At 32.2% G+C, this 72,089-nt stretch overlaps 2 protein-coding genes, 1 long non-coding RNA gene and 1 pseudogene across 4 annotated transcripts; 1 reads left to right on the top strand and 3 right to left on the bottom strand.

Moving 5' to 3' along the window:
- Positions 1 to 304: 304 nt before the first annotated feature.
- On the bottom strand, positions 305 to 4,415 carry LOC107934633 (dihydroceramide fatty acyl 2-hydroxylase FAH1). 2 transcript variants are annotated; one of them, XM_016867108.2, is made up of 7 exons: positions 4,183 to 4,415; positions 4,019 to 4,079; positions 3,801 to 3,893; positions 3,238 to 3,434; positions 3,027 to 3,132; positions 1,389 to 1,535; positions 305 to 686 (listed from the first exon to the last, which is right to left on the bottom strand). In XM_016867108.2, exons 2-7 carry the CDS (start codon positions 4,067 to 4,069, stop codon positions 567 to 569), a joined length of 714 nt encoding a protein of 237 aa, XP_016722597.1. In that variant the 5' UTR covers positions 4,070 to 4,079; positions 4,183 to 4,415; the 3' UTR covers positions 305 to 566. The 2 variants fall into 2 exon arrangements, with proteins under 2 accessions (XP_016722597.1, XP_016722598.1); XM_016867109.2 differs by having other exon boundaries at positions 4,179 to 4,354.
- Positions 4,416 to 21,051: 16,636 nt separating this feature from the next.
- On the bottom strand, positions 21,052 to 22,661 carry LOC107934636 (berberine bridge enzyme-like 7; annotated as a pseudogene).
- Positions 22,662 to 26,430: 3,769 nt separating this feature from the next.
- Positions 26,431 to 28,197, bottom strand: LOC107934635 (berberine bridge enzyme-like 8). The gene has a single exon (XM_016867111.2). The coding sequence runs from the start codon at positions 28,189 to 28,191 to the stop codon at positions 26,596 to 26,598; it is 1,596 nt and encodes a 531-aa protein (XP_016722600.1). The 5' UTR covers positions 28,192 to 28,197; the 3' UTR covers positions 26,431 to 26,595.
- A 7,864-nt stretch (positions 28,198 to 36,061) lies between these two features.
- LOC107934629 (uncharacterized) lies at positions 36,062 to 37,222 on the top strand. Its single transcript, XR_001693968.2, has 2 exons — positions 36,062 to 36,482; positions 36,936 to 37,222. It is a non-coding gene; the product is annotated as an uncharacterized lncRNA (long non-coding RNA).
- Positions 37,223 to 72,089: the final 34,867 nt, after the last annotated feature.

Raw genomic sequence — 72,089 nt, 5'->3', positions numbered from 1 at the left:
ATTATTATTATTATTTCTTTTCAAGAAATATCTAATTTAATTTTTATGTGTTTTGTACTAACATATCAATATTCACTTGATTTTTTATTATAAATTAGACTGAAATGCATGAAAAATCTATTATTTGAACTGAAAATTTTTCATGTTTTCTTGAATATCATGAAATTAATTGTATTTAAAATTAATTATGATATATAAGGTGAAAAACTCATTCGATAAATTCAATATTGTTTGATAAATTAAAAAATTAATTAATATAATTCTTAAAATTAAATAAAAATATGATTAAATTATTTAAAAAATATTTTTTAAAAGTTTATAAAATTTATTACCTTCGTAAAGTTTTATAAACCATTACAACTACGCTGTTCATTTCATCTATTTATAGGGAAAACCCAGTACAACAGGAGACATGAAGTGAGATGCTAAGCTAAGCTCATCCCTCACAATCCCAACCACCATTATTGAGCAACATAAAAGTAAAGGGGACAAAATCATTATTTAAACATTGACAAGGCCATCACAGGGTGCAATCATGTAATGCTTGTGAGCTTTATCATCATCATCTATCCACTTTTCTTGTCTGCTTTGGTCTTTGGAAGGGTTCCAAAAACTCTGTCCCACAATGTTGTAGTTATGCCAAAGCCCTTGTTTTGAATCCTAAAGTGATGGTTCAAGTGATATTTCTGCAATCAAACCAAGCATCTATTTGTTTAGCCTCTTATAAAATCTGTTTCTGGGTATCTGATTTTAATTTCTATGTGAAAATAAAACATCAACTAATGAATATTTGACGCATGCGCTTTAGTGAAAAAATATTTAGGTACGTACTTGAGATCAAAAGAAAATTTTGCGTATCAAATTAAACATTTAAATTAAACTTAAATGTTTAATTGGGATAAAGAAAAAAATTAAGTATCAATTTAAATATTAAAGTCAAACTCAAATACCAAAATTGAATATTAAAACTAAATTTGAGTACCAAATAATATATTAATACATTTTTGATCCTTTCACTATACTCAAATTTGGGATTTAATCCCTATTCCCTTTACTTTTATTTAGTTAGTTCAAATGGTTAAAATTATTATATATTCTAACTACAATGCTAATGTAGATTTCTTAAAAACGCGTTTTCCAGCACAAAAAATAATTTGAAAGGAGAATTTTTAAGAAAAAAAAATACATTAACATTTTAGTCAAAATAATCAACAATACTAACTATTTGAATTAAATAATATCATTATAAACATAGAAAACTAAATTATGTCAAATAAAAAATTAAACCTCAAATTTAAGTGAAAAAAAAACATAACAAAAATTTAATTGAATTTTTATAGATAATGATTGAGGAAGGATAAATTAGCAATTCAAAAGGAGTCTCATACCTTAAGTTTTTTGATAGATTGTTTGGTAGGCTGGCCATGGTGCACATAGTAATGTATCATATCATATATCACATATCCAATCAGTCCACCTCCAAATAATGCAGGTCTTGTGGAGACAGTGAATAAAATCCCATACAAGTTCCAAAACTGGGACAAACATATTAAGTCTCATCAAAATTTGAAATTTCATCCATATATTTTAAAGTTTTGAAAATGAAGTATTCTTACTTTTATGATTTAATAATCACAATCCTACAATTAGCATTATTTGTATTTACTATCAATTTACCAATTTGACACATTAATTAAGTTGTCTTAATAGAACATGACAAGAGCATAGCTAGGGGAGCTGGCAAACTCCCGGCCCCCTAAAATGAAAAATTTTCTATTTAATCTTTTAAAAATTCTAAAATTATATATTATTAAAATGATAAAATTATAATTTAATTTCAATTTTCTAGAAAAACTTTCTAACTTCACCCTTGAAACGTAAAAAATAAATATAGTGGCAAATTTTAACGAAAACTGTCAGTGATGATAATTCAACTAATATTTAAACCTAAAAGTCTCAATCATTACAACTTAAATTATCTTTTGAAACTTTAAATTTCTTTTTTCTCTTGGACCCTTAAAAAGTTGGCCACTATTTTGGGCCACGGATTCCCTTTTATTAGCTGGAAATATAAATTTCACCGTCAAATTTTTTACTATATAATTTTTATAACTACTTGACACGTGAAGAAATAACTAATATTTTATCAAACTTTACTTATCCCGATGTTTTCAACGTCAAAATTAACATGGGACCAACTTGTTTTTGAATTTCATTATTTTTAAATTATATTTGTTGGTAAAATATATTTATAAAAAAAATTTAATTTTTAGTTGAAATTATTAAGTTAAAAGTTTGAATTTCATCGCAATTTTATTTTATTGAAAAATATAAAAAGATAAAAATATATTCATATTAATATTTATTATTTTACATATATAAAAAGAAATATTTTGTAATGTTTTTGAAACTATACCGTGATCGAATTGGTTAGACAATTGATTTTTAATCCAATCAGTTCAAAAGATTTTAGATAAATAAATTATTAAAAAATTAAATAAAAGTAAAAAAATATACTAAAAACTAGTTCAACTGATTTTTTTAACTCGACTCAACCAATTCAAGAATCAACCGAATTTATACCTCTTATTAAATCGGTACCCCCACTTGTCCAATTTAGTGTAGACAATATTAACATTTTAATAAATTATCAACAGAGATAGTGTCTAGTTGACTCGTGACACCAACTCAATTAAAAGTTTTTTTTAAAATTTTAAATTACTAATTATAGAGGTGAGAGCCCTAAACACCATGCAATGTATGTAGGGATGATTCGGTTGGATTTTTAGAATTTCTGAATTCACTCGGTTCCATTTTCGATTTTTTTATATTAATTTTTGGTTTTAAATTTTGAGACTTATTTTGACAAAATTAACTTTATATTATTGCTTTTAAATATTATTAGACAAAATTTCAAAGATTTTTTCATAAATATTTCTAAAAATTAATAATTTTTCTTAATCAACCCATATATGAAAAGGAAACAAAAATTAAAGTAATGCATATATATATATATATATACATACCATTATAGCTAGTATAGCAGCTTCTGCAGGTGGAATCACAAGCCTTAGCCCATCCATAGGGTGCTTATGGTGGCAGCCATGGATTAGATAGTGAAAAGTGTTTGCCCTTCACCAATGTTGTCAATGAATTACTACACCCTCTCATAAAATATGTATGCATGTGTATGTGCTTTATAAGTCCGTCCAAGAGGAAAAAAAAAAAGACACTAACCAGTAACTCTTTGTTTCAATGTGGAAAAGGAATCGGTGGAAACAGTATTCCAAGAATGTCCAAATGAAACTTCCAACAACAGACATTAAAACAACTAGGGGAAGTGTATGACCCATTGTGTAAGAGATTGAGATGAACCACATTGCAACCGGCACCCATATCAATGGTACTACCCACCACACTGTCCGAGTCAGGATCTGTTTCAACCACAATTCACAAACTATGACTAAACTCGGAAATAACCAAAATAAACCCAGCTAAATTTGGGTAATGCAATCATCAAGTATTTTAAGAGTGAAAGTATTATGGAGGCTCTTGTCAAATTACATTTTGCATTTTTTATTGAAAAATATAAAATAAATTAATTTTTATACATTAAATTAAAGAATGAATTAATTTTTTTTAAACTGGTGTATCTGAAAAAATAATCAAATGGCTTGCATGTCTAAAAAAGAACTAGTTTACTCTTAACTTGCTTAGAGAGAGGAAAAAAGAAGAAGCAACTTTACTCCTATTACAAGATAATCTACTGTATTTCAAAGGGGAAAGATTGGTAAAAACACCTCCATCAAATCACTCTTGAAAAAGCGAGGACTTTCATCTGTCACAATAGGTGTATGAACCCATTCCTGGTAAGCTTCTCCAAGGTGACCAACCTGCCATTACCAGTTTATAATCAACATGTGAAGATGCTATTAGCTTATGTTTCCTTTGTCATCATGTTTGTACCAAAATATGAGAAAAGCAAAACCGAAAGTTGTAAAAAGAAAAAAAAAAAAACCTGGAAGATAAGGGGTTTGTTCAGATCAACAGTGAACTCCTTTCCAGCCATATCTTTGAAACTGTCAACAAACACATTAAATCCCATGATTCAGTAAAAAAAGAAAAAAGAAAGTTACCCAGAACTTGAAATAGATGAAAGAGACATGAAAAAGCAGTACCAACCCTAGAGACTTATGGGTTGGATCAAGAGCCAAACCCAGGAAACTTTTTCTGGGAAAACAGGGTACTGAAAGGAACTGTTAACTGAAGTGAAGAGAAAGGAGGGAGAGATGAAAGGGCAATATTTATAAGAGGGAATCTCTGCCATACTGATAACTCTTATGTAAGGTATTGTTAAGTAGTAGGTAAGTAAAGTTCCAATGAGCTTCTAATGCTCCTGCAATTAAAATTTCTTTCTTATGGAAATAAGGGTTCTTTTTTTCTCTGATATTTCTATCGGAAGCTGTAATTTTTTCAATAAAACACATGGAAAATTAAAATTTATCTACTCATAATATATTTTAGCACACTTAAATTCACGTTATCTTGTGTTGACAATAATATCTATACAGATTGAGTCTTAACAATAAAAAAATTCAAACCATAGTTAAAGTTTGAGTTAGGCTGATAAACTAAAAAATTATGTGATGAAAGAAATAAGTACAGAAAAATACAATTTTAAATTTAAGTTATAAAATTTATTTGGTATATTATTGATTATATTATTTGATAAAACATAATATAATCTTTAATGAAATAAAGTAAAATTGAATTTATTCTTTATTAAGTGATAAATAAATCCTCTCTACTTATCATTTTCTACACTATTTAACAGAGGTGAAGGCAAAAACTTTTGTTAGGGGCTAAAATTAAATTGTAATTTTTACAATAGTAAAAATGTAATTTCATCATTTGAATATCTTATATATTTATAATTTTTAAACGATTAAATTAAAATTTTATCATTTTTAAGGGGTCAAAGTACAATTTTATTTTTACTAATTTAAATTTTTAAAAATTTTAGAGGGTTTAAATAGAAAATTTTCTATTTTAGGGGGTCCGGGCCCTGCCACCCCATATTCGCCCCTGCTATTTAAAGAAAAATTCTATCTAGTAGTTTCCAATTGTGAGTTTTCAGTTGATTGAATTTTTTCAACATTTTTTTTTACATAATAACCAATATGATATAAATTAGTGATGAACAACAAATACAAGAATATATGAAGATCAACTTGAAAAACTCATGGCTCCTTCTTCAAATCCTCATCTTGAACTTCTCCATTTCTCTTGGATACCTTTCATGCAGAAAACAAGCACATAACCACCGGCAAGTGAATATAGAAATCAATAAATTGAAAAGCATTATAGAGACTAACCAAAACCCACCCCATCCTCGAGCCATAAAACACAACCCCAAACATGAGTTAGCCCTAATCGAGACTAACCAAAGATTTTGCAAAAGAAGAAAAGGAGAGAACACAACCGTTTTGGATTGGTTTGAGATGACCAATTGACGATCCCATTGAGGAAAATCTTCCTTGGATGGTGAAGAGCATCATACTAGAAAATGAGACCGATCTGACGACGGATCAAGTTTCTTTTTATTCGATTTTTTTGAAGATTTTGGTTTGGGTTTGAGGAAATCTAAACCGGAAAACATGAGTGGAGGACAAGGAGCATCACTTTAGAGGCTTATGATCAGTGGAGGCCGAATGGCTAAAGAAAGAAGAGAGAAAGATGGAAAGAAGAGAAAGTAAAAAGAAAAAAAAAATAAAGAATGTAGGAAAGAAAGGAAACGAGAAAAAAAAAAGAACAAAAATGTATTTTTTATATTTTTAAAATTTTAAAAAAATTATAATATTTGTTTTTTTACAAAAATTTTAAAATGATTTTAATTATTTTTTTATTTTTTAGAAATTTTTACCATTTTTTTGAATTTTTAAAAAATTAATTAATTGTTAACATCACATGCATTTGAATTGACATGTAGATACCATGTCAGCAAAGTTAACTGCTATTTAACTTTTTTATCATTCGTTTTGGGCTAATTTAACAAAAGCACAAGTTTAAAGGTTAAAAAAGACGAAAAATTAAATAGAGGACTAAAATGATTTTTTCTGTAAAGTTAAAGATCTAAATAAGTTATAATGCCAAAGAAAAATACTTAACCTACAAATTGATACCTAAACTATTATGTTTTTATCATTTTGGTATGTAAACATTTTTGTGGTCACAATTGGTACCTAAACTATTTGTTTTCCTAAGTTGGCACGTTGCTAGTTCAATTGTTTGACAAACCATTAAATCTATTAAAAAATTTGACATGCGACAAAAAAAGACAAAATATATCATTTTTTGCATTACTTATATATATATATATATTTTTCTTTCTTCTTCCTCTCATCGGGCTTTTTCTACAAGTGTGATCATTTTGGCTTTGTGATTTTGATCAAAGTTTTCAGAACCACACCGATAGTCGAACCAATTGGGTGTCGAGCTCATAGTTTGATCGATTTTTTCGTTTCAATTAAATAAATTATTAAAATTTTATCAAATGAAATAAAAATATTTTAAATATAGAGAAAACTGGTTCAAATAATTGTATTCATGTAGTATTTTTAATTTGATGTATTTTTATTTTTAAATTTCATTTTAGTCACAATTTAATCTTTTTTTATTGTAATATCGTACATATCTCATGTGATATTATTAATTAGTTTCAAATCATACGTTTCATTTTTTATTGTAGGTTATTTTTTAACACATTTATTTGTTCTAAATATGTGATTTTCACATGTATACGTGTATGATAAAATTTCTCATAATCTCTCTTTTAATCTTTAAATTAAAGAAAAAAATGCTCAAATCCATGTCCTCTAGTACCAACCGAACTAAGACATTTTCAACCCTTGAATCGAAGAAAAACATGCCTCCTTGTTTCTATAATAACAACAGTACTAATTGAACTAAAACTTTTTCGACCCTTAAATAAAAGAAGAAAAACATACTGAAACCCTCATTCTCCTTCTTAATGTAATAACAATTATATCATTTGAACTAAAACTTAATCCGAATTTACTTTCAAAAGAGACTCCCCTCTTTTTACTTACTTACTTTTTTTCCTTGAAACCATACCCCTAATTTAATTTTCTTTTTCTATCTTATCAAACTCCCCCCTCCACTTAACAATGAAAGCCTCCCCATTATTTTTTGTCCTTTTCTGAATAAAATAATCAAAATATTAAAAGCTAAAAAAATCAAAACTTCAATTATAATGGGTAAACTGTGTAAATAATCACCAATTTTTATTTTGGTCATACAAGTTCAAAAATTCCTATTTTAATTACTAATATTATTAAATTTTAATATTTTGATCATTATTGGAGTGTTGACGTGACTCTTTTTTCATTAGCATAATAACAAATTTAGTGTTTTAATATTTACATGTTTTATCAATTTGGTCTTAATTCTAAAAAATCAATAAATTTAACCCTCAACTTTACATATTATGTCAACTTAATCTTAATTTTAAAGTTTTAAAATTAAAAAAAATAAAACTTCATTCTTTGATAAAAATAAGATTTTTTAAAAATGCATACAAAATTATAAATAAATGAAAATCTATTTTCCTCTTTTTCTAACATGATATATTTATTAAAATGATAATTTTATAAATAAACTATTTTAAAAAACCACAAACAAGACTTAAACCAAATTCAACTCTTTCTTATTTTTAATTTTATTTTATAAATAATAATTTATTTATTATACTTCTAGCCTTGTTCCTTAGTTCTCACCATGTTTGCCAAGCGTTGGGCTCCGTCTTTGCCCACAACTATCGACACTAATAACTCTTATTCCAAACTACTCAATTTTCATATCCTCCGTCGTCGTGTCATTGCACTAGGAATCAATTGTGGAGCTGACAACATGGTCGTCCACCTATTGGGTCCCCAAGACCTTATTCTCATCTATATATCTCCAATCATGCTCACATTTAAGCACAACCTTAAATGCAACACACTCATTCTGGGCAACAATCTAAAGACATCATTCTTACCCTTTTTGACCTCAGGTCGTGGTATTTGATCCAACCTAAACATGGTGGTCGTTAATGTTAAAAAAAGGAAAAAGCTCCCTTTGAACATAATGTGTGCGTGTTTGATGTGGATATGTCCCCATAGTGTGTATAAGTACTAACCCCCCTTAATTGTACCATACCGAAGAATATTATAGTAAGTTTTTGCTTTGGTCACTTAATTATAAATGTTACAATTTGGTTGCTAATGTTTTCAAAATTGGTTTTTTTTTGTCACACGAGTGCTAAGTGGCACATTTTTAGTTGGTATAATAATTTTAGTCCTCAGCTTTTATACTTTATGTCAAATTTACCCTGATTCTATATAAAAATTATAAAAAAAAAAACTCAAAATTATTTAAAAGTAGAAAATTTTATATGAAAAAATTGTAGAAAAATAAAATCTTGAACATGTTGTTGAAGAACTAATATGTAAGGGAAATAAAGAAAATTATCATTCAATAGAATCCAATAACAAATTAAAAATAGAACAACACTCCAAAAAATGTTAGATCATTACATGTTTCTTTGGTGTTTCTTGGAACCAAATTAATACTATCATCAAGTTGATTCCATGCCCTTGAAAAATATCCAGAACTAATATTATAGAGGTTTGTTAAATCGAACTAATGCCATTTTTAGCCAAAAAAAAATATACCACAAAATTTTTTTTCAAACTCAATACAAATTTTTTCAATTCATTCAATTTTTTTTCAAAACTCAGATTGTAAAAAAAAATTATATTCTAATTTTTTTTTCTTTTCTTATAAATTTTTTTCTTTTCTTATAATGAAAAAGCTATGTCAAGCAACAAAATAGGTAAAAAATAGAGACCTAATAATTTTGGTTAATGTTTTTATTTTTTCTATAGTTTTTTAAAGAATGAGTATTAGATATTTCTATACAAATAATATGGAAAGAAAATTTGGAGGTTTTAAAAATAAAATTTCCCTCATTTTCTCTCACTTTGTATATTTTTGAAATTTTTATCTACTTTTATTTAATTTTTAGAAATTTCTAAATTATAAAAAAGAATTTCAATTTTTATCATTTTATAAATAATCATGTCAAAATGATAGAAAGTATAAAAATCGAGGACTAAAATTATTATTATACAAACTAGAAATGTGTCAGTGACCAAAAAAAAATAAAGAATATTAATAAATTGTAACTTTTGTTAGTTAAATGACCAAAACAAAAACTTAGTCATACTTTAGTGAGTAATGTTGAAATTTACCCAAAATATTATTTGCGACAAGGGGATCTTTATTTGATTAGAAATTAATATCTGGTTTCAAATGATTTGATCGTCTCTGTCTACTTGTCATATTAGCGCGTCAAAGACAAAAAGACACTTCTCCTTTTTCTCTATTTTCAATTTTTGTTTTTAAAGTAATTAATTTTCAAAGTAATCTAATAAATAATGATGAAACGTGATAAATCATTTTTTGTTGCTTTGTTACTTTTCAATTTTCATTTTGGACTAAATTGACAAAAATACTAAAATATTAGTTGTTATTATTAAAATATTGGGGGTTACCCATTATTATCCACAAATTTATGATGTTATCATTTGTGTCACGAATCAACCGAAGACCCCAATAATTTACATCATTTTCTAAATAAAATGCAAATAAATTAGATTAAGATAAGTTTTTCAATAAATTTTATTCTTAGATATATAGGTGTAAATTATTACACGATTCTTCAAGTTGATAATAATGCAAAAGATGATGATTTGAAAAATGCTTATAGGAAGCTTTTTCGTTTCTCTTTTTTATTTGTTAGGTTTCATAGGAAAATTAGGCGAGAATGCTATTAGCACGATCATGAATAAAGTTTATACAAATCACAAATTTATTGACTTTTGGGGGTTCTGAGTTTTTGTTTTATTAAAATCACAAATTTACATTTAAATTTATCAAGATTTATTATATCTGTTTACATATAATTATAATTATAATTAATTATATGTGTTTGAGAATCGAATTGATAGAATTTGTAAATAAGAAGGATTAAATTTATTAAATTATTTAGAATTAGGATCAAATTGATAGAATGTGTCAATATTAGGGACTAAACGTGTTATTATACCAATTAGAAAAAGGCTACATCATCACTTCTATTTAACGAAGAGTGACAAAAATAAAAACCATCTAAAATGTTGGTGACTAAATTGAAATTTTCCCTAGTCGAGTGACCAAAACAGAAATATGCTAATAGTTAGGTGACTGATTCTATAGTTTACCCTATTAATTAGTAAGATTTTAGACTGTATTTTAATAAAATATACAAATGTAATTTTATTTACTAAAATTTTTGAGAGATTAAAATAAAATTTTATCATATATTAATATATAATTCTATCATTTTTGAAAGGATTAAACAAATTTTTTTATTTATATTTCAAGGATTAAAGTGTAATTTTAATATAGATTAATTTGTAATCTTAATATTTCTAATGGGACTAAATTGATTCTGTTTTCATTCTTAGGAGGGGCTAAGGCTACTACCAACCCCCTCCTCCCGACATCACCTCTGATCTCAACAAATATAGAGGTTGTGTTATCTCAAATCAAATTTGCGGCAATTAATTATCAAAGTGAACACAAAATCATATCATCATCACTAACAAATGTTAAGAGCAGTGATAAGGCATATTGCATTCTTAATAGGAAAATTTAGATTCAAAGCTTAAAGATAATATTGTTGAAAGGGGTAACCACGAGTCCTAAAAAAAATAATCTCATGGACCGTAAAATGGACATAAATATACATTGATTATACCCGAAAAAAATCATCATCACCAAATGATTGGAATTCAAATTCTTTCACAATTCTATTAAAAATAAGAGATCTGAACACTTGCAAATGTGTACATGAGTCGAGTGGCCCGGTCCAACTCACAGTGACCTAGGCTTGAGTTTATATTTTCAATATCGACTTGATCTATTTTACTGTTTATATAATTAAAGTTAAGTAAAAATATTTTTTTATGATTTTTTAAATAGTAAAACAAGCCTTTTAAACGAGCTTGCTTGAGCTAGACTCAAACTCAGGTTTAAATTTTTTTTTTTAGAATTGAACTTTATCTCAACTACACTTGTTCAGGGCCTGTTCACCTGTTTAGGCTCGAAGGCTCACTCGAAAAATAAGAGGGTGTAGACAAAAATATGTGGATCGGAAAATGATTTTGGTTAAAATTTAAGGTTGGTTTTCTATATGAGTCGGGCCTTGGGCAAGATTTTTTTAGCCTAAGCCCAGCCCAGCCCAACCCTGCTCAAATATATTATGTTATGAAAAACATTATATTAATTATAAATGTTAAATAATAATTATATATATTTATATTTATATTAAATCACTAATGTAATAACAATTAAACTCATTACCCAAAATCTAAAAAATAACTTATTCAAATAAATAATCCAACCCAAAATAAAAAATTTTAAAAATTATATTTAATACAATAAAACTATTTATTATATTTATTTGTGTTATATAAATACTTTTCAATGTGTTAGAAAACTTTTATTTTAGCTATTTTTAGTGCATTTAGTGTATTATATTTAAAAAAAATTAAGTAAAAACTAATCTAAAAAATTAAATATGGGCTGGCAAAATCGTGCTCGAGTTTACCTTTTTCCAATTGGGCCGGGCTTAAGAGCAAATAAATAAACTCATTTTTCAGATCAAATCTAAACAAGGCTTAAAAACTTGATTTAAATACTTCGCATAGACTCAACTCAACCTAACCTACCAACACCTCTAATCTCAAAATCCGATTTTCTTTTCTTTTTATAATTAAAAATTACAATAATTTAGTGAAAACAAAAGGTCTGAATTAGGTAGGCCTCTGGAATAGCCAAAAAAATAAATTAAATAAAACTGTACAGGCTGTCAATGACACGTTTCTGTAGTAAAGTAATGGCATTCGATTTATGGCTCAACAAGAAATAAATCTAAAAAAATAAAAATCTGACTGAAAAAAATTAAGAATAAAATCAAATTATGATGGTAATTTAAAAAATTTAAAAATCTAAGCCGAATCAAACTGAACCGATATCTAGTGTAGTTCAATGTGAGAGTACGATCCTCAATGCCATCATAGTCGGAAGATCCTATTCTCTAGGGTTAAATTCTACAATTAATTTTTGTACTTTCCGTAAGTCGTAAATTTAGTTTTTATACTTTAATTTGATTATTTTTGGTTCATGTACTTTTAGAATGTTAAAATTATAGTTCAAACCAAATGGTTCTTATTGAATTCATTAATTTTTTTATTTTCAAAATTTTGATGTGGCAAACATGTTGTCACATGTGTAAGTCATGTCAGTTTGTTATTTTCACGATTACTCGAAAAGAAATTGAAATTTTGAAAATCGAAATATATAGTGACTAAGAATGATTCAATTGAAAAATATTGACTAAATCTACAACTTTATACATAATAAATGACTAATAATAGATTTAACTAAACATATTTAGCTTCCGTTGTTTGGTCAGAACTAAATTTGACCAATTCAAAAATATAAAAACTAAAATTAATAAAATTAATGTATAAATACTAAATTCACAATGTATGCAAAGTATATGGTCTAATAACAAAATTTTACCTATTCTGCTGTGTTCTTACATTTCCATTTGCAATTTATTAAACCAGCCAACCGACAAACCATTAGACATGATATTTTTATATACATATTTAGAGCTTAGTTTATTATTATTATTATAAAATCTCGAGAAAATAAATAAATAGTTTTTAAATAATAGGGATGAGTATTCTAGCATAGAAGAGATTTGTATTGTGATACTTGGAGATTATTTATGACCAATCTATGATGTATAATTGTGTACAGTCAAATCACATTAAATCAAATCGAAAATTTTTAATATAATTTAAATTTCATTATTTAAAGAGATTGAATAATGCTAACTATAAAATATTTTGAAGATCTCAATTTTTATTTTAATTTTATGAGGATAGTTGAATACCTTTTTTTGCGGCTACTTATGGAGAATGCGATTGCAATTGATTTGTACCTTAGCAAGTATAAACTCTTATACATGATATGCTTGTTCTAGGTAGAACATATCTGAGAAAACAATTATCATTATTCATTTAAGGATTTGTACTCAGGTGCAATTTTGTAAGCAGACTCAAGTGAGATGGCAAAGCCAGCAAAGTGGTTGAAGGCACAGTAATGACAAACCACGGACATGCGCCTCCATTGACCACGAATTGGTCCCTACGAATCCCCAAGAGCATAAACCTTAGAAGGAACTAACAATCTTGGATAGGATACAAGGTGAAGGAGAGGCTCTATCCTCAAGTATGAGCTCATGTGTTATTTATACTCTGCCTAAATATTCTCCTAAGCCTACAAGTGTCCTCTATCTGACTTAAGCATCGGACAACACCTTGAAGCACAAGCTTTGGCACCCCTTAGCGCACAATCTCTTTATCTCATCTCTGTCTCAAATGATTGAAACAATTGGTGCCATGAATCCCACTATTGAAGCTAATACCCCTCTTTTCGATGTTAAAGATGACTTTCGAAGACCCCATTGCACGAGCCTCACTAATGTCCATTACCAAACTTCTTGTTCACCCTTCTAATACCTATTGAAACATCTCATATCGAAATATCGGTGCTTATCACAGCTTTACCGTGACAAGGCATTACCCTCACTAACAGCTTGAAAGTTTAGCTAATGTCATCTCCGACCAAGCTTTAACTCTAGAATATCTTAATCACCTAGAGCATGCGTAGCTAAGGGCACAATCAACCACGGAGGTGGAACTGCTCCAACTCAATTAACAAAACTCAGAACGTACCATGAGCATTAACAAGCTACTTAACCCTCAAGGCAAGCAACTCCTATCTACCTTTCTTGATAGCAATGTTGACATTTTCGTGTGTCTGTAGTAAACAATCTAGGGATAAACATGGACATCATTGTCCACTCGCTTAATGTAAACCACAAAGTGATGTCGATTAGACAAAAAAAAAAACGTAAGTGCGATAGTGGGAAAATCTTAGTGATATGAGAATAGGTGGCAGATTCATTTGTGCTTAAAAAAATATTTAATTTTAGATTTGTCCTTACTCAATTTTAGATTTAATCGAAATATAATGTGTTTATTGGATTAAAAAAAAGGTTAAATTGTGCTTCAAGTCCCTTTACTCTTCAATCATTTAGCCCCACTACTTTTCATATGTAAAAATTTAAACCCAATATTCTATAAAAAACCGGTTTCATTACAACATCATTTTTCTGGTTGCATGGTTACTGAAGTTAGTATATCTTTATTTCAGATTATGAATCCAATGAATTTAGAAGAAAATTGTTTAAGGAAGTTAACTATTGGATCAAGATTTTAAAATTTAAAAAGTTGAGAAATTAAATACCTAAAAATAAAAATAAAAGTAAAGAAACTAAATTTTAAATTTAAAAAAAATATAGAGACTTGTAGCATATTTTAACTTAAAAAAATCACCATATCATTTTTATTATTTTGTAAATGATACTATATGATCTTTTAAGATATTACAGAGGGATTCTGTTGTACGTATCAGAATAAAAAAAAAACACATATAGCAAAATTTCTGAATTTTGGCTGTCTAGAGATATGTACAATTGATGCTTTATTGTCAGCCCAGCCAATTCCCAATGATTAATTAATTGCTACCTACCTCGAGTCAATAACTCAATTTACCTACATTGCTGACGTTCCCTTCCCATTGTCAAGGAATTGAGGTCTCCTTTGGATCCCATATGGCTTTGTGAGTATTTTGTCTGCCCCACCTCACTAGTTAATTAATGTAAGTTATCACAATTAATGTAAGCTACATCAGAACGAAAGAAGAAATAGTTATCCTGTTAAAAAAATTATTTATTTTTACTGTTAAAAATTAATTTTTATATGTCAGCATGAAGTATATGTAGTATTTTATGTGTAATTGTCTGGTTATTCTGTCAATTATGCTAGCTTTTAACAATAGAAATGGATAAAATTTTTAGGGTAAACTATAAAAATAGTCACTTTTGTTGGCTTCAGATTACATTTTCATCACTTATGTTTGAAATATTACGTTTTAGTCACTTGTGTTATTGCTTTGATATGAAGTAGTCACTCTGTCGTTAAGTTTCATTACCTCCCTACGACAATCCTACGTGGCAGTCCAAATAGGTTTTAAATGTCGACTTAGATGTCCAACTAGGATGAGAATAGTTTTTTCAATCAAAATGGAAAAGAAAACTAAAAGAACGGAGATGAATGGTTTTTCTTTTCCAGTTCAAGGTATAATTAATTTATAATTTTTAATTAATTAAATTTATTTAATTAAAAACCTATTCTCGTCTTAGTTGGAATTTAAAACCCATTTGTACTGCCAAGTAAGATTGCCGTTAGGGAAGTAATAGAGCTTAACAACAAAGTGACCACTTCATAACAGGATAACGTAAGTGACTAAAACGTAACATTTCAAACATAAGTAACTAAAATATAATTTGAGACAAACAAAAATGACTATTTTTGAGTAAATGTAACAAAATATAATTTAACTTCTAACATACGAGTCTCCATAAATTTTTTTACCAAGAAAAGTGGTTTTTTTTATTCATTGAAGAAAGGGATATTAACATTAGATTAAATTTAATAATAAAAACGATGAAAAAAATTATGTATTTTCTTAGATTTTATATAATAAAAAATATAATAATATAAACACCTTTATGATAATATTATTATGTACAAATTTAATAATAGCTCTAGCCTCTAAGTGTGAAAGATGGAGTTGATACCTCCAAAGGCACCACAAATGACATAACTATGACAGTAGGAGAGCTACAAGAACAACTTGCTCTGCTAGTAATGAGCTTTAAAAAGCAATAATAGCAAAGGCAGAAGGAGAGTTGCTTTTAATGAGACAAATTCCGACGAAACGAAAAAGGAAATAAATGCCATAAATATGAATGCTTTGGGCCATTTAATGTCACCTGGAACGATGAGTCAGAATAATGATTGCGACGATGATTGGATTCAGTCCAATTTTGCCAATTTGGAAAGAGCCCCAGTACCATCTTTTTGGTAAAAGTAGGCCCGTTTTCAAAACGTCCCAGTCTGGTGCAAGCTATTATATGCTCCCAGTTTTAATTCTTTAAAAAATTCGGTTAGAAAATAATTTTTTTACATAGTGAAATATTTTTTTTAAATATCGATTTAGTTTTTGATATTTATAGCAATAAGTCCTAGACAGAATTCACACTTGTGTTTTTAGATAGAATGATCGTTGTTGTTCTCGACTTTCAACAAAATGATATTTTTTACTATTCTTGTACCACGAACTATTTCGAGTGTGGGTCTTGAAAGATTCGAATCAAACACAAAATTAGAAATAATTTTTCTTTATTTAATGTGAAAATGAAAATTCTCTTTTCAAATAGAAACCGATAGAATCATTATTTCGAAAAATATATTTAATTCTTAGAGAATAAAAATGTCTCTATTTTCAGGTAAAATAATTATATCTGAAAGTTGTATAAATAACCCTATTAGTACCATCTATTTATAGGAAAAGAAGGTAGAAGATTTGTTGCATTGTAGAAGTTTATTTCAATTAGAAAAATAAACTCCTAATCTAACAAGAGTATAGGGGGCAATAACACTAGTTAATATTATTAGGGTTTGTCGTTCACCCCTTTAACACCATATCGGGCCCAATTATAAGTATTTCTCGGGTTTTTAACCCAATACTTTATAATTTGATCTAACCCAATAATTGTCTTTCTATTTCTTAAAAAACTTTAATATATTTCTAATTAAATAATTTTCTTAACCCAATTCTAGTTTTGTTAAAATCATAAAACTTTATCGTAAAAGAATTTATGATAAAATATATATAATATTTCTTCGTTTAATTGTTCATTATGATCAAATGATTTATTTCCATTTTCGAACTTCATTTAATTCGAAAAACATAAATTCATTCTCAGGTCATTTTCATTTAGGAGAAAACTATATTAATTTCCAAATGATTCTATTTCTCCATTTTCATTTTTATTTTGGAAAAAAACCATAATCATCTCCAAATGTTTCCCATTTCTCCATTTTTGCCTATTAATTATAAACCCATTTAATTACGAAGTCATTCTACTATAATATCATGTCTGAACTCTTACCAACCACATATCATTAAGAAAGCAACTCGATCTGTGCTTGTCCAATGACCTTATCATAAGTGTGTTACCCTCATAGGATATCCTTAATCTCTTTGGGGTACTATTCGTTCTCCCAATATGATCATATTTTATCTCATGGTAATTATTACATCTTCTTTCATAAAAAGTCAATTACTATTAAATAGTAATCAAGTCATCCATCACAAAGATGAACGACCCATGACCATATTTAATTTTCATCAATCATGTAATGCCAATGAGAGGATATCATTTACTCATGTCCCAGGCTATGAATTCCACTGTTGTGAATGGCGCTACATACTGTAGAAGTCATACACTCTACGTACCAGCTTTTGATTCCTTATCTATTCGAACTAAGGTTTTTAATTACATTAAAGTGTATGAATCATGCATACATAATCCATCATCTGCTCAGGATTTAAGTATGTCAAATTATGAACGTTACCAGTGAATAAATCCATAAATAGATTCAAAATTTATTCTTCTTGGGTCCAGTCGAATGTACTGTTAGTCCAGTCGGTCACATCTATGTCTCTATCTTTTGGAGTCATTCGCTCCGATACCCAAGACAAACATCTTCCCAATTAGACTTGATAGACAACATATTAGTCTTTCAATCGGTTTGCACGTTTCCAAACATGTTTAGGTTCAGTTACTAATATAAGCTCATTTCTGATGTTCTATTAGCGCTAAATACGAGTTATTTACGCATGACTAATAAACTATATGCTGGGTTTGATCTATATTATGTAAATATGATATGTTATTTGCTAAGCATGGACTAAATTTGTTATAAAAAGCATGTATTTCATATACATATATGATATATGTTAGTTCTGCATGTGCATTGGGGTGGAAAATATGTTTATGGAGGAAGGGTGAGTAGTTTAATTTATCTGCCGTATCTGGTGGCTCAGCCACATGTATATCTCTTTCTAGAGAATTACCGCCTATTGATTTGACAGTTTTGCTATAAATATTATAAAAAGTGTCATACTGAAACTAAGCGGTGTGTGGGGCTGGATGGGTATTTAATAGCTTATATGGTGTGTAGGGATGGTCGGAGATGGTGTGTAGCAGATGGGGGTAGGATTGTAAGTCTGCATATGATATGGTTTGTTTCTGCTTTTGTTATAAAATATGTCTGAATGATATTTGAAAGTATGTTTGAAATTAAACCTGTGGTTCTATTTTTTTATAAGTTACACACTAAGCTCGAAAGCTCACCTCTGTCTGTTTACTTTCAGGTAACCCCCAGACTTAGGACTGGTCGGTGCGACGGGAGCTTGGTTAAACATTTTATGTTAATTATTTTATTTTAAAATTTGGTTTACTCTGTTTTAGTTTTGTTGGACTGTTTTGAACATTTTGGGGTTGTTTTGGTTTTGGACTTCTATTTGTTGTTTTAAGCCGTTTATTGTTTTTAAATCAAATTTTCAATATCAGCAAAACATTGGACTTTCAAAATACGACTCGTGCTTTGCAAACTGATTTTAACTAAGAGTTCCGCTGCAAACAAGAGCATTTTGTATAAATTTAGTCGACAGAATTAACAAATTAAATAAGAAGGATATTTTCACTTAAAATAAACCAGAATAGTTTTCATTGAAATCTGACGTTATTTGTACAAGCCTAAATAATTTCTTGGTTTTCAAAGAGTATCATGGTAGCTTCTCTAGATATGCCATAACGTATAGGCCAATTTTGGGGTGTTACAATAAAAGCTCAAAAACAAGTCGAACTCGAGTTTTGAGTGTTGGATTTCAAGCTTGATGCATATTTTAAATTAACTTTTTTTCGCCGAAGCCCATTTTTTTGGCATTATACTTTTGTCCTAACCCTCTCATGTTTTGAGCAGACTTTTGAGTTTGGATGCATAGCTTGACCCTTGAATAAGGAATTCATTTATAGTGTATTTGGATAAGGAATTCCAAAAATTTAGAGATTTTTAAAATGCTAGCATTCTAAAATATTGAATTTCTCTAGCAAAAAATTGAATTTCAAAATAAAATTTAAAATTTTCATATTTGGCTAATGTGATACAATTATTCAACAAAAGAAGAGATAGGAGTGGGGTAGTGGAAACAAAGAGGTTGATTCACCTAGACAGACAGAGAGTCGAAGTTAGGCAAAAGCAAGCAAAGGGAGTTGGGAAGGTAAGGGAGACTAAGTGCTAAGGATAAGAGCTTAAGGTTGCCAGAAAGGCAAAAGATCCGTTCTTTATCATTCCCTAGGGTTTTTATAGAGGGAAAGCCTCATGTCTAGTAGTGTCATGTCACCGATAGTATAAGTGGTGGCTTGCTCGTGCGGTCGGCTAGGTAGGACGCCAATTATCATCAAGCGCAGTACTAATCTAACATTCCCTTTGTTGAGGAAGTACATGATTGTTATGCCTTAGTAATCTCCTCTTAAATATAAAAGCATTCCCACTAAAAAATTGGTGGTTACCTAGTGATCAACCAAGCGAAATGAAATAAAATTTAGGTAAATTTGAAGAATGCCAAAAGAAACCTATATAAAATTTTCGAAATGAAATTTGTTCTTCAATCCTTAGCTTAATTTATTTCTTGATCGACTAAATCAATCGCTGCTGAAACTGAACTATTATCTTTCTACATTCTTGTGTTTTTATGAAGTACAAAATAAGCATTAATTATTTTGATTTGAGTTTTTATATCAAAGAAAGAACTTCTTAATATAGTCTTGTCGTTTCTTTAAATTGATTCATCTCTCAATTATATTTCTTGCACCAGAATGTAGAAGGTTAAATAATTATTTGTAATTTTTAGGATTAATTGGAAAATTCAATCAATTACATTCTTAATTTGAGAGATGTGTATATGAATTAAGGGCATATATTTGATCAAATTCTGATTCAATTGTATGGTTAAATAGATAATTCAAAGTAACGGTTATGTTCATAATCCGAGACATGTGTACAAGATACAAACATTAAGGCAAGAAATTGTAATTGTAAACATATAAAATTGAAAAGGCTTTAAAACATTTATTCTCAATAGAAAAAATTCTCAATCCTTTGAAATTCAGAACTTGAACAATGAAGTTTGCTCCATTAAATTCATAAGCACGCTAAAGAAATAAAAGCTAAGTCAATTGAGTCTTAACTTTATAATTGGTATGAACATAGTTATTAATGTAGGAGGACGTTGGTTTGAGTGCGATTAATCGCATTATCCACCAATTTATAGGTTGGGGAGAGGCCATAGATAGTTCTAAGTATTATGTTAAAAAGAATAGATATTATTTAAAAAAAATTCAAGGTAACATTTTGAGTACGTTTTTTTTAAATATTTTCTGCTTTACAATTCATGTTCGGGATTGATAACTATCACTCCTAACAATCAAGGGCGAAAGGAGGGGCTAGTAGAGACCCTACTCCCTAAAATGGAAAATTCCTTTTTTAGAATCCAAAAATTTATAAAATCCTAAGTTAATCTATTATAAAATTATAGTTTACCCCCAAATGCTAGAAATTTGATTTAATTCTTTTAAAACCCATAATAATATAAACCAATATAAATGAAAAATTATATTTTAATTCTTATAAAAATATATAATTTAATCTCGATGACTTTTCTAACCTAGCTACTGTGGTCCAAAGCGCCAACAATTTGGTTTTAGTTTCAAGCAACAATAACAAAAAGTAAAAGGAAAGAAGTCAATTCATGCATATGGCCAAAGAAGTTAAGAAAATTCAGAAAATTAAATTTCGTTTCAACTATAGGTTCATGTGAGAACTAAGCACCTCAATGAGATGATGGCAATGGCGGAATGCTTTGTTCATTTTTGAAAAAACTCTCAGGGTCTAATATGGCTTTCACACTAGCCAATCTCATGATATTATTGTTAAAATACTTAGTCCCATAAACCTCCGCAACACCAAAATCCGTATCATTGCTTCCATTGCAACCAATATCAAGATCTCTATAGTTAAGAAACGCCTCCCTAGGGTCACTACTCGCATATTGAGCCATTGCACCGTACAATCTCCTCGACATTTCAACGTACCGCTTGGCTGCACCGATCCCTCCATCGGACTCCGACCAGTAAACTGTATATTGGACCTTAAAAAGGTACCCACATCTCTGATGAACCGCCGTTTCAGTTTCTGAAATCTCGTCCATTCGTCCACCGTGAGGGTTTAGTTGCACGAAAATGTTCCCTATGTCCATCAACATTTCCCATAACGACACCAGCCCTTGTTTGGGAATCACATTTTTGTAGTAATCAGATTTGGTCTTGAAGAACACTTTATTCTCCACCACACGATTAAGCAATACATCAATGGAGGTCCCATTGGTAAACCCGGCCCAAAAAAGGGTCGATTCGACCCAACTCATTTCGATACAATCATTTTGTTGTAAACCCAATTCGGGGAAATCCTCGTTCATCAGATTCATAAGTTTTCTACTTCTTCCAAGGAATTGGCCAATCAAAGAAACTCGAATTGTTTTGATTCCATTGCCAATTGTTATAGGTTCAGGTTGAAGCCTTATAAACAAATGTTTAGGCAGCTTAGGTGCAATATGTTGCCAACTATATGCAATATCCGTGGCTCCTTGGTCCAATGTCCTTTGCACTTTGAAAACAGTGACCTTACGGGGAACATGAACCAATTTGATCTTCCATGAAAGGATAACACCAAAGCTAGTTCCACCACCTCCTCGGATAGCCCAAAACACGTCTTCTCCCATTGATTTACGGCTATTTATCATACCGTTGACATCGATTAAACAAGCATCAATTACATTATCGATTGAAATTAAAGTCCGTATTTTCGTATCATATTCCCATATCCACCTCCGGTAAAGTGTCCACCGATGCCAAGCGTAGTACAAACTCCCGATGGGAATCCATGGACTTTACTTTTCTCAGCTATCTTATAATAAAGTTCCCCCGTCGTCGCCCCGGCTTGAACCCACGCCGTCTCGCTTGTGATATTGATCTTTATCGACCGAAGATTGAATAAATCGAGGATGACAAATGGGATGTCGGATTTGTACGATAAGCCTTCGTAATCATGGCCGCCACTTCGGATTCTTAATTGGATACTATGGATCTTGGCACAAATGACAGCAGCTTGGACATGGGAGGCATGTCGGGCAGTTATAATAGCCAAAGGTTTTGATATTGTGGAAGATGATATGATTCTAAGGTTATTTGCACGCAATTCGTATAAATATTGAAAGGAGGAATTGTTGGGAACGTATATAGAATTTGTAATTGGATTTGAAGTGTTGGAATGTATTGGAAGACATTGGAGGAAATTATCAAGAACTGAATTTGACGTTACGGATGAAATTGATAATAGGAAAGACGTTGAAAGGATGAATAATTTAGAACTTGAAGAGTTCATTTTTGTTTTCAAAGAATTTACAATGGTGTGTATATAAAGAGTAGAGGCCTAGAGGATCAATTTTCCAAATGAAGCCAAATCTAGAATACTTTATTTATTTAACTCTTTAGCATATTACATGTTTATATCATTTTAACCTTTTTTGTGAAATATGAATAATAAAATTCCAAGTTAAATACTTATTTTTTATGAAACATTTAAGTTACAATCTTTCTCAATTATACTTGTTCATTGGTCGAGCAAGTGGTCAACTCTAAAAGTGGAAGGGTTTGGGTAAAATATAGACTCGAAAAAGGGTTTGGACAAAAAAATAAGGCATGTTTTTTAAACGGACTGCATCTCGAATAATCTTTTTTTGCCCGGACTTGGCCCGAATTTGCAAAAAAAAAAACTGTTGCTTTTTATTATTATTGTTTTTCAATTGTTTTGCTATCATTTTGTTGTTATTGTTTGAATACTATTTTAGAGGTATTTGCTTGCTAAGTTGCACCAATCTTTGTGTTACTTAAGTATATATTTTTAAATTTTTTTCCATTTATGTTAATGTTTTTAGTATATTTGATTTTAGTATTTTTATCCAGATTGGGCTTGCACAAAATTTTAGGCCAATTTTTTAGGCTGGACTCGAGCCTAAAAACCTTGCCTAAATTTTTACTTAACTCGACTTGACTTGACCCATGGGCAACCCTACTCTTGATCCAAGTGTTTGCACAAGACAAGGACAAAGCTAGAGGAGGCCAGTCCTCCCCCACTAAAAATATCCATTTAGTCCTTTTAGAAAATGAAAGGTTTTAAGTTAATTAATAGTACAATTGTAAAATTTATAGTTTAATTTTTTGAAAAATTATAAAATTCTACATTATTACAATGATAAATTTAAATTTTAGCACTTTCAAAATTTATAATTCAAATTCGATTCCTAACTTTGCTCCTGACAACATAGTTTTGAATTGATGAAGTTGTCCATTTCAATCTCTAATCAAACTCTTAAAGTAGAGGGTTTTTAGATTATTTTGTTCAATACAATTTCTATTCAAAATCCTTTATGACTTGATCTTGAATGATGATATCCAATTTAATCTTTAAGATACAATTTTAATATGAAAATCTTCATGACTTGAATCTTGAACTGATCCTAAATGTCATTCTTATTTCCAAAATCAAATTTCAATATATAATTTATGGAAGGCCCTTAGAATCAAATTTCAAGATTAAATCTCAAACACTTGAAACAAATTTCAACAAAGTATATTGGGTTCTCCGCTGAGAAAGGTATTGGTAGAGAATGAGCGAGCTAACCAAAGAAGAGAAATCGGATTCTATGATATGACAAAGGGATAGGGACACATCAAGAGCTTTAATTTGCTACAAGCTAAGTTAAATAAGAGCATTTGGCCGGATTTCCTTGAGAATCAACTCATCAACAATGGTCGAAAAGTGCAATTCCATTCAACAATTCAAATAATATCCGCTATCGTTTCGGTAGTCCACAACAAATCGAACATCATTTGCATCAAGTAAACCCATGCAGCTAAAAGAATCGACAAGCCTATAGGCTGATCTATGAGTATAAACAAAGTTCAACGAATTAAAATACTGAGTTTATCATGGGAAAATTTAGAGATTACAAAATGGCAATTTGATTCAATAATTATATCTCTAAGCACCATATTTCGAGCAAACTCTAAGCCTTGCGATTAGACCTCGAGTTAGATTATCTGTCCAAGTCTGAAGATCTGCTTGAAAATTGAGAGGGTTTGGACAAAAATATAAATTTGAGAAATGGACTTAGAAAAAAATAAGACCCGTTTTCTAAATTGATTGGCCTCGGGTAGAATTTTTTGGCTTGGCCAAGCCCGACCTGAATTAACCTAAACTTTCTTTTATGCTGTTGTTTTGCTGCTATTTGCTATTATTATTATTATTTTGTTATTATTTAGATATTGTATAATTTTTGTGGTTTAAGTTTGGGGTTTGGGGTTTAGGGTTCAATATTCAGGGTTCGGGATAAAAAAAAATTCAAAAATTATGTGTTAATAACATGAACAAATTTTTGAAATATCATAAAATTATTAAAAAGGACCATGAATAATGTGGCGGGAAAGGTCAATAAAATATTTTCTCGAAAACCAGTACACTTATATGTGTATGAAGGCATATCCTTAAAGCACCATATTTTTTGAAAAATCAACATATACACTTGTGTCAATTTACGATCGTATCCAACATGCATCCGAACAAAGTAAGATAACTTAAGCTTTGACTCACATTCAGACAAGTATCAAAATATTATGGTTAAATGCTGCTATATTAGTTTATGTAGTTTGAGAAAGTTGTTGATTTAGTTCTTGTACTTTAATTTGGTCATTTTTAGTCCTGTGTTTTTCAAATTTTAAAGTTTCAGTAATCACTAAATGATAATTGTTAAATTTATTAAGTTAAGTTTTGTTATTTCTAAAATCTAATGTGCCAAACATGTTATCATATGTGTATGCCATGTCTATTTATTATTTCCACATATCACTTACTAAAAATTCGGTTTATGGATTAACGGCTGTCATTTGCGACAAGATTGAAAACTCAAAATTTGCGACTTAGAATGATCCAATTGAAAAATATAGACTAAATCTACAATTGTACATATAGCACAGGACTAGTAATTGGATTTAAACAAACAGATTTAACAACCATTGTTTGGGTTAGGACTAAAATTTTCAAAATTCGAAAAGTATAAGGACTAAAATTGATCAAATTAAAGTACAAGGACCAAATTCATAACTTTTACAAAGTACAGGGACTAATAACAGAATTTAACCAAATATTATTCCCTTCTCTCTGTATATAAAATAGAAAATAATATGAGCATGACCTTCAATAATCAATCGGATAAGATTAAGTTACAATACAACTACCATAGCTGAAAATTTCCCATTTATGTTGCAGACGAAAGGCAAATCAATATAAGAAAGCCTCCAATAGTCCACCTTATATTTTGGTACTCTTCTATGGTGCCTTCACCTTTATTTATAAAGTTATTTTTTTCTTGCCAAATTAAATATTTTATTAAAATCCCTAAAATGGGAGGCTACTACAAAAATTAACACCCTACAACAAAATAAATAAATAAAAGATTAATTAAATTGCGGAATTAATTGAATTAGTCTGGAGTTGATGTATTCAACTCCTCTCGGCTAACCACATGAAGAAGGCAACCGAACTGCCCAAGCATCATATAGCCATATTTGTTTGAGCAGGTCAAAGAGTAAATTATTTTTCGTTTTTGTTCAATCATTTTGCATGATTGCAGCATCTAAGTAAACATGTAAATCCTGTAAAAAATAAAAAATAAAAATGTAAACATCAGTTTTCTTATTTGTAATATTAAATTGTAAGTCGATTGAGTTTTAATTCAATTGATATGGGCATTAATGTTAATGTAAAAGGACATGGGTTCGAGTGCAGTGAAGCATAGTATCCTATTATTTATGGGTTGGAAATGAGTTATGAATAGTTCTTGGCATTGTGTAAAAAACTAAATATGATCAAAACCTATTTGTTAATTTGAAATACCAACCCAATTAAAAATTTTAAGTTAAGATAGATGATATGTCGTTTTCGTTCATGATTTGAGATAGGATTTGCCACAAATTTGATGAAGTATTTAACAAAATAAAATATTTATTTCTTGTTTCCATAAATCACCTTCCTAATAAAGTAAAATTTATATATTACACATATTGAATTTATTATTATATTTTAAAAAATACAAACATTTATTTAACAAACTTTAAATTGTAGGAAAAAGTGTTTCAACACGGTTGAATTCACATTCTCCTAATTATTACAATAATAATAAAACTAACTGCAATTAAAACTTAATCGACTAAAAATAATTAACTAATGAATAAGCATTAATAATGATATCTATCATCCCTTAATGGGGGAGAGTGGGAATGCTTTGTTCATTTCTAAAGAAATTAGTAGGATCAACCTTAGTCTTAATATGGACCAACCTATTAAAATTACCCTTAAAATATTTGATCCCATAAACCCTCCCTTCCAAATAGCTTCCTCTATCATTATGATTGACACCCAAATCAATGTCTCTATAATTAAGAAATGCCTCCCTTGGATTCTTGGACACGAAGGGTGTCATGTACCTATGAAGCTTCCTTGTCAACCCTATGTAACGCTGTGCTGTTTCAGCCCCACCTTGGTTCCAATTCGCTAAGTATTGAATCTTCCATAAATTGCCAGCTCTGTGTGGAAATGGAGTCGCTGTGGACTCAATCTCAGCCATTCTCCCACCGTATGGATTGAATATCATTTGCGCCGGCTGTAATTCGATCATTTTTTCCCAAATACCTTCCAATGCAGTCTTCGGGATCGGTTGCTTTACGTAGTCTGATTTCCTTTTGAGATAACTCAACGACGGGGTTCGGTTCAATAAAACATCGGTTGGGCTATCGATGGTGATGTTGGTCCAAAAAAGAACCGATCGAATCCAGCTTGTTTCGATGCAATCCGATTGAGATAAACCGAGTAAAGGCAAGTTCTCGTTCATGATTGAAACAAGTGTCTTGGAATCTCCTAAGAACAAGGAAATGAATGAAACCCTAACGGTACTTCCACCGGTACGAGTACTACTATTTACGACGTCAATGACGAGCCTAACGAAGAGTTCTTTAGGGAGTTTAGATGCAACATGTTGCCATTGATCAACAATGTCGGTGGCATTGTCTTCCAATGTTTTCTCAACCCGAAAAACAGTAACTATTTCAGGTACATGGACCAACTTAATTTTATATGCAAGTACCACACCAAAACTAGCTGCTCCACCACCTCTAATAGCCCAAAACAGATCTTCCCCCATGGATTTTCTATCGTGAATTCTACCATTAACATCAATGACATAAGCATCCACGATGTTATCAACTGTTAAACCATATTTTCTCATCATATTACCATAGCCACCTCCAGTAAAATGACCTCCTACACCCACTGTAGGACAAACGCCAGCCGGGAAACCATGTGTTTTGCTCAACTCAGAGATTCTATAATAAAGTTCACCAAGAATTGCTCCACTTTGAACCCAAACAGTCTCGGTTTCCGTATCTATATCAATGGATCGAAGGTTGAACATGTCAAGGACAAAGAAAGGAACAGTTGCAACATATGATAAACCATCATAATCATGTCCACCACTTCGGATTTTCATTTGAATGTTGCCCTTTTTGGCACAAATAATGGCAGCTTGGATATGGGATTGGTGTAATGCAGTGAGGATAAGGAAGGGTTTGGGTGTGTAGGTCTCATTAAATCGAAGGTTTCGAATGTAGGATTGTAAGACTGTGGCATATGAAGGGCTTTGAGGTGTGAAAATGGCTTCACTAATAGGGTGAGATGGATGTGAATTGTCTAAAAGACATTGAACAAAAGCTTCATGGACTGAATCAGAATTTGAAGCTGAAGTTACAAGGGATGAAATGGAAAGAAGAACTGAAACAACAAGAGGCCATGAAATTGCCATGTTGAATTTTGTTGAATTGTTTTGTGTTGAAGTGAGAAGATTTAAGGAATTTATAGGGAAGTCTTTTTGGGTGTAATCAACTTGTAAGGCATTATACTAAATAAATTATTTAAAAAGATATAGGTCCAGACCGAATAGTTTGACCTAGAAGATTTCAAATATGGAACGTAAATGTTTGGCGTTTTGACATTCATAAGATTACGTAAAAATGTCAACTGTGTGTGTTAGTGTTGGCGATAGCAGCCATTAACAATAATCTTGCTTATATATGTTCCATCACAAGTCATGCTCACGTATATGCTAATGCATGTTGTAGTTAACAGGTTACTCGTATTCTACTTTTGGGTAAATTAATTAAAAAGTAAACTTGGTCTTTTTTATTAAAAAGATTATCCATTTGTATTGCTAAAATATGACATGGCTGATAGAATAATCAAACAGTGACACGTGACATGTCATGTGTACTTCATGCTAAAGTATAGAATCAGTTTTTAATCCGTTTTTAATAGTAGATCTGGATGAAATTTTTAACAACAAGACAATGTTATTCTTTGATCTAACGTATGGAGATTAATTTATTCATATTTTTAAATAAAAGAAGTAAAATATAAAGAAAATAATATGACAGCAAAAAAAATATATAGAGACGTGAAAATCGAATAGTTCCCACCTATTAGTTGATGTAAACCAGCTTAATTGAAAAACCCTTTATAATACAATTTATTTATTTAAAAAAATGATATTTGAATCATTTGCAAGACTTAACTCGCAACACCAAATTTAATAATAGTATAATAGATTTAATACGCTCCCGTAATAAGATAGGGGCCTTCTCATATACCTGTATTCCATTATAGTTCCTACTTCCGGATTTATCTATCCTATCAACTACTCTATTATGTTTTCTAAGAATGTGTCAAAAATGAACTTTTCAACTTCGATATAAAAGTTAACTAATCAAACATACTAGGTTAGCATAATTTTCACAACTAAAGTATTATTATATTCCAACTCCAATTGCTTAACACTGAATGTGGATGTCATAATTTAAGGAAAATGATTGCAATCTTTTATGTATGTTTAATATAAAATATAAAATATAAAAATAGTGACTAAGATAAATACTTTATCAGCATTTCGCATTAGGATTACTTCAATAAATTATAAAATTATCTTAAAATAAGTTTATAATAATAAATTTCTAATATTTGACATCTATAAATAGAAAACCTTATTAAAACCATATGATAAAATAATTATAATAAAAAAATACATATTACCTAACCTTATCTAAAAATTAAATGATTTACTTTATCTCAAAATCAAATGATGTATTACCAATTAAAATAGTAGAACATGTATTTTATCTCAATAGGAAATCATAGAATTTTAGGTTTCAAATTCAAATTCTATGTTGGGAAGAACCAACCTCACCCTTCCTCCCTACTCATAAAAGATAGTTCTATTTTGAAGCATGTCCAAGCATCACTATTAAAGATTGACACTTTCTTTTCTTTTTCTTATATGTCAAAAAAATTTCTTGTATTAAATTCGCACTTAATTAAGCTGCTGTCATTAATTAAAATAATCAATTAAGCCCCTTCGTTAAGGGTTTCCGTCATTAACCAAGTTGACTATTAAAATAAATTGGTGGACCAATCAGATGGTGATAAATGACAAGTTTTGGTTTAATCTAATATTTTTCGTAAAAAATGATTAAAAATCTTAAAAAATAATAAAAAAAATCACAAGAAATATAAAATAAAAAAAATATTAAAATTGATATAAACTTATTAAAATTATAAAAACATATAAAAAATATAAAAATATAAAAATTCTAATAAAATATAAAAATTTTAAAAAAGTATTTAAAATATTTAAAATAAAAAATGTATTAGAGTTCTTAGAAAAACTTCTTAACAATTATAAAAATATTAAATTGATATAAACTTATAAAAAAACATAAAAAAACTTGAACTAGATCGATTAGCCTGAAATTAGCAAGGGTACCGATCTGGGGAAAGCCATTAAATTGGTTGACTTGGGAACCGGGTGGTTGAACCAATTTTTTTATTTTTAATATTTTTTATCAAACAAAAATTTCAACATCTAACTATTACCATATGTCAGAATGAAATATTTTGACCAATTCTTTTCTGAATCGAACCAATCAGGCCACTAATATGCCAATTCAATTGATCTGTCTAATTCAATTAAATAAAAAAAATTAAATATTTAAAAAAAACAAAATCAGTTCAACCATCCAGTTTCCAAGTCAACTGGTATAACGGCTTCCTTTGAACCGATACCCTTATCAATTTCGATTTAAGCGGTCCAACTGACTGATCCGGTCCAATTCAAGTTTTTTATATATTTTTTTATAATTTTTATAAGTTTATATCAATTTCAATATATTTTTTATTATTTTATGATTTTTATAGAATTTTAATATGTTTTTATAAATTTTTAAATATGTTTTATTACATTTATAAATTTTTATGATTTTTTTTTAAAATTCTTTTAAAAATTTATATAAATTTTCATATTTTTTAAACTTGTCACGAGCCCAAAGCACCAAGTAAATGCTTAAGAAATTAGAATACGACACCATCTAATAACCTTCTCTCTCGTAGAGAAGACCCTACACAGATTTCCACCAACTCAGCAGAGCATGCACCAAATTGAGTGGCCGCCTAAAAGGACAATGCGCTACGATCAACAAAGGAGAACTAGTAATTAGATTTGAGCATGTAAATGGGCAAGTCAGGGCAACCCCAAAGTCCTTACAAATATTATGCTGCAACACGTATGTAGGAATGGCCATTCTTCAGCTTAGCCACCTTTACTCTACTATAATTTTCATTGTCAAATACATCGGAAGGTGCTTCGGAGTGCTAATTCTAACACCTCTTAATCTCTTTTTAGTTTGCAGGTTACCCACCACACAATCTATTATGACTGCATCAACCTACCACAAAAAGGCATCACCAAGCATCTTATACTAAATTGGGTTTTTTGAAATTTAACATACAAAATTGGTGTCTTATTAATTCATAATACCAGTCGATTAACTCTTAACTCGATTGGCATTAGTACTATTGTCACTGTAGGAGGACATAGGTTCAAGTGCGTTGAAGCATATTATCCTCCTATTTAAGGATTGAGGAGGCACTGCATTATATCAAAGAGAACAGATATAATAAAAAACTATAATGACATTAATGTTTAAAAAAAAACTTGTAATACCAACTTAATCAAAAATATAATATTAGTATAATTAAAAAAATTTAAAATCAATTACGTACATACTCTAAAATGAAACTAACTTCCTAAGAATTAGATTTGAGTATAATTATCTATATAATTACTTCAATTCTCAGCTACCGCGTGTTCCAATTACATTCAATTCGGTAAGACTCATAAATTATAATAGTTACCTAAATATATCATCACAATATAATTACACACAATTACACTCAAATCTAATTAATAGCTCAAAAATTTTCTTCTAAAGAAAACCTCTATTATTTTTTTTTCAAAGAAATAAAAAAAAAATACCGGTCCTTAAGCAGCACACGCATGTTCTGGGAGAAAAAAGAGTACACGCATACAATTTTTATATTATATAAGATAAAATTCTTTGACTTTTGACTAAATAAATAAATATATGTCCCTCTTTTTATGTAAATATAAATTGTTTAAGATCAATTTTTTGAATTTTGACTAATTAATCAAGTCTTTTTCTAGAAAATCTAATTACTATTTTATTGTATGATTGATTAATTAATTAATTAATTTTTTGGTAAATTATAAAAGGAGGATAAAGCCTTAACAATAATATTACTAACGCGACTCGAACTCAAATCACATCTAAAGTGATGAACACATTTATTATGAGACCAACACACGAGATTCAATTAATTAATTATGCTTCAAATGTTATGAAAATCATATTTCCCTTGAAGGAAAGAGAAAAAGAAAATGTACTTTGCTTTCGATTTGACTTGAACAAAGTCAAAAAACCATTTTAGTTTACCTACAAACTAAAAATTCATAAAATATATAATATTTAAAAGTCTGAAGGATACAGAGACATTGAACATTTACCCAAAAAAAATTTTAACTAAATTATTTCGAAGTAACGCAATTGAATATCCGAATGTTAAAATTTTTATTAATTATATCTCTTGATTAACTCTTTCTATCATTAATCGTTATTTTATTGACATGACCGTTAATAGTCATTGAGTCAATTGTCATAATGCAAAATTTAAAAAAATTTAAAATAAAATTCAAGTCCGATACTTAGATATATATCTATTTGTCCAGGTTCATTTTGGATTAAAATTTGGGTATCTATGTGTTCAAATTCATTATTGACATAATATTTAAATTATTAGAAATACTACAATTTATAAAAAAAATATATGAAAAGTAAATTTTTGTTATGAATATTTGATTTAGTGGAAATCCATCAAAATCAAGATAAGTTTTGATTTACTTTAAATTCTAATAGCCATTAGAATTAGATCTCTACTTTATTTATACTTCTTATGCTTATAAATAGAGACTTTGAAGAAGCATTGTAATTATTTCATTGATCAATAAAATACACTCTCTCTTTTACTCTTCTATTTTTTTGTCATTTTATTTGATAACACGTTATCAGCATGATTCTCTTTTATTTTATAATACGATCACTCCAAGTTTGTTGCTCAAGCTGTTGTTGATTGCCTTTTAGAGCTACTACTATTTCAGTCTTCAAGTGGGGCCTTCACACTATGGGTAATCATTATGCAAAGAAATTTATATAATTATTACATAGGTGATAACGATGATGTTTAAGATATTCAGGTATATTTTACTATGATTTATTTATTATATTATGTTTATTATAATTGGAGACTAATCATAACAAAATGAATAGATAGATTCTAATTTGAAATTCACATATGTTTGCGACGGTGATTATGAAATAAAGAATTAATGGAGGCATTTAGAAGTCCGTCCTACTAGATTTGTTGCATTTCCTGATTTGAATACAAATATAAAGAAAATAAAAGATATAATCATGGACCGCTAAAAATAGGAAGTGGCGTATGCCCAAATATTTTGTTTCTGTTAATATTCTTTGAGGAATGATATGAGAATATAGTAATGAATTCTACCATTACAGATAGTGTTAGAATTAAGTGACCCGAATCCTTATTTAAATAAAATACAGTGGTAAAATAAAATAAAAGAAGAATCCATATAGAATTACACTTCTTTTATTTTATTTTTAGAATAAGGTTTTTTAAACCTTATTAAATACCATTTATTTGATATTGATTAGAATAAGGTGTTTCAGTCTTACTAGAATATGGCTTTACAAGCCTATAAATAGACATAGTCTATTCCTCTTGTAAACTATTCGAATTCGACATAGTGAATTTTCTTCTCCTCTGCCCGTGGTTTTTTCCCGAAAGGGTTTCCACGTAAAAATCTGTGTGTTCTTTATTTTATTTTATTTTATTTTTCACAAATTGGTATCAGAGCTTTTGGGTTGTTTATCTCGATCACGGTAATTGCGTCTTTGAAGTATGAAATTTTGCTGTTGGATTGCAAGACTAGATTTGCGTTGAGACAGATTAAGATCCAAGCAGTTCTTGCGCAAATGGATCTGGAGGATGCCTTGCTAGGGATAGATAAGATGCCTTCAACATTTACAGATGAAGAGAAGAAGCGTAAGGATCGAAAGGCGTTAACACAATTACATCTGCATTTGTCCAATGAAATTTTACAGGATGTGATGAAAGAGAAGACCGCCGCTGTCGAAACCCCTTTTTTATTTTTGAAAACAATGGGGATCGACTTTGAAAAACAAAAATGTGGAGTCGCCACCAATCTCTTGATTTAGGTGTGATTGGACCACCTATTAAAACACTTTATTCAATGAAAAATAAATTTGGTTTATGTAAAATCAAAAAACGGGTTCGGGAGTCGGTTACGCATGAGGAAGGGTTAGCACCCTCATTACACCCAAAAATTGGTACCAAATTGATTTGATGCTGTCCTTATATCAAAAGTTTTTTTAAAGAAAAGATTTTCCAAAGTAAGATTTTTTTTTATAAGCTGTTTGCATAGCTCAAAGTAGCGGTCAAAAATCTCTCGTTTCAAAGATATGCAGTATCATACCCAGTACGATTGGATACGATCCTTTATATCTTTAAAAATACGATTGATTGTTGACTTTTAAAAACTCGTAAAAATTATAAAAAGGTTATCCAAATATTTGGTTCACCGAAAAATTATACCCAGTATGATTGAGCACGATTTTCCGAATTCCTCACATATCGGATATTGCCTTATTTCAGAATTTTTTGAATGATAAAAAAAATTGGAGACTTGCTCAAAATGTGTTTATCTATTTTAAAATAGAATGCTTAATAAATTGTATCAAAACATTTGCATGGGAAAGAATTTATGAACATGAAGTAATATGACACAACGAGCCACTATTAACAAATCCACAATTACTAAGTAAAATGTGACAAATTTTAACCATGGATGATAAACAATCAATAAAATGATATACAACAATAATTAACATGACATAATACAAAATTATCCATAAAAAATGTACAAAATGTAATGGAATTAGAACTTAGTAGTATAAATTGACAAATTAATTAACACATATTATAAGTTGACAAACTTGTATAAAAACTAGGGATTTATTTAAAATAAGTATTATAAAACATAACATTTGAATCGAATAATATGCAAAATATTTTAAACACAAATTCATTTAGAGATTTACAATGCACATGATAACTTAAATAATATGTAGAATATAAAAGATAAATACGACACATGATAAGATATAAATACATAGTAAATTTGTAAAACATGAATATATAAATAAATTTGGGAATAATTATTCGTAGAAGATGGCATGAAATTAATAATGTGTATAAAAAAATAAGTAAATATATAAATTATACATGCAACGAATCTTTAAAAAAGAAATCTAATCATACACACTAAAAAGGTAAAAAAAAACTATGTTTACAAAATACATAAATTTAGTGATGTATATTCATAAAGCTATATTTATAAAGGAAAATTTTAAAGCAAATAATATATAACATAATTTTACATGTAATAAATTTATTTGGATTGATGAAACATATATAAATAATACATACATAAGGATCATATAAAGGGTATACAATAAGTAAATTTTATGATTTAAAATACAATTCTTAAAAGAAACACACTATACGCATAAATAACCTTAAAAGATGACATATACATAGGAAAAAATATTTACATGAAGTTTTATGAAAATAATAATATGTACTAAAAAAATAATTTGATATATGTGAAGAAATTTTAGAAATAATTGAATGTTAAAATAACATAAAAGAAAATATGAATTTTAAAATTAACTTAATTTTATTATATATTATACATTTACTAAAACTAAAAAAACAAGTAAATACAAATTTATTATTAAGCTATATATATAATAAGAACAACAAGGCTTTAATAACATATGTAGATTAAACATAAATACTAAATATACTTAATAAACATTAAATATATGGAAGAATCCAAAAGAAATTACAAAATATCATGAAACTAATAGCATACACAAACTAAAATGAATTATATTACAAATAGTACACCAATTATTAAAATAATAGAATAAAAACAGAAAAGATTACAAAATTCAGCTATCAAAACAACACAAAATATCACAACCAATGATTAAGCATGTAAAAAAAGTATGTGCTGTAAAAAAAAAAAAAGACTTAATTGAAACAAAATTGAAATAGGAGAAACAATTTACAAATGAAATAATTGAAAAATAGGATCAATGTGCCATGCGCATAAACATGCAGGGACCGAAATCGAAAATATCCCGCACCCATAATATTGCACTGAACCGCGGATCAAAGTAAAAAACGCACAAATTAGAAGGTCAAATTAAAAAAACAAAATAAATAAACAGGATGTGATTGAAGGCTCCGCGCGAAGGGAAAGACCTAACGCGCAAATTGACCATTTAAAAGGGCAAGGCGCAGGTCTGGGTATTCCAACAGGTTAGTGCGCGGATCCTTAAAGCATTTTAAAACCCTTTTTCCATCTTTTTTTCCCCAAATGTTGCCAACATTCCAAACAAAGAACCACAGCCCCAAAATTAAAACTGCTAGGGTTCTCAACATCTGCCAGATTCACCATTTTGTTTGGCAATCCACAGTATACCACCATGAATAGATCCATGCCTCATCCATGAAAATGTGGTAAGATACTTTCCTTTTCCTTTTTCTTTTTCTTTCGTAAAACATTTGAATCCATTATTTTTTCTTTTTTCTTTTTTTTAAACTTTAAATCTAACATGGTTTATTCGAAAAAAAGGCTAAAAACATTTGATTCCATTTGACCCTCGTCCAGATCTCAATATTACTGATATATTTTGGATTTCATGGGTGTCGATTCACATGCTGAAAAAAACCTAGCCAACCAAGGAAATTAATCAGAGGGAAAAAAAAACTTGAGATCACCTTTAAAAATTCTCTTTCAAAATTTTCTTTGTATTCTGTATGCGTACAGTATGAGTGTGTCAAAATTTGTGGATTACATCACTAGCTTTTATAGCCAGTTTTTCAAAATAAATAAAATCTAAAAAATCTTATTTTCCTGCTGTCATCTGCTATGAATCTGTTACTGGCTCCTTCTGGTGTCTTCTTTTGCAGGCTCAGTTGTACGGAGAAGATGACCCGGGGATCTCACATGGGTGGCCGTTCCTCTGGTGCCCTTCCAGTGCCTTCCAAGCGCTTCTGGAATTCTTGACTGCTGGAAATTTTTTTCCTTTTTGGGCTCTTTCGGATTTGGGCTAGATTTAGGGTATGAATTTATTATAATTGGTTGGACTTATTGGGTCATGGGTCATTTTAGTAATTGGGTTGGGTGTTTATTTTATGTATTTTGAAAATTGTTAATGGACTTTTTTTTTGGACTATTTAGTCCTGAACTTTATTTATTTATTTGGGTTTACTTATTTGCAAATAAATAAAACGGGCTCAGGCAAAATTGGTTGACTACAGCCGCTGCATTATGGAAGAGGCTAGAACAAATATGTATGTCGAAAACTCTAACAAGCAAGTTGCATTATGAAGCAGTGTCTTTATGTTCATCGTTTGGAGGAAGGTGCGTCTGTACACAAACACTTAACAATGTTTAAAGAAATTTTCACAAATTTGGAGGCCATGGAGGTTCAGTATGATAAGGAAAATTTAGGGTTTATTTTACTTTGTTCGTTGCCCTCGTCTTATTCAATCTTTAGAGACACAATTCTATATAGCAGCGAGTCTCTCACAGTTGATGAGGTTTATAATTCTTTAACCTCGTATGATAAGATGAAACATCTTGTGGTTAAATCCGACTCTCAGGTAAAGGGTCTCATTGTTCGTGAGAAACAAGATCAGAATACTAATGATAATCGTGGAAGGACACATGAATGTAATCCTGGCAGTAAATCTAAGGGTAGATCAAAGTCTTCAAACAGAGGTAAAACTTGTAACTTCTACAAGAAGAAAGGGCACATTAAATCTGGGTGCTATAAGCTACAGAATAAGATTAAAATGGAGGCTGCGAATCAAAAGGGAAATCAACTAGAAAATTTTGGTGAAACTGATGTTGTAGAAGACTACAGCGATGGTGAACTTCTAGTCGCTTCTGTCAATGATTCTAAAGTAAGCGATGAGTGGATACTTGATTCAGGCTGCACCTTATTGGTTTACAACTTACGAAATAGTGTCTGAAGGTGTTGTTTTGATGGGAAATAATGTTTCGTGTAAAATCGCAGGTGTTGGAACAATTAAAGTTAAGATGTTTGATGGAGTAGTCAGAACACTTAGTGACGTACGACATGTTCCAGAATTGAAAAGAAATTTAATTTTGTTGAGTACTCTTGATTCAAAAGGGTACAGATACACAGTTGAAAGTGGGGTTTTAAAGATTTCCAAAGGTTCCCTTGTTGTGATGAAAGGGAAGAGAAAGATTGCCAAGTTATATGTTTTACAGGGTTCTATTGTTACTGGTGATGCAGCTGTCGCTTCCTCTTCTTTGTCAGATGATGATATTACTAAACTTTGGCATATGCGCCTAGGGCATATGACTGTGAATGGCATGGCAGAATTGAGCAAAAGAGGACTTCTTAATGGGCAATGAATTTGCAAACTGAATTTTTGTGAGCACTGTGTTTTTGGGAAGCAAAAGAGAGTTCGATTCACTAGAGAAATTCATAACACGAAAGGAACGTTGGAGTATATTCATTTTGATATGTGGGGGCCATCCAGAGTGCTTTCGAGAGGTGGAGCTAATTATATGTTAATCTTTATTGATGATTTTTCCAGAAAAGTTTGGGCGTTCTTCCTAAAGCAGAAAAACAATGTGTTTTCCGCATTTAAGTCTTGGAAAATTATGATTGAAAAAAAGAAAAAAAACAAATAAAATACTTCCGCATAAACAATGGCTTAGAGTTCTGTTATGATGAGTTTAATAGATTGTGCAAGTCAGAAGGGATCGAGAGACACTTGACAGTTTGCCATACTCCATAGCAAAATGGCGTTGCAGAACGAATGAATAGAACGATCATGGAGAAGGTTCGATGTATGTTGTCAAATGCCAACTTACCAAAGTCGTTTAGGGCAGAAACAGCCTCTATTACATGTTTTTTGATAAACCGATCTCCATCCGTTTCCATTGAGAAAAAGACTCCACAAGAGGTATGGTCTGGTAATCCTGCTAATTATTCTGATTTAAAGATTTTTGGGTTTCTTACGTATGCTCATGTTGATAATGGAAAATTGGAACCGAGATCCATTAAATGTATTTTTCTTGGTTATAAAGTTGGTGTAAAAGGGTATAAGTTATGGTTCCTGGAAATAGAAAAGTTGTGATTAGCAAAGATGTTGTTTTTGATGAAACTATTATGCTACCTAACTTATCTCTTAAAGACTCTTCTAATAAAGAAAATCAAAAGCAGGTGGAGCATCAGATTAATACAGAGTCGACTCCTCAATCCAGTACAAAAATTGAGAATAAAGTTGCTTCTTCACCGCAATACTCTATTGCCAAAAATAGAACTAGAAGAGAAATTAAACCTCCAAAGAAGTATGCTGAGGCTGATCTAGTTGCTTATGCTTTAAATGTGGCTGAAGTTATAGATGTGAATCAAGAGCCATCTAATTATTCTGAGGCGGTTAGTTGTGAAGACTCAAAAAAGTAGATGTTTGCTATGCAAGAGGAGATGGAATCACTCCACAAAAACAGAACATGGGATCTTGTGAAACTTCCTAAAGGTAAAAAGATTGTTCGTTGTAAATGAGTGTTTAAAAAGAAAGAAGGGACTCCAGGAGTTGAAGAACCCATATATAAAGTAAGGCTTGTTGCAAAAGGTTACAATCAAATTCCAGGAGTAGACTTCACAGATGTGTTCTCCCCAGTTGTTAAGCATAGTTCGATTCGAGCTTTGCTTGGTATTATGGCCATGTATGATTTGGAGGTTGAGCAATTAGATGTAAAAACTGTATTTTTGCATGGAGAACTTAAGAATGATATTTACATGCCACAACCAAAGGGTTTTACAGTCTCAGAAAAGGAGGACTATGTTTGCTTGCTGAAAAAGTCCCTTTACGGTTTGAAACAATCACCAAGATAGTGATACAAGAGGTTTGATTCCTTTATGATTTCTCACAATTTCAAAAGAAGTAGTTTTAATAGTTGTGTTTACTTTAAGAAAAACAATGATGGTTCTTTTGTGTATCTACTTCTTTATGTTGATGACATGTTGATAGAAGCAAAAGATAAAGGAGAGATACGAAAGGTTAAAGCCCAACTAAGTAAAGAATTTGAGATGAAAGATTTATGACCAACAAAGAAGATACTTGGAAAGAAAATTCTCAGAGATAAAAAAACAAGTAAATTGTACCTAAGTCAGAAGGGGTACATTGAGAAAGTTTTTTGTAGGTTCAATATGCAGAGTGCTAAGCCTGTTAGTACTCTTTTAGCAGCCCATTTCAGACTTTCATCGGTTTTGTCTCTACAATCTGATGATGAGATTGAGTACATGTCACATGTTCCATACTCTAGTGCAGTGGGATCTCTCATGTATGCTATGATTTGTTCACGTCCAGATTTATCATATGCAGTCAGTGCAGTTAGCAGATACATGGCGAATCCCGGTAAAGAACACTGGAAAGCAGTTCAGTGGATTTTAAGATACTTACAAGGTACTACTGATGTTTGCTTACAGTTTGGAAGAACTAGAGATGGAGTCATTGGGTATGTTGATGCTGATTTTGCTGGAGACCTTGATAGAAAAAGATCTCTCACAGGTTATGTCTTTACAATCGGAGGTTGTGCAATCAGTTGGAAAGCCACTTTGCAATCTACAGTCGCTTTGTCTACCACTGATGCTGAGTACATGGCGATTACTGAGGCTTGTAAAGAAGCTATTTGGTTGAAGGGACTCTTTAGTGAACTCAATGAAGACTTTCAAATCAGCAAAGTATTTTGTGACAGTCAGAGTGCTATCTTTCTTACAAAAGATCAAATGTTTCATGAGAGAACAAAACACATTGATGTTCGGTATCATTTTGTTCGTGGTATTATTGCTCGTGGTGATATTGTTGTGAGCAAAATTAGTACTCATGAAAATCCTACAGATATGATGACTAAGTCACTTCCTATAACCAAGTTTGAGCGTTGCTTAGACTTGGTTGATGTTCATTGTTGAAGTTAAACCCTTAAGGGGTTTTATGGAAGAGGTGGAGAACTTGTTCATTGAGAGTTCGCGATGAAGAACTTGTTCATTGAGAATTCGTGTCAAGGTGGAGATTGTTAGAATTAAGTGACCCGAATCCTTATTTAAATAAAATATAGTTATAAGTACCCAAATTTACCTGGGCCCAAAATCGTTAATCAGCCCAAACACAAAACAAAATAAAAACAAAAACCCGATTACAAGAATGGCCCAATGCACTACCAATTTTACAAACAGACCCTAAACCCCTAACCCAATTGGCCCGATAAGCCCAATGCCCAAACCAGCCCCCAGCTAGCAGGAAACCCTAGTTTCCTCTAGCGCTGCGCATCCCACGTGCCTCGTCGGCACATCCGACGCCCGAGGCTCGGCTCCCTTTTGTTCCCTTGCACCAAAACAGAAACCCCACTCGTTGACCTTCCCCTAACCTGCAAACAGACCCAAAAGAAGAACATAGGGTGCAACACGCAAAAGGCAGACAAAAAATAAACAGAAATCGACAATAGATGTATTCGGCTATATAGCCAAGAGCAGAAAATGTAACTTTTTTTACACGGATATTGAAATACAAAAAAGCAGTCAAAAAAATCGAAAAGGTGATTTTGAACCTCATTTTCATTTCGATTTTGTTCCTATTTCATGGATTTTTGTTATTGCATGCAAAAACAAAATGAATAAAAGGGTAGATACTTATCTGTTTTAAGAGGGCTTTGAATCGTCATTTGCCTGGTAGAAATCGAAGCTTAGATGAGGCTTATGAGGTTTAAGCAAGCAAAACTCTCGGGTTTGTGGTCGAACGAGGCTAGAACAGGCCATCGCATGTCACCATCCGTCGTGTAGAGAGGTGAAAGGGGCAGTTGAGTGTGGAGCTTTGAGGTTCAGTCGAATGAAAGGGGAAAGAGGCTTAAGGTTTTTGTTTTAATTTGCTTTTGGTGGCTGAGTGTTTAGTCTAGGGTTTCCTTTTTTTTTAAATTTTGTTTTTATGGAGGGCATAAAACGGCACCATTTGGGGCTTGTTCCAATGGCTCCAAAACGGCGCCGTATGGGCCTTAACCATACGACCCGACCCGACTCTCCCTGGGATCCGCGTGTTTCTACGGTGAGGGGATATTTATACGATAAGTCCTCCTCTTTTGCATGTTGGTTCGATCGCGCCTTATTTGCTTTGTTTCGTTTTTTAATTTGGTTTGGTAAGTTGTGTTTGTTTTCAATTGAGTCCGCCTCAACAAGGGTCTGGAATAATTGCAGTTCTAGTCCTTGTGCATTTGTGCACATTGCACGCTGGTCCCCATGTTGGTTTCGTTATTTTTAGATTATCCCTTTTATTTAAATTTATTTTAATTAAGTTTATTATCTATACAAAACTTATTTTCAAAAGAATTCATTTAATTTTTTTTTCTTTTTTGCCGAGATTGCTTTATTAATTTTGCTTTGTTGAAAAATCATTGTTTTAAAATTTTCATGTTATATTATCCTAACATTTTGTATAATTATTCCATTTAAATATTTTTTATATATATTTGTACATATATGCTATTTTAATTGAACTTTCCATTTAAAATACTTTTTATTTTAAAGTTCTTAATATTTTTATACATGTGTTGAGCTATTTTCATAACTTTACTTTGTTTTTATAAATCGTCATTTTTAAGTTCTTTTTTATATTATATTAACATTTTATGTAATATTTCATTGAAACGTTTTTATGTTTGTACATGTATGATTTATAGTAAAACTAGTTTGATCCTATATACATATTTAATTCCATGTTATTCTCGCATATATTTTTTTTCTAAATTTATTTATGTATATATATATATTTTTTTTAATCTATTATATGTATAAGTATTTCCTAATCTCATATCTTATTATATATTTTTACTCTCCTTTTATATTCTATGTATATTATTAATCTTATTTTATTTTGCATGTGTAATTTCTTTTAAATTTATTTATATAGTATGTATTGATGTTATTTAAAGGAAAATCTCACATGTCTTATGTTTTTTTTACATTATTATTATACGTGTATATATATTGGTATTTATGTTTGATCTATACATCACTAAATTCATGTGTTTATACATATAGTTTTTATTATATACATAATTATGTTTTTTAAAATCTGTTACATATATGACTTATGGAAAAATTAATTTAGTCTTATATACATTATTAATTTCATGCAAATTTTTATAACTAATAATTTCCAAATCTATTTATATATATGTGTGTTTTGTGAACCTATTATGCATATTTCTTAAAATTATATCTTATTATGTATTCTTGCTATACTTTCACATTCTATATATTATCAAATTTTTCTTTATTGAGTGTATTTTAATAAATATTTTTACATGCATATATTATTTGATTTAAAAGTTTTCATTCTATAACGCATATTTTAATGAATGCATATATATCTTTAGTTTGTTTTTACAAATAGTTTCAAATTCAACAATTCATTTATAATATATTATGTGTTCATCCTTTTAAATTTGTCCCATACATTTTTTAATTTTCATTTTGTTTTGCATATTTTGCATTTAATTGTGTTGTATTAGGCTATGTATATTATTGTTGTGTATTATTTTCGTTTTGTATTACTATTATATGGATTATTCTTTATTCATGCTTAGAAAATTGATAATATTTTTCTTAGATTGGTTGAATTTAATTGTTTATTTTGTTAGTTGATTAAATGAATTATATTCATTCATCCATCATAGTACTTCATACATGCATATTATTCTATGTTTTTATTTTTCCTTTTTGGTTTACAAATATCACTTTATAATTTCCAACTCTTTAAAACTAATTATTCCATTTTATTTCAAGTCAAATTAATGCATTTCAAGCTGGTTTTATAATTATTCGTCTGAAAATTCCTTAAAACGAAGGCAATGTTTGATGTTTGAAAATTCGGGAAATCGTGCCCTACCGTGCTGGGTTTCGATTTCCCGTTTGTTCAAAATAAATCGAATATTTCTTTAGAATTTCACTCGTGTTTTCCCAAAATCTAAAACAAGGCAATGTTCAATGTTTAGAAATTCGGGGAATCGTGCCCTATCGTGCTGGGTTTCGATTTCTGGTTTCTTCCAAATAATTGAATGTTCTTTTAGTATTTCACTCGTGTTTTATAAATTCCTAAGCAAGGCAATGTTCAATGTTTGGAAGTTCGAGGAATCGTGCTCTATCGTGCTGGATTTCGGTTTTTTGTTGGACTAAAAAATTGGACATCCTTTTGTAATTTTCAACGTATGAACTTTTAGAAGTCAAAAATCAATCGTGTTTGCAAAGGTATAAAGAATCGTAACCTATCGTGCTGGATGTGATGCTGAATACCTTTGAAACGAGAGAATTTTGACGACTAACTTGAACCACTCAAATGTTTTTTTAAAAGGAATCATATTTCAAAAAAATAATTTTAAATATTAGACATAAGGGTAGTATTTAATCAATTCGGTACCAATTTTAGGCGTAGCAAGGGTGTAACACCCCAATTTTCGGGAATTCTGTGAATGTTGGCAAAATTTCATGCTTTAATTTTGTCATTTGTGAGTGAAATTATGAAATAGGACCTATGTGAAAATTTTTGAAAATGCTATAGGCTAAATTGAAGTGACCAAATAAATAGGAGTGCAAAATAGGAGGATTTGCATGACAAACCTCCCATTTTACATGAAGTGGCCAGCCATCATGTTGTTGTAGACAAAATGTACACTTGATATCCATAATTTATGGTACAAATTGATACAAATTGATAATAGGTTAGGTAAATGTTCCATGATAATGGGTTAGGTAAATGTTTCATGATAATGGGTTAGGTAAATGTTTCATGATAAGAATTTCATGTCTTTTGTATTAAAGAATTAAATGGATGAAATATGAAGTTTTATTAAAAGAAAAAGGGGTGAAAAGAACAAAGTTTTGTCCATCTTTGTTCATCATAGCTGAAAGTTAGAGAAGAGAAAGGAGAGGAGAAAGCTCTTGAGTGTTCGGTCGCTTGGGGAAGAAAATTGAAGGTAAGTTCATGGTAGTTGGATTCTATCTTGATGTTCATGAGTTCTTCTTGATTCTACCTTAACTCTTGAAGCATATTTTGGTTTTTAGTTGTGTTGTGAGCATTTAGTCATGAATTAAAATGAAGGAAATGGTTGTTGTTTCATGTTCTTTTGATGAAAAAAAATGGAAGATAGGTGAAGTTGAGCCAAACAAATGAGCATGCATGTGCCTTAGATGTTAAAGGGAAAAATCAGCTAACATGTTGTGCTTTAAAATGATGAAATGGGGATTATTCTTAAGTAAAATCATAGATATGTGATGATTGATTGGTGATATACATGTTTAAATAACATGCATGCAAGGTATGTGTGAAAGAGTGATTTGGTAATAAATCTGCTTGGGACAGCAGTAGTAACGTGACTTTGGAAAATCACCATAAATTGTGGGAGATGAATTAGAAGCTGAACAAATTATGTAATTAAAGCTTATTGAGTCTAGTTTCTAATGAAATAAACAAGAACATATTTTGAATTCTGTACATTGAGAAATTTGATTCGTAATGAAGAGTGGTCAGATTAGTCAAACAGTGAAACATGAGAAACTTTGAGAAAAATCTGGTATTGATTGGTTAAACCAAAAATTATTAAGATTTTATGGATAGAAGATATATGAGTATATTTTCAGGGAAAATTAACGGAACTTGATTTGGAGTTTCGTAGCTCCAGTTATAAATGATTTAGTGACTGTTGCTCAGGAAGACAGCTTGGAGTGAAATTATGATTATGTGGTAAACATTGACAAAAATTTTTTAATGAGTTGCTTATTGATTTCTTATAAGCTTACTATGATCTGTAGGTGTGGTTGGCCGAATATTGTAAGGGGTTAATACGTAGTTTGTATTTGAATAGTTAGATTAACGTGTTAGTAATCCAATTGTAGGCGGTTCGTGTGTGGATCTCGTCAGCATATCGTCACAACAAGTGTGTAACTAACACCCTCTTTCTTAGTCTAGATCGGCAAAAGTCGAAAAGTCGAAATGCCAAAAACTGGTAATTTGTAGATTTGCGAGTGTGCGAATGCTCATGAGGTAAATCGATTAATGTTTTTGGTAAGCTGCAATGTTTGGACTGCAAAGTGCATGATTTCTGTGCCCTCGATATTTTAGGCTTAATGGGACAAAATTTGAATGATGGGCCAACGGGCCCAATTCGGTAAGAACCCTCGGTACGTGATTCTGTTAGTATGTGAAAAGTAGGAATATGCATGAAAAACCCTAAAATAGATAAATTACTGAAATACCTTTAAAAGTGGAAAATTTACAGTTTTACCCCTAAGAGATAAATTACCGAAATACCCCTAGGGTTAAATTGACCTAAATGCATGTTTGACTGTTGTTATGTACTGCATGCCATGTTGTTATTATCTGATGCATGGGACTGGGATATTGACGGAGGAAGTACTGAAAGTGGCTTGTCCACGTACTGGAGGCTTTGCCTCAATTTACTGTTAACTGAGCAGCAAGGCTACAACTGTGGAGTGTTGGGCTGGGTGGGTTGAGCTATTCCCCACATGGAGTGTATGGCTGGTACAGGTGGAGTGTAGTGGTTGGTGGGTTGAGTAGTCTCCCCAAATGGGCTTGCATATGTTATTGATGTTGCATGTATTTTGAAATGGGCCTATGGGCCATACTGTTATCTGAATAAGGGGCTAAGGCCCAGTTTATTGTAATCTGAAAAGGGCTCTGGCCCAGTACCACTGTTACTTGAATGGGCTTAGGCCCAATAGGCTTGAGCTGACTTGGGCTTTGAATGGGTTTTCCTTACACACTAAGTTTCCCCAAACTCACCCCTTTTATTTTCATCCACGCAGGAAATCCCCAACCATAGTGGGCTTGGAGCTGTGAGGGAATTCGGAGTGGCCACCCGTTCTGAAAGTTTGATTTTCTTCTGGTGAACTGGACATCCTTTTATTTACGTTTGAAGTTTTGAGTTTTTAAATGTAATAAGGCCGCTTAATTATTTTTAATGATTTTAATATGTATTACTAAGATAGGTATTACTTATTTTAACTGTTGAAATTGGATAGCTTTAGGGCGCATTTTCAAAAACAACAGTTGATTTCAAAATAACACGACAACAAGCAAAGCTTCCGCAATGAAAGTATTTTCCAAAATTAATCACTTTTTCCTAAAAATGACTTAATCAAATCGGTTTCCTAGAAATATCCATGACGTTAAGGTGTGGCAATGGCGGTATGCATGCCTAGGATTGGATCCGAAGGGAGCTTGGTACTTAAGCAGTCCGATGGACTCACCACCTCTTTTCTGGTTTCCTACCTGGTGCACAGCTTCCATTCACTTTAACCTATAATGAAATTGTCTTTTAAAACACTAAGTAGGTTTTTCTGGATCAACAATATAAAATGTTTTTAACGCTTCGATGTGGCATGTCGGATCCAGCCATAACGTCTGGGCTGGGTTTGGGGTGCTACAAAGGGTGTTAATCCTTCCTCGCATGTAACCGACTCCCGAACCCATTTTTAAGTTTGCGTAGACCAAAATTGATTTAAATGTAATAAAACATTTTATTAGGGAATTCAATCACACCTAAAACAAAAGATTGGTGGCGACTCCACATTTGGTTTTAAAAGTCGATCCCCTTTTTTTCTTAAAATAAAAATGGTTTCGAAAACAGTGGTAAAATAAAATAAAAGAAGAATCCATATAGAATTACACTTTTTTTATTTTATTTTTAGAATATGGTTTTTTAAACCTTATTAAATACCATCTATTTGATATTGATTAGAATAAGGTGTTTCAGTCTTACTAGAATATGGCTTTACAAGCCTATAAATAGACATAGTCTATTCCTCTTGTAAATTATTCGAATTCGACATAGTGAATTTTCTTCTCCTCTGCCGTGGTTTTTTCCCGAAAGGGTTTCCACGTAAAAATCTTTGTGTGTTCTTTATTTTATTTTATTTTATTTTTCACAGATAGAAAATATTTATCTTATTTGGTATTAAAACAAGCAAATATTATTCCAATATTTGATAGTATAAAATTAGTTGAAGCCTCTGGAAGAGCTATTATATTATTACCTCAAGGTACAAAATTTGTCATTGATGATGTTTTATTTTCCACTAAGTCTCAAAGAAATTATTAAGTTTTAAAGATATTTGTATTAATGGATATCATATTGAGACTATGAATAAGAAAAATATTGAATATCTATATATTACAATTTTTGAATGTGAAAAGAAATATGTTTTGGAAATACTATCTACTTTTCATCAAGTTTATATTATACACATATTACTGCAATTGAGGCACATGTTACTACAAACCAGAAGTTTGTAAAACTACATACTTTTACTATTTGTCATGACCGGTTAGGCCATCTCAGGTCTATTATGATGCAAAAACTAATTGAGAATTCGTATGGACATTAATTAAAGAACCAAAAGATTCTTTAATTTAAATAATTATCATTTGTTGCTTGTTCTCAATGAAAATTGCTTATTAGAAACTCACTAGCTAAAGTTGAGATTTCATGTCTTACATTTCTGAAATGAATATGGTCTCATTCATCCACTATGTGGTTGGTTTTGATATTATATGATTTCGGTATATGCATCTACAAAATAATTACGAATGTGTTATCAACTTGCAACCTATCGTTTACAAGATTGCTTGTTTAAATAATTAATTTCAGATTATGCAATTAAGACAATTCATCTTGTTAATACTGATGATCTTATATCTTAGTCTTTTATTGATTGAGTTTGAAAAACTTTTGTAAAATTTTGTTATTTATGCGCATAATGGTTTAGAGAAATTATTGATTGAATGCCTCTGATTAGTATCTAAACTATTAATTATGAGAAATAAACTTCCTATTTCAACATGAGGTTATGTTGATTTACGTGTTGTACACATCAAGCTAATAAGTTATAAACACTCCCCATTACAATTGGTTTTTGGTCGAGAGCTAAATATTTCTCATCTTTGAATTTCTGTATGTGCGTATTTGTTTCAATTGCTCTACCACAATGCACAAAGATGAGTGAATCCTCAAAGAAAGTTGGGAATATCTATTAATTATGAGTCTCATTGTATTATTATATGTTTTAAATGTATTGGAGATTCAATTATGACATGATTTGTGATAACTATTTTGATTCAATAGTTTTCCCGACATTAGGGGGAGAGAAACAATAACTTGTAATGAATTAGGGAAGAGAGTAATTTGAACCAGAAATTCAACAAGGATAACTCATTACAAGTCCCAAATGTGAACATTCTCATAAAAGAAAATAATAAATCTCGATAAGTTATGCCTGTTAGAGAAAATGTCGAACCGATAATAAAACTGGTCGATAATGGTTTTGTAAACAATATTATTGTTGAAATAATGAAATAAAAGGATGATCTTGAATAAATCTATTGAGAAATATAGATATGAGATAAATTGGTCAAAATAGAAAGACGCAACTCAAGTGCAATTAAATTCGTGGAGTTTTTGGACCAGTAGTCCAAATATATAAAGGTATAAAGCTAGTGAGGGTACAAATGAAGTAGTTTTGCAAAAGCGAAATAAAAATATGAAGTTTTTCGCTAAACCCTGGCATTGATTATGAAAATATAAAATATTCTTTTACGGTGGATGCAATAACCTTTAGATATATTATTAATGTAACATCTCAAATTTTGGGGTTAGAAGTTTTGAGTTTTGTGGGTAGGGTCAGTAAATAGGTTGCGCTATTGTGTTTAGTTGCGCGTTTAATTGTCAGAATGGGCTTGTTGGTTTAGTGGTTAGGAGTGTGTAGATATGCCTTTGGGTTGCGGGTTCAAGTCCTCAAGAGTGTTTTGAGGGACCATTTTTGTTTTGTTTTAAGGATTTTAGTGCTACTATTTTATTATTATTATTGTTATTATTTATTCTTCATGTTTATTTTTATTTTATTTTTGGTTTTTCTTTCTTCTACACGTTCTCCATCGTTCTTTTTCCTCTCTGTTTTTTCTTCTTTTTGGCTTCCTTACGTCTTTTGAACTAAAATTTTTGTAAGAGAACGATTTTTTTTGTTTCAAAAAGCTCCGGGTTTGTATCGAGGTCGTCAACGTGTGTCGATTGGTTTCTAGCGTCTTGATTGCAAATCAGGTGTGGGTTTCGAAACTTTGTTCTCCTATTCTTAATTTATTAATTCAATTTTGTGGTAATTGATAATTTCGAGTGTGTGTTCTGAACTATGTAATTTAGTACTGATTTGCTGTGGAGTTCAATAGTTTTTTTTCATGCTTCGGTATTTGAGCAATTGGGGTTGTGTCATTTCAATTATCTGTAATTTAGTGTGTTGTGGTTGGGTTCTGGGATACTTTGATTAGGGGTCATTTTAGAGACCGGGAAATGAGACTTTCAGTCAATTTCGAAGTGATTTCATGACCACATGGGTGGCCACACGGGCGTGTGCTTGTTCATACAGTCATGTGGAATTGGGAATTAGGGTTTTCGGGTAGGATTAGGTGCAACATAGCCTGACCCCACGGCCATGTGGCTGATTTGAGGAAATTAGTCGATTTTCACACGGCCGTGTCCCTTGGGCACACGGGTGTATGCGTTTGGGAATTTAAGGTTTTTGATGATTTTGGGTACAACACACACAAGCATGTCTCACACGGGCGTGTGAGATCTCTACACGGTCATGTCTTCTCTGCTCTTAATTTTTAGCACTTTTGGACAGTGAGTTACATGGGCTGTTCACACGGGCGTGTGGGGCCTTCACACGGGGTGTAGACCCCTACACAGCCTGGGCAATTCCACACGACCAGGGCACATGGCCATGTGGTCTTGCCTTGCCAATTTTTTGTATTATGTTGATTTATGACCTGTTTGTGGTTCTGTGTGTTCTGACCCTTGGCTTGGTCTTAGTAAGGGTAGTCGGGACCTGGTTTTGACTCAGACTTATCTGTTTTATGCAATCGTTGCAATAGTTAAGTGGTTCGTTAATGCGATATTGCCTAATAAATGAGTATCTGTTTCAGTGGTTAAGTGATGTGGATGTGTGTGTGACTGTTTGGAAATTGAGTACATCGATTCTATAACTGAATGACTATTTACGAGCTTCTACTTCTGTGTAATTGACAGTGTTTGGTGTGCATTGTAGCGACGTAAAAATTTTAGCTTAGCTTGGTCGCTAATTGTGGCGATTTATTGAAAAAAAAAGTTTAAAATTTGACGTTTGATTTTTGAAATAAACAGGGAGTCGCCACCGATCCTTTTTCCTAGGTGTGATCGGACACCTATTAGATCTCTTATTAAAACAAATAAAACGCTGAGTTTAGGTCTACGTTAAAATCTAAAGAAAAATTAGGGTTCGGGAGTCGGTTACGCGCGAGGAAGGTATTAGCACCCTCGCGACGCCCAAAATTGGTATCTTATAAACACGTGTTGTCTTGATTTTCAAAGATACGAGTTCAATATAGGATTTAATCGTGATCCGTTTGAAAAGACAAGAATTTTCAATCTTTTTGATTTTTTTAGAAGGATATACTGTTTTAACACAAGTCGATTGATGTTCACCCAACATAGCGATAAAATTGACGACTTGGTGTTAAACCAATATGTTGCCTTATGCATTGAAATTAATCGGAAAACAAGAATAAGATTTTCGAAATAATGCAAAGCAAATTGATATGAAATAGAAATAAATAAAAGTGCCAGGCATATATTAAAACAAATAATAAATATGATAATAATATTAAAAATAATAATCATGCATGCGATATTAAACGTAAATACTGATTATATTAAACATGAAATAAAAACAAGGAATATATATACATAATAATAATAATATTAAAAGTGTGTACATAAAATATATATAGTAATAGAGTCATAAATATACTATACATAGTATTTAAAATGTATATATAAAATAGGGAAAAAGACTAACTAATATAGTAAAAATGCATATACATATATGGTATTAAAAATGTATATAAAAGAAAATATGCATGTAAATATATGTACATAAGACCGTATAAAAGTATACAACTATGATACTAAAGTATATATGTATATACATATTAGAATATTTATTGAAACTAAAACTAATACTAATAATAGCAAAATAATAAAATAATATAGTACAAAAATATGTAACTAAAAACACTATAATATGAATATGTACATATAATATAATATTAAAATATACATAATATATACATATATAAGACATGTATTAAGATTAATAATAATAAAGATGATATAAAGATATGTACATGAAATAATAAAAAACATATAACTAATAAAAAAAAAGGGAAATATACGATATGAAACATATGCTATATATATATACATTAGAAGTGATAAATAAAAATATTTATGCGATAAAAATACGTACATATATATAGTAATAACGTTAGAAATACTCAATATATAATATTTAAAAATATATATACATAATACAAAAATATATATAGCGTAGTATTAAAATATAAACACAATATATACATTTTGAAACTAATAATAATAAAAAAACTATTGATAATACTTCACAAATACATATATATTAAAAATATACCTAATAATATATATAAATATAATATTAAAAGTACGTGACATATAAATATATATACACATGGTACAATACATAATATGGGCACATTAGAAGTAATAATAATAATAATAATAATAATAATAATAATAATAAAAAATTAAAGTAGAGTAACGAAAAAAGGTAAAAAAAGGATGAAATTGAATTAAAAACTAAATTTTGGGGCCAATTTGAAATAAAAACTAAAGAAAAGGACGAAATTATAACATGCGCGTAACTTGGAGGGTCAAAAGCGCAATAAATCCCTTAGTCAAAACGCTGCGCAGTACAAGGGACCTAATTGAATAACACTAAAAATTATGGGGCCAAATTAAAAATAAGAAAACTTGATTGTAAAGCCCTAGAAAAGCGGAAGGACTGCGCGCATAAATAGCCCATTCCAACAAAAACACGTGGATCTTGAGACGGGTCGGGTCGGACGGTTCGGGTCATGTTCAAAACGACGCCGTTTTGGGGCTAATGAGCAGCCCCCAAAACGACGTCGTTTTGGTGGGCTATATAAGGCCCTAATTTGACAAAAAAAAAACATTTGATAAAGAGAAAATAAAAAAAAGGGAGAGAAAGAAGAGAGAAGGGGAGAGGGAGAGGGAGCTCCGGCTAGGGGGCCGGTCACCGGTCCGTCATTGGACCCTTGCCGGCGCCGACGCCGGCCACCATACACGGTGGCAGGAAAAGGTAATTTTCTTTTCTTTTCTTTTCAAATATTTGTTTTATACTTTTTATATATTTTAGTATTTATGTGTGGAAAATAAGCTTAGAGAACGAAACTAAAAAATAAAAAAAGATTACCTTATGTTTAATAGTTTTTGATTTTTTGACAACTTTGATCCTCTGATTTCAGTGTCAGAGTCACTGCTTGTATATGTATTTTACTCACTTCTCGCAATATGAGTTGATTTTTGAAAACAGAATTTGCCAAAAGATTTTGAAAATACCTCGACATGTGATCCGAGGCTCCATTCACCTCTCGCAATATGAGTTGATTTTCGAAAATGGAGATCAAAATTACCTCAGCGTGTCCTGAGGCTCAACTCACCTCTCGCAATATGAGTTGATAATTTTGAAAGACAGAAATTGAAATTACCTCAGCGTGTCTTGAGGCTCAACTTACCTCTCGCAATATGAGTTAATTTTTTGAAAGACAGAAATCGAAAATACCTCAACGTGTCTTGAGGCTCAACTCACTTCTTGCAGTATGAATTGAATTTTGAAACAGAAATTGGAATTACCTCAGCGTGTCCTGAGGCTCAACTCACCTCTCGCAATATGAGTTGAATTTTTTTGAAAGACAGAAATTGAAAATACCTCAACGTGTCAGTCAAGGCTCAACTCACCTCTCGCAATATGAGCTGATTTTTTTGAACCGTAGAAATTAAAGAACAGAAATGAAAAATACCTCAGCGTATGACCCGAGGCTCAACCCACCTCTCGCAATTATGAGTTGATTTTTTTTGAAAACATAAATGAAACATCCATATACCAAAAGATGTCATCTGGTGGAGCTCAGGTGTCTTTTCCTCGATTCAGTATAACTAACATTGCATCCTCTTGCTCCGCTGGAGTACCTGTATATGTCATTCATGATGTTATCATGATATGCCATGTTTATCTTAAATGCATTTATGCCTACATGATTATGATATGAGCTTTAGGCATGTTTGTCAATATCCCTTTTTCGTCACGATTTTTGATGATTTGTGCTCATTTCTTTGACTCTTGACTTTCTCTTCAGGCTCTGTACCCGTCCTCAAGCTTCATGAATAATCTGTATTTCCCAGATATCACTCTTTTGGCCCTGGTTGAGCTTTGTCCTTGCGTTGAGGCTCTTGTACTTATCAAATTCTTACCCGGGTAATGCTTAACATTTCTTTTGTTTAGAGTATGTCATTTCACTATTTATCATGTAAACGAGCCACATAATGAGATGCAAAAAGAAAAAATGGTCAGGTAGGGACAAAAGGATACCTCGCATCTATTCATTTCAAATGTAGCAAACAAAGAAAGTTAACCAATAATAGTAAAAAAAAGTGTTATAAAAAGAAAAAAGGGTTGCGTTTAACAAATACAAGTGCTCTAGATAATCAATGCATGAACTCTTCCACGTTCCTCAATCAAGAATCTTTTCGAGCATGGCTTCTTGCGTAGAAGATTTCGAGCTTTCAGAAATGCTTCAGATACTGTAGTCTCACTATTTGACCCACCGTTCAAAACGCCTTGTTCATTAAGCCCGGGCTTGCTTCACTAGAATGCCCTTTCGAGTTTTCATCCTATTTTTTTGTGTTTAATCAAGATGCCCTTTTCGGGTTTTCACCTTGATCCATTTTTTCTCTCTTTTTTTCTTTTTTTTTAAAAAATACCCTTTTCGGGTTTTCATCTTGGTTTCCTTTTTCAAGCATAATATTTCTTTACAGCATCTAAGTTCACTGGATTCGGTAACTCATTCCCATCCATCTCGATGAGAATCAAAGCTCCGCCCGAGAATGCCTTCTTTACGACGTATGGACCTTCCCATTTTGGCGTCCATTTTCCTCGGAAGTCTTTTGTATTGGGAGAATCTTTCTCAGCACGAGTTCTCCTTCGTGGAATTCTCTTGGCCGTACTTTCTTATCATGAGCCGCGATCATTCTCTTCTGGTACATCTGTCCATGACAAATTGCCTTTAGACGTTTTTCTTCAATGAGGTTTAACTGGTCATATCGAGCTCGAACCCATTCTGCTTCCTCTAATTTCGACTCCATTAAGACTCGTAGAGAGGGGATCTCAACTTCGATAGGTAACACAGCCTCCATTCCATAGACCGGAGAGAAAGGAGTTGTCCCCGTAGATGTCCGTACAGATGTGCGATATGCATACAAAGCAAATGGTAGCTTCTCGTGCAAGTCTTTATATGTCTCGATCATTTTCCCAATAATCTTCTTAATATTCTTGTTGGCCGCTTCAACAGCTCCATTCATCTTTGGGCGATAGGGCGAGGAGTTATGATGCTTTATTTGGAATTGCTCACACACTTCTTTCATCATCTTGTTGTTCAAATTCAAGGCGTTATCTGAAATGATTCTTTTAGGCAAACCATATCGACAAATGATTTTCTTTTTCAAAAACCTGCAAACCGCAGTCTTCGTCACATTGGCAAACGATGCGGCTTTTATCCATTTTGTGAAGTAATCAATAACCACAAAAATGAATCGGTGTCCATTAGAAGCTTTTGGGGAAATTGGCCCTATAACATCCATGCCCCACATAGAAAAAGGCCATGGAGAAGTCATGACGTGAAGAGGCAAAGGGGCTACATGAATTTTATCACCATAAATTTGACATTTGTGGCATTTTCGTGCGAAATTAATGCAGTCGCTTTCCATCGTCAGCCAGTAATATCCGAGTCTCATAATCTTCCTGGCCATAGTGAAACCAATGGCATGTGTCCCGCAAATTCCCTCGTGGACATTCTTAAGTATTTTTCTGGCTTCAACAGCATCTACGCATTTCAAGAGCACCTGATCTTTTCCTCTTTTGTACAGGATGTCCCCACCAAGAACGAATACCGCTGCCATTCTTCTGATTGTTCTTTTGTCGTTCTCGTTTGCTTGTTCGGGATACTTTTGATTCTTGATATATTCTAAGACATCATGGAACCATGGCCGTCCATCTGTCTCTTTTTCAATGCTGAAACAATGTGCAGGGACTTCATGTATGCTCATTTGAAGAGGCATTATTTCTGTTTCTCTGTTTGCTTTGAACATTGAAGCCAAAGTGGCCAGGGCATCAGCCAATTGCTTTTCTTCTCGTGGGAGGTAATTAAAAGTTATTTCTTCGAATTCTTTAATCAACCCTGCCACTAGATCTCTGTATTTAACCAATTTTGAGTCTCTCACTTCCCAATCTCCACGGATTTGGTAAATGAGTCTCTGTATACCTCTAAAGTTTTGACATTTCGTTCAATAGCTGCACGAAGTCCCATGATGCATGCCTCATATTCCGCTACGTTATTAGTACAGAAGAAGTTCAACCTGGCAGTGAGTGGGTAATGGTTCCCTTCTGGCGATACAAAGACTGCTCCAATCCCGTGCCCCAATGCATTCGATGCACCATCAAAGCTCATCTTCCATAACTTCTCTTTTGGTGACTTGCATTCTTTTTCTGTAATACACATCAAGTCTTCATCTGGAAAATCAAATCTCAATGGCTCGTAATCCTCCGTTGTTCGAGTTGCTAAGAAGTCAGCTATTGCACTTCCTTTTATCGACTTTTGGCTCACATAGACGATGTCATACACTGACAGTAAAATCTGTCATCGTGCCATTCTTCCTGAGAGTGCAGGTGATTCCATCATGTACTTTATTGGGTCCAGCTTTGAAATTAACCATGTTGTATGATACAACATATATTGCCTAAGTCTTCGAGCTACCCAAACCAGAGCGCAACAGTATTTTTCAATGGATAAATACTTTGCCTCATATTCAGTGAACTTTTTACTGAGGTAGTAGATCGCTTTTTCTTTCTTTCCTAACTCGTCATGTTGCCCCAGTACGCAACCCATTAAATTTTCGAACACTGTCAGATACAAAATTAATGGTCTTCCCGGAGTTGGCGGTACTAGTACTGGAGGACTAGACAAATATTGTTTTATCTTATCAAAGGCCACTTGGCATTCCTCATTCCATTCTCCCGGGTTATGTTTTCGAAGAAGCCGAAAGATTGGGTCGTATTGGTTGGAAAGTTGAGCGATGAATCGGGCGATGTAGTTTAACCTCCCTAAAATCCTCTGACTTCCTTTTGCGTGCGCAGAGGTGGTAACTCTTGAATAACTTTTATTTTATCTGGATCAACCTCGATACCTCTTTCACTGACAATGAAGCCCAGTAATTTTTTCGAGGTAGCCCCAAACGTACATTTGGCCAGATTGAGCTTTAGCTGGAACTTTCTCAGTCTGTCAAAAAATTTCTTCAGGTTCACTACATGCTCTTCTTCCCCTCGGGATTTAGCAATCATATCGTCGACGTAGACCTCTATTTCTTTATGCATCATGTCATGGAATAACGTCACCATAGCCCTCTGATATGTTGCGCCAGCATTCTTTAACCCAAATGGCATCACCTTGTAGCAGAATGTTCCCCACATTATTATGAAGGTAGTTTTCTTCTTATCCTCAGGGGCCATCTTGATCTGAATATACCCCAAAAATCCGTCCATGAAAGAAAACAATGAATGTTTTGCTGTGTTATCCACCAACGTATCAATGTGTGGTAAGGGAAAATTATCTTTAGGACTTGCTCGATTCAGGTCACGATAATCCATGCACATTCGTACTTTGCTGTCTTTCTTTGGTACCGAGACTATGTTAGCCACCCATTCTGGATATTTGGAGGCTTGTAGGAAGCCAACATCAAATTGCTTCTTGACCTCCTCCTTTATCTTCAACAACATTTCAAGTCTCATTCGTCTTAGCTTTTGTTGAATGGGCTTGCATTCTGGTTTTAATGGGAGTTTGTGGACCACTATCTTTTCATCCAATCCAGCATGTCCTGGTATGACCATACGAATACATCTTTGTACTCGCGGAGCAAAGCAATCAAATTATACCTGGTGCCCCCTGAAATAGAAGTCTCAATCTTCACTTCTTGCTTCTTTTCTTCAATTCCCAGATTTATTGTTTCAACAGATTCTTGATGAGGCAAAATCTGTTTATCCTCTTGTTCCACTATTCTTAGCAAGTCAGGAGACGAGACATAGTCTTCAGCATTTTCTTCGGTTTCGAATTCTCCTAAACAAACAGCCTTCTCAAAATCGACTTCAAGACTCGTAACGGCTTTGTTCATGCTGTTGACATCTGAGCACCTGAAAGTTGAATGGAAAAGGAAACTATAGAGGGGCATCCAAGTATTGGAACCAACAAACGAAATGTTATGGCATGGCATGAGGCAAATGTAAGGATTGGCTATGAAATGAGAAAATGATTATGAAATTAGTGATAATGTAAAAGATTATGTGAAAATGCATCTTCATTGATATTCATTTCAATGATAAAGAGCGAATGCAGGCTCTTACAAAAGAATTATATTATATCTAAGGACATAACAAAATGTTAACGTTTGAGCATTACTCTAAAGACTTATAAACTACAAGAAGGTCATCGGCAGTCCAATTGTTCAACCTGAAACCCAGGGGACAAAGACGTATCCTTGAAACGTTTTTGCTTGCGTTAGCTCCTTTGTCAATGATGTTTATACTGATATTCTGAAAAACCTTTTCAATCATTAACATTGTGCCTTGTGCATTATCCCGCTCTGGGTATATCATTCCCGCAGACGTAAATGTTCTTGACAAAAGAGGGAATTCCATAGGCTCTCATTCTAGTTCTCGACCTAAGGTTCTCGCGATCCTTCTTTCCTGATCTTTCTTCCACTGCCTTCTTCTTTGACGCATGTTCGGCTGTAAACCTAAACCGTATCGGGCCTTGTGGTGTACTGGCCTTAGAGCCCTAACTATTCATTGCAGATATCTCCCTAAACCTCTTCTCGCTCAAGCTCCCCTTCCTATAGTCAACTTGATATCCATCCTGGTATTTCTTGACAGTTTTGGCTCGGGAATTTTGTTACCCTCAGCGATGAATGTGGCATTGACAAATTCAAGAGATCGGAAGGAACATTCTACTGCATCTTTGCTTACTTCAATATATGGTGCGTCGGCAGAAATAGATGCTACAATGTCTTCTTCTCCCTCGACAGTGACCAAACAGCCATCCATGATAAATTTCACCTTTTGATTGAGGGATGATGGGACTGCTCTAGTAGAATGGATCCAAGGTCTTCCCAAGAGACAATTGTATAATGGTGTAATGTCCATGACTTGAAACTCAACATCGTATATGTAGGAACCCACTTCTAGAGGGATCTCGATTTTTCCCATAACTTCTCGTCTTGTTCCATCGAATGCCCTTACTGTAGAATGGCAGGGCCTTAGATAGGACAAATCCATCGGAATCCTGGAAAGTGTGGCCAAAGGTATGACATTGAGTGTCGATCTATTGTCGATGAGCACGTTCGGTATTATATAACCCTTACAATGGGTTGTGATATGCAATGCTTTCACTGAGCCTTTACCATTGAGCGGTATTTCATCATTACTAAAAGAAATAAAATTATCCGCATTCAAGTTGTTCATCCATCTATCCAGTTTTTCAACGGATACATTATTTGCCACATAAGCTTGATTTAACACTTTCAGCAGAGTGTTCCGGTGTGGTTCTGAATTCAATAGCAGAAATAATATCGAGATTCGCGTTGGCTGCTTACTCAATTGTTCTACCACGTTGTACTCACTGTGCTTGATAAATTTTAAGAGTTCCTGTGCTTCCTCATCGTCCACAGGCTTTTTAGCTTCTTGTTCAGGCACAGTTTCATGCTCATCTTCGGTCACGTGCATCAGTGCTTTTCTTTTCTGTTTCAAGTCACTGTTCTTCTTTATCTCCTTCGAATAACATCTTCCACTACGAGTGAAATGACCTACTTCCCCGACGCTTCCAGTCATGGCTTTGGGTTTTTCATCTTCAGGTGTGACGATATTAACGTCATATTTCCATGGTACTGCTTTATTGTCCTTGTAAGGGAAAGAATACGATACTTCAATTATCATTTTTTGTTTCATCGGTTCCTTCCTTGCATCGTAATAAATTACGAATGGTCGATCGGTGTTATACGGACAACCTGACGACTGATTGTCAGAGGCACATACTTCTTTCTCATTGGCCTCTCCTTTATTAATGATCTCAATCTCCTTATTATCTATCCGGTCTTGCAGTAACCTTTTAAATTCCTCACATGATTGAATGCCGTGCCCTATAATTCCATGAAAATCATAAAAAACCTAACATTCTTTTCTGAGATTATCATCGGGGTGACAGAGCAATCCATTCTTAACCAGTTCCTCCCAGATTTTCTGCAGAGGCGTCCTTATTTCTGAAACACATCTTCTAACTTGCCTTTCAACTTCTTTCCTCACTGTGCTCATATTCCCTTCAGTATGGTTAGGGAACGGGTTCCCAGTTGCATTACTGGTACTATCGAATCGTAAGATACCCGCATCAATTAGTCCTTGAACTCTCCTCTTAAAGGCTAGGCAATTTTCCGTGGAATGTCCCCGGTTTCCCGCATGGTATGCACAACTAGCGTTTGGGTCTTACCATTTCGGGTATGGGGGCCTCAATGGTGCCATATAATGCGGGGATATCAATTGCTTCTCCAAAAGTTTTGGGTACAGTTCCCCATATGACACAGGAATAGGGGTAAATTGTGGTCTCTCGAAATTGGGTTTTGCTAGCCTCTGCTTATTTTTGGGTTGACCTTGGGCAGGTATTGTATTTTGTGGGAATGTGGCGGTTGATCTCGGGTTACTTGTGGCGTAAACAGGGTAAGAAGAGTAAGGAGGCGGTGTTTGGTAGTAAGGGGTTTGAGAAGGGTAATAGAAATTCGGAGGTGGATAATTTCGAGGTCGGGATTGGTTTGGATACGGATTAGGGGTATAACGGCTTCTCATTCCCACCATGTGGGCTTCTAATTCTTTCTTCTTCATGGGCACTACCCTTCTTGAACTTTCTTGACCTTCCATTCTACCGCTCTTGACGGCGTTCTCTATAAGCTCACCGGATATTACAATATCCGTGAAGTCCTTCGTGGCGCTTCCCACTAGTTTGTCATAAAACGGAATCTTTAAGGTATTGATAAAAAGGACGGTTACCTCCGTTTTCGTCAGTGGGGGTTCCACTTGGGCTGAGACGTCCCTCTATCTCTACGCATACTGTCTAAAAGTTTCTGACGGCTTTTTCTCCATCATTTGTAAAGTCATCCGATCAGGCACCATATCTGATACATGCTTGTACTACTCACAGAATGCCAACACCAAGTCTTTCCAGGATCGGATCCTTTCCTTACTGAGCTGGTTGTACCACCGAAGAGCCGATCCTACCAGACTATCTTGAAAACAATATACAAGTAGCTTATCTTCGTTCACGTAGCCGGCCATTTTTCGGCAAAACATGACAAGATGTACTTTTGGACATCTTGTCCCATCGTATTTTTTGAACTCAGGCACTTTGAACTTCGGAGGCAGAATTAGATTAAGTACCAAACTGAGTTCTTTAGCACCTAGTACCGAGAAGGCTTCAGTGCCTTCTATTGCCTTGAGTCTTTCTTCCAAACTCCTATACTTCTCTTGAGCCTCGTGATCATCTATTTTCAATTTGGCTATTTCGACCGGATCATCTAAATATGGAACTACAGGATTGGCAGGGGTTGCCCCAGGATTTGACATAAATGTTCCTTGCCCTAGATGAGCAAATTGCATAGGTCGTTGTTCCAAGCCTTTCCCCTTAAGTATACCCTCTTTGTGCTACATGGGCATGCGGTGGAGTGAATCCTGGGGGATAGAGTGGATCCTGGTCATGATTAATTCTTGATTGAGATTCCATACTGTCGGGGTTCTGCATGGGTCCTTTTCTTTTGACCAAAACTGACATCATCTCCATCATTCTAGCCATTTGATCCTTTTGTTCAAGTGATTCCTCTTGAGATCTTACTATCAAATCCCTCGTTTCTTGCTGTGACTTAACCAGTTGTTCTTGTAATTCATTCTGGACTCTTTCCATACTTTTGATTCTTTCATTGAACTCAGCCTCCATTGCTCTAGCTTGTCGACGCGTTTTATACGAATGGCGTGGTTCCAGATTTGAAGTGTTGCAACTGCGAATTATATGATTCTAACCTTAGCGAATGATTATGGGATATGTATATGCAACGAATGAATGAATAAATGTTGAATGAATGTCAGTTATGAAAGAAGTGCGAGAAATTGGTATTGATCTCGAGATAGTCCCTATTAGGCATTTCATTCATCAAAAGAGTTCATTACAAAACATTTCACCATTTTTGATTCGGCAATTACACAAACTTCCTAGCTATATCGCTATATTTCTTTACTCGCTCTAAGAACTTCGATATGCTCGATTGTTGGCTTGGCGGGAATTGGAAACTGAAATCCTCTGCTTCATCTGATAGTTGTACCATGTGCACAGCCGCTTCATGGATTTTTTTGATCAAAAAGCCAAGTTGCATTTCTCTTTCTTGGAGGTTCGTTTTATAAACGTGAGTGTCTCTATCATATTGATCATTCTTTTCTTCCAAGGCTTTTAAGAGAGTATCCAATTGTTGCTGACGAGCTCGCAACGCATCTTCTAGATCCCGTACTCTTTCTCTTAAGCTTTGACTTTCAGATTGACTGGTTGTCCATTTGGTAGACATAGCTTCGTGTTCAGCGCTTTTCTTTCTCAATTCTATCATAACTCGCACAGCCTTTTCCCCTTCCTTCTCTGCCCTCTTTTTCCAAAATTCCATCATGCCTTTAGCATTGTTTAATTCTTCTCTCCATTCTGTTGACGACTTACCCAACCCACTATTCTTGATAGTGACTCTTAATTTTTTATTTTCCAGATGAAGGTCCCTTAAGTCATTTCTTACGACTTCAACTTCTTTTTGTACTTTTTCGGTTTTAGACCTTTCGATCTGGATGTCGATCTTCAACTCGTAATTTTCTTCTTGAATAATACTAATGTCTCGCAACATTTTGACCTTTTCGCGCTCAAATTCTTGTCTTGTTATTTCTAGCTCGGATGGCACTTCTGTTGAGAAAAGATTCTGGACGGTGTAATTTGTCGACGAGATTTGCTGGGTGTTCACCTGTTACTTTCTCCATATGTCGTAATCTTGGGTGAGGGTATCAGCATATAGAGCTAATTTCATGTGATGAATTCTCTTCCAAGACTTTGCAGTATCTCGGACCCTCTTCATATATCCTTCACCCGCAAAAGCAAACTCTTATTGTGCTAATCCTCCGGTGACGGGTAGGAATTGTCGTGAAGAAAATTACCTTTGGACCATTAACGGAGCATATCCAACTCCTCCCCATAACCCGAGTAGTGGCACACAATCTTGATCTCCGACCTTGTATACTAGAACTGATGGGCGTATCCACAGGGCTCTCCAAGTTACGTAATCGGCGCGAAGATTCTGAAAGACTGAGACCCAGTGTTGTTCGGTGACCTCCTTCGGCCATTCTTTCTTTGAGATAAGCTTCTAACGGGGAGAATGTTTTAGAAAACATATGGAACGGTGTGCGCTCTACTTTCCAGAAGTGGCTCAGAATCCAAACATTGAGTAACTGCGCGCATCCGATAAAACGACCTTCCCCTTTCTTCCTACAGCTACTTAGTGATCTGAAGGTTTCGGCCAGGATAGTTGGGACGGGGTTGATTCCTTGTTTTAATCTTTCGAAGAAATCTACCACCGCAACTTCTATGTGTCCAAGGACCTTCGGGAAGATGATCAAACCGTAAATGGCTAGAGTGAACAGATTTACCCTTTTCAACATGTCAGGATGGTTCAGAACCAAGTCTCGTAGGGAAGACCATGGGATGCAAATGGTTTCATTCTTCTTCTTTATCTATTTTTCGACCCATGCGTCAGTCATGTCTGTCAATCTTACTAACTTTTTCTTGAAGGTTATTGGCTTAGGCTCCTTCACATATATCTTATAGGGTTGTACATTATCGACACGGAGCAAAGCAGCGTACTCCGCTATAGTCGGAGTCATATCTTCTTGGTTGAAGATAAAACATGCGTAAGCTGGATCCCAAAATCTGACCATGGCTTGGATCAATCATTCGTCTACGTTAACAGCAATCAAATTAGCTATGTCTCCATATCTCTCGGTGAAGATACCTCTAGCATCCGAGTCCCACTGATTCCAAACCCGAACCAAATCTTCAAGGTTATTCTGGCGAACATTTACAGTTACGTGCTCGGGCAAATTGGTAATACATCCCTCCACTAGACTATCCCCTCTTTCTTTCTGAGTCTTTAGAGACCAGTCTCGTACCGCGGCATTCCTCTCGGTTGTTTGTATAATTGACTCTTCTATTAGAAACCTATTTTTTGGCAACCGATCTCCAGTCAACACCTTCCTAATATGATGCCTATAATGCATGATGTAAAATAAGAATAAAAACAAATAGACTTGGTTAGCACAATACATATGAACAGAGAAAAACTGTAGATAATCTAATAAATTAAGCTACTTAGTCCAATGGACTCGATTCCCTTGCATAGAAAGCGTAAATGTAAAAGAAACAGAAGTTAATATGTATTTTTCCCGTGTACTTATTTCGGTGACTAGTAAACGGACGGAGGTTTGGCACGGCTCTAGTTGGATGGCTCATATGGTTCACTATATACGGTTTTGGTTCTAGATGGGTACTCGAATCATCTGTACTGTCATCTACTAAGATTAGTACAGAGCCTCGGTCATGGCCCATCATAGGCTTACGAGATCAATTCGAGGGATTACATTTACTTATGCCTATGCGGAGGGACGAGTTAACTCACGAAAGCATAAGTCATATGTAACCTAAAAGTATTCACTAGCCTGTGCGGAGGAACGAGTTAACTCACGAAGGCGTAGCATTTACTTTCACTTAACAGGGACGGACCCCGGGTAGAGAGCTCATGTTATGCAAAATGCAATTGCACGGTATGTGGGAGAAACTCACAAACCTTTACGTTTTATTTAAAAACTAGACCAAAACTAAAACCATAAAAATTTAAAGCTGAATAACAATCGGATAAAACAAGTTGGGAGAATATATCCAACACATCAAAAACCCAATTTTGGGAACACGACTAAATATTAATTCGTACAAGGACTTTTGAAAATTTTGACAACACGCGTTTAAGTGACTCGACTCTCAAAAACTTGTCCCCAGTGGAGTCGCCAGCTGTAGCGACGTAAAAATTTTAGCTTAGCTTGGTCGCTAATTGTGGCGATTTATTGAAAAAAAAGTTTGAAATTTGACGTTTGATTTTTGAAATAAACAGGGAGTCGCCACCGATCCTTTTTCCTAGGTGTGATCAGACACCTATTAGATCTCTTATTAAAACAAATAAAACGCTGAGTTTAGGTCTACGTTAAAATCCAAAGAAAAATTAGGGTTCGGGAGTCGGTTACGTGCGAGGAAGGTATTAGCACCCTCACGACGCCCAAAATTGGTATCTTATAAACACGTGTTGTCTTGATTTTCAAAGATACGAGTTCAATATAGGATTTAATCGTGATCCGTTTGAAAAGACAAGAATTTTCAATCTTTTTGATTTTTTTTAGAAGGATATACCGTTTTAACACAAGTCGATTGATGTTCACCCAACATAGTGATGAAATTGACGACTTGGTGTTAAACCAATATGTTGCCTTATGCATTGAAATTAATCGGAAAACAAGAATAAGATTTTCGAAATAATGCAAAGCAAATTGATATGAAATAGAAATAAATAAAAGTGCCAGGCATATATTAAAACAAATAATAAATATGATAATACTATTAAAAATAATAATCATGCATGCGATATTAAACGTAAATAATGATAATATTAAACATGAAATAAAAACAACGAATATATATACATAATAATAATAAAATTAAAAGTGTGAACATAAAATATATATAGTAATAGAGTCATAAATATACTATACATAGTATTTAAAATGTATATATAAAATAGGGAAAAAGACTAACTAATATAGTAAAAACGCATATACATATATGGTATTAAAAATGTATATAAAAGAAAATATGCGTGTAAATATATGTACATAAGACCGTATAAAAGTATACAACTATGATACTAAAGTATATATGTATATACATATTAGAATATTTATTGAAACTAAAACTAATACTAATAATAGCAAAATAATAAAATAATATAGTACAAAAATATGTAACTAAAAACACTATAATATGAATATGTACATATAATATAATATTAAAATATACATAATATATACATATATAAGACATGTATTAAGATTAATAATAATAAAGATGATATAAAGATATGTACATGAAATAATAAAAAACATATAACTAATAAAAAAAATAAGGGAAATATACGATATGAAACATATGCTATATATATATATACATTAGAAGTGATAAATAAAAATATTTATGCGATAAAAATACGTACGTATATATAGTAATAACGTTAGAAATACTCAATATATAATATTTAAAAATATATATACATAATACAAAAATATATATAGCGTAGTATTAAAATATAAACACAATATATACATTTTGAAACTAATAATAATAATAAAAACTATTGATAATACTTCACAAATACATATATATTAAAAATATACCTAATAATATATATAAATATAATATTAAAAGTACGTAACATATAAATATATATATACACATGGTACAATACATAATATGGGCACATTAGAAGTAATAATAATAATAATAATAATAATAATAATAATAATAATAATAAATTAAAGTAGAGTAACGAAAAAAGGTAAAAAAGGACGAAATTGAATTAAAAACTAAATTTTGGGGCCAATTTGAAATAAAAACTAAAGAAAAGGACGAAATTATAACATGCGCGTAACTTGGAGGGTCAAAAGCGCAATAAATCCCTTAGTCAAAACGCTGCGCAGTACAGGGGACCCAATTGAATAACACTAAAAATTATGGGGCCAAATTGAAAATAAGAAAACTTGATTGTAAAGTCCCAGAAAAGCGGAAGGACTGTGCGCATAAATAGGCCATTCCAACAAAAACACGCGGATCCTGAGGCGGGTTGGGTCGGACGGTTCGGGTCATGTTCAAAACGACGTCATTTTGGGGCTAATGAGCAGCCCCCAAAACGACGTCGTTTTGGTGGGCTATATAAGGCCCTAATTTGACAAAAAAAACATTTGATGAAGAGAAAAGAAAAAAAAGGGAGAGAAAGAAGAGAGAATGGGAGAGGGAGAGGGAGCTCCAGCTATGGGGCCGGTCACCGGACCCTCGCCGGCGCCGGCGCCGGCCACCGTACACGGTGGCTGGAAAAGGTAATTTTTTTAAATATTTGTTTTATACTTTTTATATATTTTAGTATTTATGTGTAGAAAATAAGCTTAGAGAACGAAACTAAAAAATAAAAAAAGATTACCTTATGTTTAATAGTTTTTTATTTTTTTGACAACTTTGATTCTCTGATTTCAGTGTCAGAGTCACTGCTTGTATATGTATTTTACTCTAACTTGGTTATTGACTTCTCTTGAACATTCTAATGAATATCAAAAACGAAAAAAAAAGAAAGGAAGCCGAATCCCTTTTACAGAAATCCAAATCGGCTTTTATAGCCTTTACAATATTTTGTTTAATATTTGTTATCTTGTCTCTTTTCTGGTCTTGCAGGGTATGGAGGTGCCAGGCATGCGAAGATGGTGTTGGCAGAAGCATGGGCGATGGCTAGGTATGGGGGTGACCAGGGATGGTGCTGGTGTCAGAAGAGTGGAGGAGACTGAAGAGGGGAGAGTGGCTGAAAACTTTGGTGGCTAGGGTTTGCTGCTGAAAATTTTTTTAGATAGTGGGCTTAGGTTGTTAGGGTTTGTAAATTGGGTTTGGGTATTTGTATTTGGAAGTTGGGCCTGTTGTTTTAGTCTTGTAATTGGGTTTTGTAATTGTTTTATTTGGTTGTTATATTTTATCTGTTTATGGGCCCGGGCAATATTGGGCTTGTACATGCATTCTTACATTTTCATTATGATTTCAAGTTTGGGATATGGATAGAAGGAAGTTTGATCTGATTTGGCAGTTTCAACTACAATACGTCTGTATAGCGATTTACTGCGTAGTACGATACTTCTGGCAGCTCAGTTGCATACTGTATTTACGTGGCTTTGTTCCACATGCGTGTTATGTAGGGTTGGATAGGCCTTTCGTGGTCCTATGTGGTGTGCAGGGCTGGTTGAGCTTCTTATAGCTCATTTGTGGTGTAAATGGGGGACGAAAAGGTGTTTGGCTAGACGGGTGGGTTTCATGTTGATGCATTTGTTCTGCATTCTATCTATCTGATTGCAAGATTAACAGTATATAGATCGTCGCATTCAGTACTGAGGTGTCTATTCTGGTTGTGATATTATTTGGATATCAGATTGCCAATGTGATATATTTGATTATGGCACTTAATTTTTGTTTTTCTGTTGTTCCATTCTCACACTGAGCTTGTATAGCTCACCCCCTCTCAGTTTGTCCCTTTACAGGTACTCTCGTTTTCTATTTCTGTAGCTGGACTCGGTGTGCAGAGGTCTCGGTAGTGTCATGTTTTTAAAACTGGTTAATAAAGTGTTTTCTGTAAATTTGAATTTTATTTAAATGATTTTGGACCGTAAGTTTTGTTTTAAATATTGTGGTATGAAATTTTATGTTAAATGCAAATAAACGTTATTTGAATTGAACAATTGTAATTTTGAGATGTCGGGATTTGATAACTAAAATTTTTTACGTAACCTAAATATTGTTTGTTTTCTCATTTGTTGATCCTAGATTTACCTACGATCACTTTGGTGATCAATGTAACCTCCAGAATTTGGTCTAAATTTCTGAGCCGAGTTTTGGGGCGTTACAATTAAACTGGCAGTTCATAAAAGATTTAACTTGCGTCTAATGGTTGTATGGTTATTGTTACAACCTTTTATGAATCACTATATAGTAAAATTTATATTAAAATCATTGAAGGATTTAGAATGCTAAAAGCATATTGAAATTCTCAGGAAGTTGTTCATTTATATGAATTGAAATAATTTGAACATATGTGGTAAATTTGACTTAGTGAATAGTAGTTGAAAGAGGATTATAAGATAATCCAAAATACCTATTTATATTTTTATAAAAAAAATCATGATAAAGTTTGCTATGATTATTGTTGAAACTCCTGAAGAGATCAAAATATATTTTCCCAAAATTTTTCTTCACTCATGACTTTCAAGAGAATGGTAATATAAATGCTTAGCAATACATTCAAATAGTCATTTGAAAGACTAGTATCCAAGATTGAATACGTAGAATATGAGAAAGTATGTGATGTTTTCATGAGGGGGAGTAAATACGCGCTGTATTTTTTTTCCTTAATTGAGGTTTTGTCCCATTAGGTTTTCCTGATAAGGTTTTTAATGAGGCAGTATATTATGCGTATTAAATATATGTGCTCTTTTTTTTCATTAGGAATTTTTTTCCACAAGGTTTTTATCTTAGTAATGTTTTAACGAGACACATTATCTACTAATGGACATCTAATGGGGAGTGTTATGAATATCTTATTAAGTAGATGCCCGTCAAGATCAAGATAAGTTTTGATTTACTTTAAATTCTAATAGTCATTAGAATTATATCTCAACTTCATTTATACTTCTTATGCTTATAAATGGAAACTTTGAAGAAGCATTGTAATTATCCCATTGATCAATAAAATACGCTCTCTTTTGGTCTCCTTTTTACGCTCTCTTTTGGTCTCTTTTTTTTGTTCTTTACTTTCTGTCTTTTTATTTTATAACAATTTAAAAAAATAAACATTTTTAAAACCATAATAAATAACGATAATTTGAAAAAATGTTTAAAAACCATTACCTAACAATTATCCAAAAAAATTTTATTAAGTGGATTGCCTTCCAAAACCAAGTTGTATAATTTTTTTGGTAAATTATACTGGTTAAACTATTAGTAACTTCAAAAAGTTGTAAAATGATCATTAAACTATTCAAAAATTTTCAACCAAGTCATTGTGCTGTTAAAATCGTTGTTGTATGACCATCTTTGTTCGTGCCACCTATATCAATTGGAAGCTCTCATTCCATTTCTCTTCTACAGTTTAATTTTTTTTAATGAAACACCATGAATCTACGATCCAAAATCCGAAAAGCTTTCTTCTCTGATCTCCAACACTTATCGTTAGAATGACTTAGATCTAAGATATGTTCTTCTACTCAGCAATGGGTACTAATTCACCATACAAATTATCAAAGCCTCACATGGAGCTCACTGGCCAAACTTAAAATTAACAGCCTAGCGGCTTAAATAAAAACTTTCGAATAGTTCAATGATCTATTTGTAACTTTTTGAAGTTAAGTGACAAAAATATAAACTTACTAATAGTTTAATGACTATGAATGTAGTTTACCTTTTATATCAGATCACACATCCAACAACCTAACAAGCAAAGATAACAAAAAGGAAATGAAAAATAACACTTTAATCTTGTCACTAGTCACGCGGATATGTCCTCTAGGCCAGGTTGCTGAGTTGTATATGTATTAGACGAGAAAGGATTGTATGAAACTGTGATTCCGCGTTATCCCTATCTCTTTCCAATAGGAGTATGACAAATTAGATTTTTCCTCCTGATTTTCATTAGACCCATTAGATTACATCCCAATACCCTTTTTGGTTTAGATAGTATTCTTGTGATCCAATTAAGGGTCGTCTTCCTCACTCCCATAATTCCCAAATTATGGAATTGGATGGGTTCCTCGAAGTTATTTGCAAAAGTACCTCTCTAATCGTAAATAGTTAAATGAACTGTTTACCATCAATCATAATTTTGTGCATCTTGTGACCATAATTCTGCCATCCATCTTCCGAATTTGCCACACTACATAGCACCCACTCTCCATGTCAAAGTCATGATGATCTGAAAGCACACACGATCTAGCTCGCTCCTTCATTAATAAGCCTGTACTTTTTTTCCCAACAAGCCATCTTGCATAGTCGAATCAAATCTTTCACTTGTCTAATCACCGCAACCAAACCCAAAGAAATCTTTATCAAACAAGACCCTATTCCTGTGGCACCAGATTGACCACAATGTACTGGCTAAAGCAGTTGCTACTTCTGGTTCAATCTCATTTGTATTCTTACATATATAATCCATTCTTTAATCTAGTCTCTAATGTTGAATACGATTAGATTAGATATTTTCAATCCACAATTATACTCAAACTAAACTGCCCTCGCAAATAGTCATAGTCCTAGCCTGCATTTTGAAGGAGTCAAGCTTCCATAACCCTTTCCGAATTTCCTTAGACCAACTCATCCCAGTGTTGTCTGCCTCAGCCCCCTTTCCACTAAGTTACATAATCTTTTAAATTATAAAAGAATTTGACTTTTTTTTTAAATGAACCAACATGTCATAGACATCATTACTTGTCTTAGTCCTTATTGTTGGGAATCATCATCAAATGGAAAATGTATAAATTAAAACAAATTTTAATATATGTATTGAAACTAAAACAAATTAGAAAATTAAAATACAAATCAATCGCGGGTATTTTTTAAAAAAATAAATAGTTGATCATGAAATAAGTATACATATAAAGTCACCCAATTTGATGGGACATGTTTAGTTTTAATATATATGTGTGTATGCTATAGATTAGTTCTATTTAATTCTTTTCAATTTTTAATTCATCGTACTTTATATAGTTTGATTCCATACTACAGTTGTTGGATAATACGACTCTCGTACACACGTGAACACACATATGTAGGTAAAGAATCAAGTTGTGGAGCAAGTTGTGTTAATTG

The sequence above is a fragment of the Gossypium hirsutum genome, chromosome A06, assembly GCF_007990345.1.
Source record: "Gossypium hirsutum isolate 1008001.06 chromosome A06, Gossypium_hirsutum_v2.1, whole genome shotgun sequence".
In the NCBI taxonomy this organism is placed as follows: Eukaryota; Viridiplantae; Streptophyta; class Magnoliopsida; order Malvales; family Malvaceae; genus Gossypium; species Gossypium hirsutum.
This window is presented reverse-complemented; position numbering and strand designations above follow the sequence as displayed.

What these genes read in the sequence shown, in the direction of transcription:
- LOC107934633 (XM_016867108.2), bottom strand. Translation starts at nt 4,069, where the DNA reads ATGGCTGGAAAGGAGTTCACTGTTGATCTGAACAAACCCCTTATCTTC. An exon ending in ATTGAAACAAAGAGTTACTG is followed by an intron (nt 3,133 to 3,237) that starts GTTAGTGTCTTT and finishes ACATTGGTGAAG; the next exon opens with GGCAAACACTTTTCACTATC. An exon ending in CTGCTATACTAGCTATAATG is followed by an intron (nt 1,536 to 3,026) that starts GTATGTATATAT and finishes TGTTTGTCCCAG; the next exon opens with TTTTGGAACTTGTATGGGAT.
- LOC107934635 (XM_016867111.2), bottom strand. Translation starts at nt 28,191, where the DNA reads ATGGCAATTTCATGGCCTCTTGTTGTTTCAGTTCTTCTTTCCATTTCA.